The sequence below is a fragment of the Humulus lupulus genome, chromosome 1 (assembly GCF_963169125.1).
Source record: "Humulus lupulus chromosome 1, drHumLupu1.1, whole genome shotgun sequence".
Taxonomy (NCBI): domain Eukaryota; kingdom Viridiplantae; phylum Streptophyta; class Magnoliopsida; order Rosales; family Cannabaceae; genus Humulus; species Humulus lupulus.
Window position 1 is genome coordinate 271,550,544 of NC_084793.1, and position 72,089 is coordinate 271,622,632.

At 34.4% G+C, this 72,089-nt stretch overlaps 1 protein-coding gene across 3 annotated transcripts; it reads left to right on the forward strand.

The window, feature by feature from the left end:
* Positions 1-46,576: 46,576 nt before the first annotated feature.
* Positions 46,577-57,366, forward strand: LOC133806686 (callose synthase 9-like). 3 transcript variants are annotated; one of them, XR_009879072.1, is made up of 7 exons: positions 46,577-46,997; positions 47,499-47,598; positions 48,523-48,620; positions 48,751-48,910; positions 49,243-49,339; positions 49,607-49,941; positions 56,809-57,366. XR_009879072.1 is itself a non-coding variant. In XM_062244784.1 (6 exons), the coding sequence occupies exons 4-6, from the start codon at positions 48,843-48,845 to the stop codon at positions 49,781-49,783; spliced, it is 342 nt and encodes a 113-aa protein (XP_062100768.1). In that variant the 5' UTR covers positions 46,579-46,997; positions 47,499-47,598; positions 48,523-48,620; positions 48,751-48,842; the 3' UTR covers positions 49,784-50,339. The 3 variants fall into 3 exon arrangements, 1 of the variants encoding a protein (XP_062100768.1); XR_009879073.1 differs by lacking the exon at positions 56,809-57,366 and adding an exon at positions 50,597-50,620; XM_062244784.1 differs by lacking the exon at positions 56,809-57,366 and having other exon boundaries at positions 46,579-46,997; positions 49,607-50,339.
* The last annotated feature ends 14,723 nt before the right edge of the window (positions 57,367-72,089 follow it).

The following is a 72,089-nucleotide window of genomic DNA, read 5'->3' on the forward strand; positions in this document are numbered from 1 at the left end:
AAGGAGTTCAGCTGAAATTAGCACCCATGTTGAGGTAAGGTTTAAGGTTTTTTCTGAGTTTGCTGAGTTTTGTTGCGGATGTGTAATGACCCAACTACTCTAGACTTTGGACCATTAATGACTACTATACATAGACACTAATCTTTAATAAAACTCACAAGTGAAATAATCATAACTTCATTAAAACTTGTAAGACAAATGTTAAACTACATAAAATTTAAAGTAGGATATGGGATCCCATTGTTTTTAAAATAAAAACATAACATAACTTTAAGTAAATGGATTACAAAATAAAGTGCGGAAAATACATATAAAGCATAATTTTTAAAAGACTAGGAAGCGACTTAATTCTTGAATCGAACGCTCAATCCACTGATTCCATCTTGCCTCAATACACAACCCCTAAGCTGCCAAGAACCTTTCCGCCGCCATAGCTAATTTCCTGCACATATAAACATAAAGGAATGAGCCTAATGCCCAGCAAGGAAAATATAACACATAAATCATATACATAAAATTCATATCACAACATTTACTAAAACATATCATAAACATATGTCACATATACTATAATGGCCATTACTACTTGGGGCTCGTAAACTAAACAAGTCATATGCCCATTAGATTTGTGGAGCTTGGTAGCTAAGCAAGTCACATGCCCATAAATTTATTGGGGCTTGTTAGTTTTACAAGTCATATGCCCAAGTCTACAAACATACATAATATAACATATATCATAACACATAAATCATAAGATAACATATAACATAACATATAAAATCCTATCCTATTTTCCTTACCAAATATACCGGGATATGAGAACAGGATTGGGACTTTGGAACACTCCTAAAAAACCATCAAAGAAAGGTGAGTATACTAAAGAAAAAGGGATGAAAAGAATGGACGAACTATACCATCGAGAATATACTTACCAAAAATCTTACGTTCAAGATCTTAGATTTCCTAACCAAGAAGAAAGAATAGAGTTAGGATATTGAGTAGAAAACTATAAGAATAACACAGAATTGAACTAGAATAATGAATACCTCGAATGCTTCTATAATCGAACTACACCTCGAACCGAAAAATACTATGAACCTTACTTCCCGAGTGTTTATTAAGCTTATAAAGTTAAAGCTTATATTCCCAACCCAAGTGTTTAAGCACTCAAAAATACCCTAGCAGCTTCCAGACTCTGAACTTAGCTTGATGAATGAATAAATGGCTGGGTACTAGGTCCTATTTATAGAGTTCAAGAATGAAAAGATCTTCATTTAACTTGAATAAAATAATGGCTTTTTAATTGAAAAATATTTGAATTATCGTTCAGCAGCGGCTGAAGACTCGGTAAGAAAGATGCTGGACTTATCAAGAGGTTAAAGATTAAAATGAGCTTGGTTTTAAATACATTAAAAAAATCCTTCATATGAGCCGATATATCGCCTAGGCTAATATGCCCGAGACTCGTCGAGGTGGCCGTGTGAAGTTACGTGTTTTTCGTATCCCTGTATGGCGATATATCGCCCCCTATAGCTGCGATATATCGGCATACGCTGAAATATTAAACACGTAATTACACTTTTTCAGCCTAATTTGAATTGAGTAAACAGCCTTGACTAAGTACTTTAACGATTTCAAAGCTGCTGACACACCCTAGGATATTCAAATATTACTCTTAATAAACTTATTTCTCAAAAATACTTAATTATCATTAAACATACACAAGACAAGTGTTACTATCTTATTGGGTCTATAATATAATAAATATCACCATCAATATCAGTCATATTAATCAAACCTTAGGTTAAAATTAATATTCTTAAACTATAGGTTAAACTTAGAAAATCTACAAGTGTTACTACGAGTGTCCAACTAAATCCCGATCTGAACCAAAATCCACAGTCATAAAAATACTACAACTATTACTATTGCTACTACTATCTAACTAGCTAAGTAAAGTTCTTGGACTCTACAATTCTCCCCTACTAAAAAGAATTTCGTCCTTGAAATTTACTTACCAAATAACTCCGGATACCGGCCTTGCATGTCCTCCTCCAACTCCCACGTTGCCTCTCGTTTAGAACTATTACTCCATAGGACTTTGACTTTAGGAATGCTCTTGGACCATAACTGCTTCACCCCTTATCCAGGATGCTAACCGGTCGTTCCTTGTAACTCAAGTCTTTCTGGAGTGCTATCGTATCGTACTTGAGGACGTGAGATAGGTCTGACACATACTTGCGTAGCATCGAGATGTGGAACACGTTGTGACTACCTGCTAGTGCTGGCGGTAGGGCTAGTCTATACGTAACTGCTCCCACTTTGTCCAATATCTCAAAAGGACCTATAAATCGGGGACTAAGCTTGCCTTTCTTCCCAAACCGCTTTACACCTTTCATAGGAGATATCTTCAAGAAGACTTGATCTCTGACTTTGAATTCGACATCGTGTCGCTTGGCATCCGCATAGATTTTTTGACGACTTTGAGCAGCAAGCATACACTGTCTAATAAGTGCTACTGCTTCTTGAGCTTGTCAAACAGCTTCGAGACCTAGAAGCTGCCTTTCTCCTACCTCGTCCCAGTGCAATGGTGATCAGCACCTCCTTCCATATAGCAACTCATAAGGTGCCATCCCAATCATTGACTGGTAGCTATTGTTGTAGGATAACTCTATCAGTGGCAAGTACTTATTCCACGATCCTCCGAAATCAAGTACACAAGCGTGCAACATATCTTCTAAAATTTGAATCGTACGCCCGGACTGCCCATCTGTCTGAGGATGAAAAGCTGTACTAAGACTTAACTTAGTACCCATAGCTTGCTGTAAACTTCCCCAAAATCTCAATGTAAACACCAATCCTCTATCGTCTTGGGAATTCCATTCAACCGAACTATCTCATGGACATAGATGTCTGTATACTGGTCTGCCGTGTATGAAGTCTTAACAGGCAGGAAAAGAGCTGACTTGGTTAGTCTATCTATTACTATCCAAGCGGAATCATGCTACTTATTCGTCCTTGGCAAACCTGTCACGAAGTCCATAGCTATATCGTCCCACTTCCATTCTGGTACGCTAAGCGGTTGCAATAAACCTGCAGGTCGCTGATGCTCTGCTTTCACTTGCTGGCATACAAGACACTTAGACACAATCTCTGCTATGTCCTTCTTCATCCTTGGCCACCAATAGATTACCTTGATGTCATGAGTCATGTTGGTAGACCCTGGGTGAACTGAGTACGTGGTACTGTGCGCTTCTTCTAGAATCATCCTCTTAATCCTCTGATCATTTGGCACGCATACCCGATCCTTATATCTAAATAAACCTTGACTAGATATTGAGAAATATGTAGCCTTGCCTTCTCTGACTGCATCCATATGTGCTGCTAGAGTGTCGTCATGTCCCTGACCAATTCGTATATCTTCTAGCAGATTCGACTGGATAGACAAGTTAGCCAGCTTGCCGACAACTACTTCTATTCCGGCACTGATTAGCTCCTGTTGTAGCGGCTTTTCTATTCCTGCTAGCACTACTAAACTTCCATAACTCTTCCTACTTAGCACATTGGCAACTATGTTTGCCTTTCCCGGGTGGTACAGGATTTTGCAGTCGTAATCCTTCACTAATTCTAACCACCTACGCTGCCTCATGTTGAGTTCCTTCTGAGTAAAGAAGTACTTTAAACTTTTGTGGTCCGTAAAAATCTCGCACCGTTCTCCGTAAAGATAGTGGCACTAGATTTTCAACGCAAAGACCACCGCTGCCCACTCCATATCGTGAGTTGGATAGTGCTGCTCGTACTCCTTCAACTGTCGTGAGGTGTAGGCTATCACCTTGTCATTCTGCATCAGCACGCAACCCAACCCTTGCTTCGATGCATCGTAGTAGACTACGAACTTATCGTTGGGTGTTGGCACACAGAGTACAGGTGCTTGATAACTCTATGATATAGAGTTAATTATTTGACTTTTACACTTAATTATGCATAAAAAGAGTGATGATTTTGGTGTTTTTTTGTTAATTTTAAGTTGTTATCTATCTATATAATTAGTTGATCTAATATTGGAGTCTTATAATATTTTGGGTTTAAATTGGAATTAAATAACTAATCTTGTTCTAGTTTTCTGTGTAAAAAGGGAATCAAGCGATCCATGGTAGGATTGAAGAAGAAAAATTGGAAGCTTGGTTTGGAAGCAAAAGCTGAAACTTTCCAGATTGCTAAAATTCATGCTGCAGCATTCTGGAGCTCACTTGCTGACGTGGAAATTAAAGACAGCTGTGTCATTTCTTTTTAATTCGTGGCCAGGTGGCATGGGTCCATAACTGGCGCCAGCTGGAGTTATTTTTGGGCAGAAAAGTGGTCCAATTTAGTGGGCCTAAGTGGAGGAAAAGAAGGTGGGTTTTCTAATTGGAGGCATGATATTTTTGTACCCTAATTTGGAAAAAGAAGAGAACGAGCCGTATCACCTTAGTTGCAGCCATTGAAGGACTATCAGAAGAAAAACATACAGAAAAACAGAGAGAAAAATATAGAGAAGTACAATTGTTGAAGGGGAACGAGAAGGACAAGGAGGATTCACACACCAACTATATCGGATTTGTCCCATTTACTCTTCTTCTTTAATTTTTGTATTTCCTAATTTAGAATAGCTATTTTAGAACTCATGGATATCAATTTTCCATTTCAGATTTTGGATACTAAATTAGCTATGAGCTAAGCTTTTTGAGACTTGAATGGTTAAAGAACCCTATGTCATAGTTATTAAAGTTTAAATGCATATTTACGTAAATTCACCATTGTTCATTCAAGTGTTGTTCATGATTATTGTTTGTTGTTGTTTGGCCAACAATGGCAGATTAGTAAGCTAGATTTAATTATGGAAAGGTTGAATGTAGTAGTTTGTACTTGAATGATGCAAGAGCATAACCATTGTTAGGTTGTTCTTAGTGAGTAGAATAGGCATATTTTACTTACCTTGCATAACTTTTGAGAATTGGTGCTATTTTTTGTGTTCTTAAGTCTGATTTGATATAGGAATATATTTAATTGGATGGTAGAACTATATTCACGAGTTTTGGAAAAATCTGGTGAGCATATTGGGAATTCTAGTTAACTCTGGTGCGATTTGCTAAATTTAATGCTATAGCATTCTGGGGAATTTTTGACATAGGGGGATTTAGCTATTCAAGTCCAATTTTTCCATTGATAATTCTTCTTGCTGTTATTTCTCTAGAACTTGTGGTTAATTTTAAGCATATTTTAATTTCTTTCCTTCTATTTTAGTTTCAACAACCACTCAATTCAGTTTCTTAAATTTCTAAGTTGTAATTAATTGGTGTTTACATTGAACTTTTTAATACCAATCCTTGTGGAGACGATTCACTTATCATTATATTACTTGTGTTGGACTGTGTACACTTTCACAACAAGTTTTTGGCGCCGTTGCCGGGGATTGAAATTAAAAATTTGTGTAATATCAATTATTTTGCAATTTATTTTTCTGTGTTGTTCTAATCTTGCTTGCTCGGTTTTGTGAATTTTCAGGAATAATCTAGTGCATGAACGAACAAGTTCAAGTGGAGCACCAACACAAGGAAAACAGTCATATCCACCGGGATTTTCTCAACAACCAAGACCTCAACAACCACACCAACCTCAAGGCTCTCAAACAAGTTCTTTGGAGAATTTAATGAGAGATTATATGGCCAAGAATGACGCAGTAATTCAAAGCCAGGCAGCTTCTCTTCAGAATTTGGAAATTCAATTGGGGCATTTAGCTAATGACTTGAAAATCGACCCCAAGGTTCCTTGCCTAGTGACACCGAAAATCCAAGGAGGGATGGCAAAGAGCAGTGCAAAGTGGTGACTTTGAGGAATGGGAAAAGTCTGGAGTTAAATGGGGAGAAAAATAAGCGAAAAAATGAGCCCACTTCAATCCAAACCGGGGGCGAAACTAGTGAAAAACCAGAAATTACTGCTGCTGGAAAAACCCAGAATGCTACAACATCGAGCCAGCATCCTGTTGCAGAAAAGGTTTTACATAAACCACCTCCACCATTTCCTCAAATATTTCAAAAACAGCAACAAGATGGCCAATTCCGAAGGTTTTTAGACGTTTTGAAGCAACTCCATATCAATATACCACTAGTGGAGGCCTTGGAGCAAATGCCAAATTATGTAAAGTTTTTGAAGGACATTTTGACTAAGAAAAGGAGACTTGGTGAGTTTGAAACGGTGGCCTTGATGGAAGGCTGTAGTGCCATGTTGAAGAGTAAAATTCCTCCTAAGTTGAAGGCTCCGGGTAGTTTTACAATTCCATGTTCGATTGGTGGAAGAGATGTGGGTAAAGCTCTTTGTGATTTGGGAGCTAGTATTAATTTGATGCCCATGTCCATTTTTAAGAAGTTGGGAATTGGAGAAGCAAGGCCAACTACACTCACCTTGCAATTGGCTGACCGTTCTATGGTGCATCCAGAGGGAAAGATTGAAGACGTCCTAGTACAAGTTGACAAGTTTATTTTTCTGGCAGATTTCATTATTCTTGACTATGAGGAAGATAGGAATGTACCGATCATTTTGGGGAGACCATTTCTTGCCACCGGGAGGACATTGATAGATGTTGAAAAAGGAGAGCTCACCATTCGAGCTCAAGACGAACAAGTCACATTCAAGGTTTTTAATCCTATACGCTTTGCTAATGAAGTTGAAGCTTGTTTGGCCATAAGTGTTTCTAACTTCAAGTTGATTGAAAAGATGCATGGAAAGTATAGCAATGGAGTCAAGAAAAAGGTCCATTTTGAAGAAATTGAGAAAGGTGGGAAGCCATGCATAAGTAAGGAAGAAGAACCATCGCATTCTCCAAAGCTATCGAAGAAAAAGAAGAAGAAAAAGAAACATAGTAGCAAGCCTAAATCACAAATGTTGGAAGTTGGGAATAGAGTGTTTTTTTTCTCAAACTCTCTAGTGAAATCAAGGTGTGATGGTGGGTTCTTAGTGAGCAAGGTGTTTCCCAATGGTGTAGTGGAATTATATGATGAGCATTTGGGAAGAGCATTTAAGGTAACAAGGAAAGGAGCAAAGTTTGGGGGAAGCGAGGTTGAGCAATACCAAACCTCGGTTTCCTTGAAAGAACCTTAGAAAAAAAATGATGAAGTTTGGGTTGCTATGGTTTTTGGAGGATTCATTTGTAAAGCAACTCAAAGAAAGAAAGAAAGAATAAAAATGCACTGAAAAAATAAAAAGAAAAAAAATCAACAAGAAAAAGAAAAGAAAAAAAAAGCAGGATAAAAATATATATACATATAGTTATATTTTATATTACTTAGTTCAAATTTTATTTTCTTTACTTTAGTGTTATTGATTTTTGTTTTAGTGTTGCTGCATGTTATTTTTATTTTTTTAGGTCCACTGGAGGCAGGGTAAATCTTGATTTTGATGCACTGGTGCAGTTTTGGGGGTTGACAGTTGCTGATTTTCTCAGTTTGGGGAAGAAATTCAGCTTTGGCAAGCAAGTTTATAAAATGTTTCAGGTTGCTACAGCATGAAATTTAGCAAGCAGGCATCTTTACTGGGCAAATTTGAGGCAATACAGAGCCCCTGTCAATGTCTCGGGTTGTTTGGATTAGGCTCGGCTGGTTAATGATAATAAAGAAAAAAAAAGTATATACAAAGCAAAAACAAAAATATCAAGAAAACAGAGAGAGTAAAAGGAAATTTTCCAAATTAGTTAGCCTCTCCCCAGCCGAAGCTCCTCTCCTCAGCCCAGCCCATACGCCGCCGTCAGACCCTGCCCGTACGCTGCTGCCAGACCCAGTCCATGCCCAGCCCCTGTCGTGAAGCCTCCCAAAACCCCATCCTCGAACTTCGCGAAGGAGGTCGACCCCAGCCATACGTCCTCTGCCCCGCCTCTCCCATCTCCGCCCACCTCCGTCCATTGTTCCCTTGCTCCTCCAAGCTCCGCCCTGGGTTCCCTCCACCCCATCCACGATTCCTCTGCTCTGCCTCTCCATCTCCATCCCACACAGTACCCACACTAGCTTTGTGTTCTTCCAGCGTGGGTAGCTCACGATTTGGGCCATTTCGTGGCTATTGGCTCCCTTAACCAGGTTTTGCTTTCTCTGTGCCAATTGGGTGCAATTTTTTTTATTGATATTCTGCTTGGAGGTCAACTAGAATTGTTGCTGAGTATTCTGGATTATTTGGAGGTGATTTCTTGGGACTTTATCTGGCTGGTACTGTGTGTGCATCCCTGTTGAAAGTTGTTGCTTGCTTTTGTTCTTACTGACATATGTCTCAGCCAAGGAAGAAGTGTGGCCCGAAAAACAAGCACAACAATGCTAAAGATCTCAGCTCCATTGAACGATTTTCTTCCCCAGAAGCTAGGCAGAAATTTGATGATTTTATTCGACTTAAAGATATCTATCCCAAGAGAGGTTTTCTGCCTAAAAAGACTCCATTCACAGGTGTTCCATCTTGCCTGGCTGATAATATCAAGGCCAGGAAGTGGGAATCTTTTTGCCAGCAACCTGATGAAGCTGTGGTTCCCGTAGTCCGAGAGTTCTACTCCCAATTCCTCACCTCGGCGTGGCCTGATTCTGTTACTGAGATTCAGGATATGCGACTGAGATTCATGTGCGTCAGAATCGGCTCCACATTCCTTAGCCACTCTTCTGCCTCAAAGGGGTCTGTAGTCCCTTCGAAGTTTGGAGCATGCTGCTTGCGGAACCTCTCATACACTGGCTCCATGTTCGGTACTGGATATGGCGCGTAGTTCGTCATTGGCCATCCCCCATATGGACCAACTTGTTGGGGTGCTGGGGCCATTTGCTGTGGCAGCGTCTGCGGCGGAGGCTGAGTTTGAGCCTGTTGGCGTTGTTGCTGCAAAAGTTCCTCGATTTGCTGTCGCAATCTGGCGATCTCCGCAGTGTTGTCAGCTGGTGGTGCCGGCGCGTTGCGGCGGGCAGTAGCACGCACTCCCCTTCGGCGAACTGGAGGGGCTTCATTGGTTGCTGGGATAGCGTTGGAGGCGTTTCCGTTGGTGCGTGCAGATCGTCGGAGCGACATCGTAGCAGAGTTCTAACAGTTGAAAGAAACATGTTAGAACTTTACCTAATAGGCTCTAAGGCAAAAACTTATTCTAAAACAAACATATCTCGGACCTATTTATTATGACTTTTTATGAAAAATTATATAAGTCTTTATTTATTATTTAGAGTGGGTTTCTATACTTATAAAAACAAGTCATCTTTATATTCTAAGTGTGTTTCTAATCATCCTATATGACTTAATTCTCAGGCTCGAAACTCATCTTTGTTCCAAAGTTAACCATATTGAGGGAGGGATGGGATCAGTAAAATCGTTCCCACTACTATGGCCCCCTAACTCTCAATATAGAAACTTGGTTCATTGATTTGTATCCACTCTCACCGAACTTAGTCATTATTTATTTTATTTATTATCTAATATGATTTCGAAATAAAAATCAAACTCATACATGATAACAAAATAACATGATATTTATTTGGAAAAAAGTTTTTCACTAATTACAACCATAAAACAAACAATAAATAAAACTAACAATGAAACTAACTATTCTAAAAATCAGGATCTTCTACATCCGATCCTTCATCTAGCATATCATCATCTAACTCTTCATAGTCTTCATTATCATGTGCCTCAAAATGTCCTCGAGGAAGGTTCGTAAAAATCCTATGCTTTTGCTCATTTGTAAACTGAAATTATGATTTTGAAGTGAACCTAATTAAGAGAAAGTAATATCGCATTGCTACTGGAAGTTCATCTTCATCATCCATTGCTTCCCATATTTCCTCTAAGGATGCAATTACGGGGTGAAAATCTCTAAATAGTCTAATTACTAAAACGTACTGCTCTGTTGCTCTCATCATGATTTGCTTAGATTCTTGAAGGTGACCTATTTCTCTGTGGAACAAAAGCAGTCTCCGAGTGATTCTCTCTAGTGTTCCTATGGTGTTTCTCAATTCTCTTATTCTCTTTAAATCCTTAATGGCTTGGATATCCTCATTGGTTAATGCTCCGTTCATACTTAACTGAAAACATAAATGTTAAAATCGTTAGCTATACATATAAGCATAATAACTATAACTTAAATACTTACTTGGCGGTCAGATTCAGAGCTTTGAGTGTGTGTATCGAGGAGAACTTCATACGAATGAACCGTTGCTCTGATACCAACTGTAATGACTCAACTACTCTAGACTTTGGATCATTAATGGCTACTATACGTAGACACTAAATAAAACTCACAAGTGAAATAATCATAACTTCATTAAAACTTGTAAGACAAATGTTAAACTGCATAAAATTTAAAGTAGGATATGGGATCCCATTGTTTTTAAAATAAAAACATAACATAACTTTAAGTAAATGGATTACAAATTAAAGTGCGGAAAATACATATAAAGCATAATTTTTAAAAGACTAGGAAGCGACTTAATCCTCTTATCGAACGCTCAATCCATCGATTCCATCCTGCCTCAATACACAACCCCCAAGTTGCCAAGAACCTTTCCGCCGCCATAGCTAATTTCTTGCACATATAAACATAAAGGAATGAGCCTAATGCCCAGCAAGGAAAATATAACACATAAATCATATACATAAAATTCATATCGCAACATTTACTAAAACATATCATAAACATATGTCACATATACTATAATGGCCATTACTACTTAGGGCTCGTAAATTAAACAAGTCATATGCCCATTAGATTTGTGGGGCTTGCTAGCTAAGCAAGTCATATGCCTATAAATTTATTGGGGCTTGTTAGTTATACAAGTCATATGCCCAAGTCTACAAACATACATAATATAACATATAACATAACACATAAATCGTAAGATAACATATAACATAACATATAAAATCCTATCCTATTTTCCTTACCAAATATACCGGGATATGAGAACAGGATTGGGACTTTGGAACACTCCTAAAAAACCATCAAAGAAAGGTGAGTATACTAAAGAAAAAGGGATGAAAAGAACGAACTATACCATCGAGAATATACTTACCAAAAATCTTACGTTCAAGATCTTAGATTTCCTAACCAAGAATAAAGAATAGAGTTTGGATTTTGAGTAGAAAACTATAAGAATAACACAAAATTGAACTAGAATAATGAATACCTAGAATGCTTCTATAACCGATCTACACCTCGAACCGAAAAATACTATGAACCTTACTTCCCGAGTGTTTATTAAGCTTATAAAGTTAAAGCTTATATTCCCAACCCAAGTGTTTAAGCACTCAAAAATACCCTAGCAGCTTGCAGGCTCTGAACTTAGCTTGAGGAATGAATAAATGGTTGGGTACTAGGTCCTATTTATAGAGTTCAAGAATGAAAAGATCTTCATTTAACTTGAATAAAATAATGGCTTTTTAATTGAAAAATATTGGAATTATCGTTCAGCAGCGGCTGAAGACTCGGCCAGAAAGATGCTGGACTTATCAAGAGGTTAAAGATTAAAATGAGCTCGGTTTTAAAAACATTCAAAAATCTTTCAAATGAGTCGATATATCGCCTGGGCTAATATGCTCGAGACTCGTCGAGGTGGCTGTGCGAAGTTACGTGTTTTTCGTATCCCTGTATGGCGATATATCGCCCCCTATAGATGCGATATATCAGCATACGCTGAAATATTAAACACGTAATTACACTTTTTCAGCCTATTTTGAATTGAGTAAACAACCTTGACTATGTCCTTTAACGATTTCAAAGCTGTTGACAGACCCTAGGATATTCAAATATTACTCTTAATAAACTTATTTCTCAAAAATACTTAATTATCATTAAACATACACAAGACAAGTGTTACTATCTTATTGGGTCTATAATATAATAAATATCACCATCAATATCAGTCATATTAATCAAACCTTAGGTTAAAATTAATATTCTTAAACTATAGGTTAAACTTAGAAAATCTACAAGTGTTACTACGAGTGTCCAACTAAATCCCGGTCTGAACCAAAATCCACAGTCATAAAAATACTATAACTATTACTATTGCTACTATTATCTAACTAGCTAAGTAAAGTTCTTGGGCTCTACAGGATGATTTCTGAATTTGGATTTTGGATGGAAGTTAAGGACTTAAGCTTGGGAATTGGAGGAGTTAAGGCTTGGAAGGATAGTGAAGGCAACTTAGGGTCGGATTCATCCATTTGAGGTAACAATTTCTGGCCTTAACTGTCTGGGTTTTCTGGTTTTCAGATGGTGTTCTTGAGCTTCAAGCTCAACTTTGATTTATGTGGTTGATGGGGTTCTTAGCTAGGTTTTGGGTGTTATTAGGTTGTTTTGGATGAGATATAGTGAGTTTTGGACTCAATTTTGAGTTTGGTTGATGATTGGAATGGGTTTTTGGTAAGGATGCACACGAGGTGGGGAATTGGCAGGGAGTGCTCCCCCCGCCCCCGTCCCCATTTATATTTTTAATCCCCATCCCCGCCCCATCTCCGCTTATTCCCTGTCGGGGAAGAGGTGGGGAATCCCCTATTGGGGCGAGGAATCCCCACGAGGAACCCATTTATTTAAAAAATAAATTTTAAAATAAAAATCGTAAATTATATGTAAATTAAAATATCGCACAATATTTATTATTTAAAATATTAAACACTATCCTAAATAAAATTTGAAATATTAAAAAAGTTACTACTATACTACAAAAACATATAAAGAAATATATAAAATACATATAAAATATTACAAAAATATATAAAAATTTAATCGGGGCCTCGTCGGGGTGGGGAGTGCTATCCCCGTCCCCGCCCCATTTATTATTCGGGGATTGAAAGTTATCCTCGTCCCGTTCCCCATTTAGACGGGGATTCCCCGCCCCATTAGGGGTGGGTCCTCGCGGAGCCGTGTCCCCATGGGGAAAATGTGCATCCCTAGTTTTTGGAGCTTTGGCTCGGGAAAGTTCGATGGAAAAACCCAGAATTTTGCATGTTCCAGTGGCAGCGCTGTAGTGCTAGGTTGGGAGCGCTAGGTTGCATTTTCTGGGGGGCTTAAGTCTCTGACTCTAGCACTGTAGCGCCCACCTTGTTGCGTTGTAGCGCTACTCAGCCTTCTGTACTTGGTTTTTGGGAATTCCTTTAGGGTTTTTGCTTGGGGGCTCGGGGGATGATTTCACCACTTCGTTTGGTGGGATTAGAGGTCCCGAGAGTGAAAATTTGGTCCCCGGATTGTCCTTGAGAATTCAAACTTATCGAAGTACAATTTTATGGATTGTGACTAGGTGTATGCTAGGGCTCAGAACGGGATCATGTTCGAGGGTCGTCTCTATTAAACTAAAGCACTCAAAATTAAAGGTAAGAAAACTGCACCCTTATGTGATTGTGTGGGACTGAGATTCCCTGTAACTGAATGCATATGTTGTATGATCATAATATGCCATGTGAGCATGAAATAAACGTCCTAAGAGTCCCGGAACTGATATTTACGCACAGGACGCGGCTCAGCCATTGGTAGCTGAGGAAGGCTAAATAATCACTGAGCTTGGCTTAAGCGGGTCGGAGTCAGTGGGTTAAGCACTGGGCTCGGCCTAAGTGAGCTAGAGACAGTGGGTTAAATAGAGGGTGCGGCCTAAGGGCGTCGACCTTGAGTTTTGCATGATGAATATTGATATGTTATTATTGGTGTCAGTTGATTATAACTTGTTTAATACTGAGACAAATGGCTTATGAATAATTGTTTGACCTCTCTGAGTAGATGATTGTTATGGCTTGCTGAATACCTGGTTAACAACTTTATCGATTATTTGATTGCCTATATTGTTTATGCTCTGCATTATGGTTTTCTTGCTCAGCCTTGGATCACGAGTGCTACGTGGTGCAGGTAAAGGCAAGGGCAAGGTGGAACATTCCTGAATTGGAGAGCTCTAGGGTAGAATGTTCATAGTCAGCTGCTCGGCCGCCATGGCTGAGGGATGACACATGGACATGAGAATGTAAAATGCCTATTTTTCCATTAGAGTGGCTTGTGGTTGTATATAACCTTTGAAATTTTGTAAACTGTTCTTTAACACTGTGTATTTTTGGGAACTCGTGTATCAAATGCTTATTTAAATGAAATTTATCTTTTATGACCAAAATCTTTTAACTCTAGTTCATTTATGGTTTTAGTGTCACATTTTTAACTAAATGACTTGATTAGCAAGTCTTTCACCTTTATAAGCACACAGTGTAATGGTCTTGGTTATCCAAGGCGTTACAACTTGCTATCAGAGCGGTCTAGGTTTAAGGGTTCCTGAAGACTGGCTGGACATGTACATTCGTCGCTAAAAACTCGACTCAGGGTTTCGTGATTGTCTATACATGTTTATATGCTTAAGTGATTAGAAAGAACTATGAATGTTGTTATTTGTTTGATTAATAGGGACCATGAGATACTGATAGGGCCTGGTCCTTGACTGCTGTGTGATGATAGTAAGGCGTGCTTGTTTGCATTGTTGTTGTATATGGATGAATATCTAGATAAACTGTTATATTTTATTTCTTGTGATTGGTTGTGTTCCAATGGTAGATTATGGAAAGACTGTTACCCTGTCATCATAGTCTAACTGTCGATTTGATTGCAGATTAACTTGGATAGTTATGCATCCAAGGCGATCTATACGACTAGCCGGCACTGGGTCTGAGGCTAGAGAGGATGACCAGGGCCAGAACCCTCCGCCAATCCCTGAGGACTGGCAGCAGATTATGGTAGACATGCAAGCCTAGCTATAGAGCCAAGAAGAGCAGATTCATTTTTTGAGACAGCAGGCTCTGTCAGGGAGTGCTGCATCTATTGTGCCACCTGCAGTGGCACCAGTTGTTCAACCATTGGATGTTGGGAATAGGTGGGAGGCGTTGTATGAGCAGTTCAGGAGACAGCATCCTCAAACTTTTGAGGGGGGACCAGATCCGCTAAAGGGCGAACAGTGGATGAGCATGATTACATCTATCCTAGATTTCATGAGGGTAGGGGGTCATGACAGGGTGGCCTGTGCCACATATATATGCTGAGGGAGGATACCCTCATCTGGTGGGAAGTGGCATCACAAACTAGAGATGTTACTACTCTGGGTTGGGACGGATTTAAGGACTTGTTTTGTCAGAAGTATTATAATGTTGCTGTTAGGGCAGCGAAAGTAAATGAATTTATGGGGTTGTTGTAGGGCAATATGGCAGTTATAGAATACACCCTGAAGTTTGATAGACTTGCGAAGTTCGTACCAGATCTTGTGCCTACTGATGCTGCTAGGCAGGACAGATTTATTAGAGGGCTTAATACTATGGTAGCCCGAGATGTGAGAATTACAACAGCACCTAGGGGGACGACCTATTCCCAGGCTGTTGAGAAGGCTCTTACCACTGAGGAGGCGAAAAACAAGGTTTGGAGGGAGAATGCTGCGAGACGGGAGGTTCGCAGGACGATGCCACCATATTCAAGATTGGGTAGGGGCAGAGACCCTAGTGATCTGAAGAGGAAGACCCCTGACACATCGACCACTTCTGGTCCTGATAGTAGGGGTCGGGGTGTTCAGGGTGGCTGTCAAGGAGGTGGTGACACGTGGAGGTGCTACCCAGAGTGCACGAGGTGCAGAAGACGCCATCCGGGCAAATGTCGAGCCAAGGCCTGTTATGTGTATGGGGTGGTGGGACACCTCAAGAAGGACTGCACAACAGTAAAGAAAGGGGAAGCAAGGAAGGTGGACAGCTTCATTTCAGCTTGAGTGTTCACCTTGACATAGACAGAGACCGAGGCTAGTCCCTCGGTGGTGACAGGTCAGCTTTCTAGCACTGGCTCTCCTTTACTGTATTGATTGACTCTGGTGCTACACATTCATTTGTTTCTAGTAAGGTGATTGATAGATTGTGTAGACCTAGTGAGTACTGTAGTGCGGGGTTTGGGACTATACTGCCTATAGGGGAACTGGTAGTTTCTAGGAGATGGATTAGAGCACTGCCAGTGATGGTTGATGGTAGGGAGCTATCAGTAGACTTGATTGAGTTAGGCATGGAGGACTTTGACATGATTTTAGGGATGGATTGCCTGGTTAGATACAGAGCTACTATTGATTATACGAAGAAGATGGTGACCTTTGAGCCGGAGGGAGAGGATCCTTTTGTTTTTGTGGGTACGGTATGTGGACCCCGCATACCCATGATATTAGCGCTAAGAGCCAGAGACCTATTACAGGGAGGATGTATAGGTTTTCTGGCTAGTGTGGTTGATACTACAAGGGTTATGCCAACAGGGCTGGGAGAGACTAGATAGGTTTGTGAATTCTTGGATGTATTCCCTGAGGATTTAGCAGGGTTACCGCCGCACAGGGAGATTCAGTTCGTCATTGAGTTGGCACCGGGGATAGAGCCAGTGTCAAGGGCACCATTAGAATGGCAACACCAGAATTAAAAGAATTGAAGATACAACTACAGGAGCACCTAGATTTAGGGTTTATCAGGCCTAGCTACTCGCCATTGGGTGCTCCAGTTTTGTTTGTGAAGAAAAAGGACGGGACTCTGAGGATTTGTATAGACTACAGAGAATTGAACAAGTTGACCATCAAGAACAAGTACCCTCTACCAAGGATTGACGACTTGTTTGATTAGCACTAGGGAAATACGATATTCTCAAAGATTGATCTTTGATCTAGTTATCACCAGCTGAGGATCAAGGATGGGGATATACCGAAGACGGCCTTCCAAACGAGGTATGGGCACTATGAGTTTTTGGTCATGTTTTTTGGTTTGACCAATGCCCCAGCATCCTTCATGGACTTAATGAACAGGGTGTTCAAGGACTTCTTGGATCAGTTCATCATTGTTTTCATCGATGACATTTTAGTGTACTCCAGTTCAGAGGCAGAGCACGGGCAACATCTTTGACAGGTCTTGCAGAGGTTAAGAGAGCACCGATTGTACACCAAGTTTAAGAAGTGTGAGTTTTGGTTACCAGAAGTGACATTCCTTGGACACATAGTTGGCGAAGATGGATTAATGTGGATCCATTTAAGGTGGAGGCAGTGAGAGATTGGCCGAGGCCAAGGAATGCCTCAGAGGTTTGGAGTTTCCTTGGGTTAGCAGGGTACTACAGACAGTTTGTGGAAGGGTTCTTGAAGATTGCTGCACCGATGACAGAATTGACACGAAAGAATTTGAAGTTCCTCTGGTCAGACAAGTGTGAGAACAGTTTTCAAGAGTTGAAGTGATGACTTATTACTGCACCTGTGTCGAGTCTTCCTTCAGAGGAAGGAAAGTTTGTGGTATATTGTGATGCATCGAGGTTGGGCAAGAACCAGAACATGACGTAGAGGCATTGGCTGAAGTTGGTAAAAGACTATGACTATGGTATTCTTTACCATCCAGGGAAAGCCAACGTAGTGGCAAATGCATTGAGTCGGAGGGGCTCGGGGCATTTATTTAGTTCTACTTAGATTTTGAGAGAGTTGGCTGATGAGATGTCTAGAGCAAGGATATAGTTGGTGGTGGGAAGGTTGGCCAACATTACTTTGTAGTTGACCCTACTGGAGCGAATTAGGGAGGGCCAGCTGGTGGATTCACAGTTATAGGAGGCTAGAGAGAATGTTTTAGCAGGAGTAGCTAAGGACTGTTCTATTTTATAGGTTGGTTAGCTACGTTATCAAGGTCGGATTTGTGTTCCGACTGATGTGGGGATCAGACGAGTGATATTAGATGAATTTCATACTACGCCGTACTCACTTCATCAAGGAACCACAAAGATGTATCAGGATCTACGGACGCTGTATTGGTGGCCCGAGATGAAGAAGGGTGTGGTAAAGTACGTGGCCAGGTGTCTGACCTATCAGCAGGTGAAAGCTGAGCATCAGCGACCAGCAGGGTTGCTTCAGCCATTGGGTATTCCCGAGTGGAAATGGGAGGATGTTACAATGGACTTTGTGGGAGGTCTACACAGGACAGTAGAGCTTCATGATTCAGTGTGGGTGATAGTGGACAAATACACCAAATCAACTCATTTTCTTCCAGTGAAGACTACATATATGGTGGACCAGTATGCAGAGTTGTATGTGAGTGAGGTTGTACGTCTCCATGGGGTTCCTAAGTCTGTAGTGTCAGGCCGGGATCCTATCTTTACATCCAAGTTTTGGGGTAGTTTGTAGAAGGCTATGGGGACTCAGTTGAAGTTCAGCACGACCTTTCATCTGCAGACTGATGGACAGTTTGAGAGGACGATTCGTGTGTTAGAGGATATGCTTAGGGCATGTGTGATCGATTTTGAGGGATCTTGGAGTAAGTATCTCCCGTTGATTGAGTTATCATACAACAATAGTTATCAATCAACGATAGGAGTAGCTCCATATGAGATGTTATATGGGAGGAGATGTAGATCACCCATTCATTGGGATGAGATGGGTGAAAGGAAGTATTTTGGACCTGACATGGTTCAGAAGACTAATGAAGCTATTGTGAAGATTCGAGCTAGAATGCTTGCTTCACAGAGCAGCAGAAAAGCTACGGTTATCCTAAGCGTAGGGATGTGGAGTTCCAGGTTGAGGACCACGTGTGTCTACGAGTTTCACCACTGCGAGGGGTGAGAAGGTTTGGAAAGAAGGGCAAGTTGAGCCCTAGATTTATTGGACCCTTTGAGATCTTAGAATGGATCGGGCAGGTGGCTTACAGGTTAGCTTTGCCACTATCGTTGTCAGGAATTCATGATGCATTCCATGTTTCTATGCTTCAGAAGTACGTCTCAGATACAACACATGTGTTTAAGTATGAAGAATTGGAATTGCAGACAGATTTCTCTTATGAGGAGTGACCGGTTCGGGTCTTGGATCGGAAAGATAAAGTTCTACGGAATAAGACAATTCCTCTGGTTGAAGTATTATGGAGGAATAACAGGGTCGAGGAGGCGACCTGGGAGCTTGAGTCAGCAATGCGGGATCAGTATCCCAAGTTATTCAGGTAAATTTTGAGGACGAAATTATCAGTAGGAGGGGATAGTTGTAACGACCCAAAATCGCTAATAAGGCTTATGGGCCTTAATTAGCATGTCGGGAGGGCATAATTGGTTTATATGTGATTTAAATTATTAAATGCATGACTATGTGATAAGCATGATTATATGATTATATGGATATGTGAAATGCATGTTTATGAGTATTAGATATGCATGTGGGCCCTATTTAGCTTATAAGGGCATATTTGTAATTTTGGCCCGGTGATGGCATAAATATGATTATTTGTGGTAAATTGTGGAGACCACATTATTATGTGGATTTATTTGCAGCATATGGCTCGAGAAGATCCTAGTAAGCGGTTGGGCAAAATTGTCACAGCGGGGATTTATACCCGGCTCGGGGGAGCCTAGGGGTATTTATGGGAATATGGAAAATATATTGGATATTTTTAGACATTGGGGAAAAATAATTGGTGATTAATTAGATGATGGGATTTAAGTGATAAATATTAGGAAGACTCGAGGGATTAGCAGGAATTGGGATCAACTGAAGGCAACTTAGGGTCAGATTCATCCATTTGAGAAGGAGTTAAGGCTTGGAAGGACAGTGAAGGCAACTTAGGGTTGGATTCATCTGTTGGGGTTTTATGCCCTAATTAAAACCCAAATTCTTTGTAATCTCATTTTATTATCAATAAAAGAATATAAATCATCTTTTGACTTGGCCAATCACTTTGCTCACATGTTTTATTTTCATGATTATTTGTTTAATATATACTTCTATTAAATCCTGAGCATATAGCTAATTTTATTTATAGTGACGTAATCACAGTGGAATATAAATATGATTATATGTTCAAAATAAGTTAGTCCTAAGATTAGTCAGTGCACAGGTTTTACACTGACCTGCCAATCTACGATATGATCTACTTACACATTATAGTGTTATGTTCTTTCCAGAACTTTACCAAAGTAGATAAGATCGGATGTATTTGTTACATCGGACAGGACTGATATTGACAGTTGATAAGATTAGTAAACATACTGTTATTATCTATTATAGTCATATCAAATAGTTGACCATAGGTCAATTCAATCTCAATTTTGAGTGGTTAGCATTCTAACTAATTATATTATTTGAGTTCTTTGACTTGTTCGTTACCAGCTTACCCTACGGACTAGCCCATACTTACATTTTGGGAACTCGGTAGTATAATTGAGTAGGAGTGTTAATCATAGATATGAACATCTATAGCTTTTTATGAAGAAGTAAAATGATGGTTTCCATTTAGTTTGGTTCAAGGTTTTAAATGATAGAGATCTCATTTCAGTAATTAAATTAGTTTACTGAAATATCATTTACAAGGAACTAAGTGTTTTAAGGATAAAATACAATGAGGGGTAAAACAATATTTTATTCCCATCTCATTGTAGACCGTCTATAGAGGATTAAGTGACAATTATGGTTGTAACGATGGATAATTAATAGCGTATCTATATTTGTTATAGAGCGTTTTATGAATTGTAGAGTACAATTCCGTGTCTATAGTGGAGTCATGAGGAATTAATAAGTTAGTAAATTTATTTGTTAGATTTATGATAACTTATTGGAGCATGATTTCATAGGCCCATGGTCCCCATTGTACCTTGGATAAAATCATCTAGATAGTCTCAATTAATTGATTTAATTATCAATTAGAATTATCAAAGTTGATCAGGTCAATTTTGGATAGTTTCATAGAGTTATGTATTTTTTAGAAGAAAAGATAAATTAGAGCAGATTTATTAATTAAGATAAATTGGTATCTAAATTAATAAATAAGTTTAAATCAAGGTTCAAATTATAAATAATTAATTTGATAAAGGATTTAAATAATTATTTAATTAATTAAATCAATAGAAAATAATATAGGCATTGCTTTTAAGTCCAATGGGCTTATAATCAATTGAGAGATTTCACGGGCCTAATGCCCATGATAATTTTGACCTAGGGCTTCAAATTGGCTATTATTTTATTGATTTTTTAATTAAATTAAATGACCTAATTGAGTCTATAATAGGAGTGCTCAGAGAGAGTTGAAAACATAAGTTTAATCACTGGTTTTCTGATAGTTTTAGATTATCTCTAAACACAAGTCATTTTCTAAGCCTCTTTGTTATTTTCTCTTCTTCTCTCTGTATATATCTCATGTGTTGACAATTGCCCACACTAGTATAGGTGATTCCAAGGATACATTGGAAGACTGTGAAGAAATTAGAAGAACGGTTCAGTTTCTTGATAACACTCTGCAACAGAAAGGATACAAGAGTTAGAGAAACTGAAGGAATGACTCTTTCATTCCACTGCGTATACTGTAAGTATTCTTATCTTACTTTCTCTTTGAATTCAATTTTAGAAACATGTTTCAGGTTATCTCCTATTAATTTTTTTAATATTAGATCTACATGAAAATAAATAAAGATCATGTATAAGTTTCCCAACAACTGGTACCAGAGCCTTTCGTAATCTTTATATTCATGCATGAACATGTTAAAAAATTGGATTATTTCATGTGTTTGAATATTTGGATGGATTTTCATGTTTTTATGAAGCATATTGATTTTATGTGATTATTAGCAATTTTTAGGTTATTTTGTAGTGTTTTCTATGCTATTAATTTTTATATATGCTTTATTTTGTGTAAAACATGTTAAAAATTAATTAGAAAATGGTTTTGGTTAGAAAAATTGCATAATTTTTTTTTTCAAAACATTTTTTCTTCTGGCTACCATCGCGTGCGCGCACACCAGGCAGCCAGCCTTGCCACTGCACGCGCATCCCCTAGGCAGCCGCACACATTCCTCAGCGGTGTCACCAGCCTCCGCGCGCGCACAAGCCCAAACACCAGCAACCATATGAACAGTACCCGTTTTGGGTGCTGTTCATCATATATATATTTTCATTTTTTTTTTGAAAATTATAGAAAATCAAAATTGTGGAAATTTATTATTTATAATCAAAGCAAAAATATCAGATTTGTTTTGTATTTAAAATTGTTTTTTAAAAATAAGATATTTTTGTTAGTTGAGCTTTTAATAATTAGATATTTTCTACAAGATTCAAATTTAATTTTTAAAATAGACTAACAACTTAATTTTAAATCTTTTAATATATTAAAATATTAGAATTAAGATATAAGATATTAAAGATATTTTCTTTTAAATTCTTGATATTTTTATTAAATCTTTATTTGAAAATATAAATATATTTTTATTCTATAGTTTTTAATATTTAAATTATTTGAAATTTGAATATTGTTAGTTAGATATTTTTATGGATATTTGAATTTTTTTAACTGTTTTAAGATATTTTAGGTTTGTTATAACTATTAATATATTTTTTAAATGGTTAAAATATTAGCTAATAGTTGTAACAACACAAGATATTTTTGAAAAACAGTTTAGATATTGATTTTAAAATTTAAAATTGATTACAATTTGAAAAATATCATTTTTTTTAGCCAATTAATAAAATATTTTTTTAATAAATGAGATTTAAATTAACTTTGGTTAATTGTTGATAAATCCTATTTAAATTAAATTAATTTTTTTTTTCAAATTAACCTAAACAAAGTTGATTGTTGTTAAATTTCCTTTAAATTGACTTATTTTTGTAAAAATTAAATTAATTTGAATTTTTGATAAATTCTTGATAATTAATTGTGGTATTTTTGCAAATGAAATAAATTGTGGTATTTTTGCATAAATTCATAGAATTGCTCATATAGTAACATGATTAGGCCCATCCAATTATAACATGTCTGTTTGCACTATATGTGGTATTTTTGCAATTGGGCTTAGATGCATATAGTAGTCTATATGTTTGTTAGATATATGTTTTTTTGCCAAATAAAATATTCATAAAATGATAGGTTTTATTTGGGCCCATTAGAAAATGTAAAGTTTAAATTCCTCTCTTGTAGATGATTCCACTTGTGAAGGCCCATTTGCTTTGCATGACTATAGTGGACATAATCAATTAATAACAATTAATAAAACAAAGATTAAAATTCCTCTCGTTTAGACCTTGTATGGAAGATTGGGGGCATTTGTTGTGGGAACGACATACTAGACCCAGCCCTCCTCCATACAAGTCCAATTGTTAAGGTCCATTTACCTAAGTTGGACTTAATTGTATAGGTTCATTATATTAGTTAAACCTAAATATTGATTAGCAACAAATTAATTCTAAATTAATTGACACTACAAGAAAAAACAGTATTCATAACACTTAAAAACTGCTAACTGGGAGTATTGATAACGCTTCTGAAAACTCTAACATAGCCCCTGTTATTAAAAGTCCTGTCTTTTCTATAACAGTATTCGAATGTTATGTTCGATGTTATCTTAAACTATTCAATAACACATTTTTAGTTGCTATAATATTCAAATAATAACATTTAGTTAGAGTATTTGGTTATAAATTTGAAGTTTAATCTTAAACTTTTTGCATAACACTTCTCAACTGTTACATTTGATTATTTTGATAGCATTTTTAGTTTGTTATATTATATAAATCACAACGATTTGTTACGCTTATAATATGTTTCTAAATCATAACATATAGTAATAAAATTTTGTTACTTTAGTGTGGATAATATATTTTAAATTTTACTTTGATAAGTATACTTATAAGGTTTTTTTTAATTAAAAGATTTTCATTATTGTATTTTGACCAAAAAAAAATCAAAATTAATCATAAAATGTAATTCTCAATAGATTGATAAACCATAAGTATTACATTAAGCAATAACTAATTCAAACCATGAATGTGTCTACTTCATGAGATCTTAGTTCTAACTTAAGTTTGAAAGCATAACATAATACAGTTTTATAATCTTGAACATTTTTTACTTCAAAAATGAAAAATAGAAACATTACAAGATACAAAAAAGTAAACCATGCATGAAACTTGCTCCATCCTTCAATTCATCATCCTTTGTGCACTTGTCTTTGTTGTGAGACCATTTGCTTAGCTACAACAAAATTTAAATAATTAATGTTTCAACTTAAAGTTAATAGTAAACTAAAACAGTACATAAAAAAAGTTAATTACCTAATTATGACTTTATTAGCTGGCCATGCAATTATACTACATATAGCATCTTCTATAGTAGACATAACTGTTGAAGGCCTCCACAGAAATGCATCATTCTTTCTCACAAGATCTATCCCCACTTTCATAGCACTAGGCCCAAGAGGAACATGGTGAACCTCATCCTTTGGGTCACTTGAAATTAAATAGCCTTCTGCAATAATTTCTCCAGATCTAATCTAATCTAATATTTTTCATTTTGAGCCAAATGTGTGGTTCTTGACACTCTAACAATATATCAATAAAACAAATTCAGCAGCAGTAACTGATTTTATATTGAATATTATATGTTTAAAATTTTATCATTTTCACATAATTAGTATCATAATTACCTGAGTGGAATGAACATGAGAATTTGATTGAACATTGACATTTGATTACTCCTCACTGTGAGCAGATGTATTCTATTTACAAGTAAAATAGCAAGACATGAATTCAACATCAAAATTAAAAAAAAATACAAAAGTAAAGACTAACCTAAAAACTAAACATGAATCTTAGTTATTATTGCAATTCAGCCACATGAAAATTAAATAAATAATCTAAGCAAATAATTATCAATGACACTTCAATATAGTTTCAGCATCAAAATACTTACTTGATTTTTCATTAAAGAAACAATGAGTTGCTCTATGTGTTGCATTTTATCTTTCAACTCTTTACATTGACCTTTTATCATCATCATATGGTCATCTCTTTCTGACACAATTTGCAACTTTGACCATTCACTTTGGTGTAGATTAACTAAAGTAAGACTATCCTCCACCCTAACACCATTAGGGACATTTTCCCAATCACAATTGAAAATTGGAATCTGAACTATGTAGTAATCTAACAAGATTATCTCCCTTACAACCCCATAGTATGAAACTAAATTAGGAACTTGAGATACATCTTTGGCACTAGATCTAGACATAGTTGTTGCTTCAATTGAGACACCACTATTCTGTGTGGACTTCTCAATGTCATGTATATGAAATCTTTGACCATTGATAATATATCCAGTGTAAGAAGCAGCATGTTTTCTGGGTCCATATGCTAGCCATTTCAACAAATCAGTTTCATCACAACTTGAGGAATGCATAGGAACCTATAAAAATAATAGTATGGCATTGTTAATTTTCTGAATGATAATTAAAACAACTTATATGAACCAGTTAGTTTGCAATTAATTTACCTTTTCCTTCATCCATGTTGAAAAAGTTTGTATATGTTTCTTCCAAAGTAATCCACTATTTCTCTCATATATTTTGTTCATTTTTTTCAACTCATCTAGGTGAATCCTAATTTATAGGACCAATGAGTTAGTATTACTACATTTTTAATATAAAAAATAATAATTTCTAATATCACACACTTACTCTAGAAAAGGCTCCACAACAGATGTATTTAACAGAATGTATCGATGTTCAATTTCTAACAACTCATCTGTCAATATAATTTCTTTCCTCTTAGAAATTGGATGACCTTAAAGTATCACATCATTTGACCACTCTTCATTTCGACCTTATTTTGTGTTTAGTTCAATTGAATGATCAATGAATTCATTACAGAAGCTCACACACTCATCTGCAAGATAACACTCTGCAATACAACCTTCAGGCCTTGCTCGATTTCTGACATAATCTTTCAATATCTTCATGCGTCTATTAATCACACAATTGAGCATCATTAATATAATGTCCATGTAAACTAATAAGAACAAACAAAACAATTAAATTTTAGTGATTCACCTCTCAAATGGATACATCCATCGAAATTGGACTGGTCCACATAGTCGTGCTTCTCGTCCGATATGAACCACTAAGTGAATCATGACATCAAACAATGATGGTGGAAATAATCTCTCTAGTAAGCATAAAGTTTCAATAACATCATTTTCTAATGCCATTATGCTTTCTCTATCAAGAACACGTTGATATATTCGATTAAAGAATAAGCATAATATCATTATAGCATCTCTTGGACCCATTGGCGTTAATCCTTTTATAGCCACCGGTAGTAATTGTTGCATCAAAATGTGGCAATCGTGCGACTTAAGGCCCATGAGCTTGCATTGTTCCATTGAAACACAATTTCGAATATTTGAGCTATATCCATCAGGTACTTTCAATGAGAACAACCTTTTACAAAATAATTCTTTCTCAAGCTCTGATAGTGTGTATAAAGCTGCAGGAAGATAGGTTCTAGTCCCCTTCTCTTGTGGGTGTAATGCACTCCTAATACCCATATGTTGCAAATCCAAGCGAACTTTTAGTCCATCTTTACTTTTTCCAGCAACATCTAGCAATGTATTACAAATTCTTTCACAGACATTCTTCTCTATGTGCATCACATCCAAATTGTGACGAACATACAATTCCTAAAAAAATTGCAAAAGAAATAACTAATGAAATTCCTCCAAAGACAATAATTTACACAAATATCTTTTATATGAATAGTAAGAATGTGCTAACCTTCCAATAAGGTAACTGAAAAAATATGGATCGCTTTTTCCACATTTCTTTTGAATCATCTTGTTTCCTTTTCTTTGAAGTGGATTTCCCCAAACATTCACAAAATCTTTAAGGTGTTCAGCAATTGTAGTCCCATTCATGATTCTTGGCAGATTTCCATGCTCTTCTTCTCCATCAAACCAACGTCTTTTACTCTGAAATGGATGGTCTTCTTGAAGAAATTTCCGATGACCTCGATATGAAAACTTCCCACTATGTTTTAGCCACTCTGAATGAGTACCATAACCACATAAGGGACAATTGAAACGTCCCTTATTTTTACAATCAGCAAGGTTCCCGTATGCTGGAAAATCTTGGATTGTCCACATCAAAATAGCCCGCAACTTGAAATTCGTATTGTCCAATGCATCATGAGCATCAACTCCCCCATTCCATAATAATTTCAAGTCCTCTACGAAAGGTTCTAAGTATATATCAATATCATTCCCAGGTTGTTTAGGTCATGGAATTAACATTGATAATAAAATATTCTCCTGTTTCATGCATAACCATGGGGGTAAGTTGTACATGACCAACAATACAGGCCAAGCACTATACTTAGAACTCAAATTACTAAATGGGTTAAATCCATCTGTGGAAAGGCCAAGTCTAATATTTCTCTCTTCATTTGAAAATGACGGACATTTATAATTGACTAGCTCCCATGCTGCTGAATCCATTGGGTGACGCATTTTTCCATCGCAAATTTTATTGTTGTGATGCCATCTTAATTCCTTTGAAATTCTTTTAGACATGAACATCCGTTTCAACCTAGGGATTATAGGAAAGTACCTTAAAAATTTTGATGGGACACCATGTCAAACCTTTTTAGTCAGTTTATCTGACATCCAACGTGAAGTTCCATATGTTGGACATTCTTGCAAGTTTTCTTTATCTTTTCTAAACAAACATCAATCATTAACACTTGCATGAATCTTTTCATATCCTAAATCAAATAATAGAACAAATTTTCGAACCTCGTACATAGACTTGGGGATCATATTATCTAAAGGAAGCATATCTTTCAAAAGCTTTAACAATTCATCAAAACTTTTGTCCGACCATCCCTTAGTAGTTTTAAGCTTATACAATGCAACAATTGATGATAACATAGTATATTTAGTGCATTGTGGATATAATGGAGTGTCTGGATCTTCTATTTTTTCCATAAAAGTGTCATCATGACCTTCTACATGACTTTCAAAATCACAACCATCGATATTTGTTGCCCTAAACAAGTTGCAAGAATCAAAGGTTTCCACTATCTCTATGTCATCATCTCTTGATAATTCTTCCCCATGATGAAACCAGATTTTGTATGTTGGATCAATCCCATAAATGACTAAGTGTTCATACAAAATGCTAATTCATTGGTGACTTAAGTTTTGACAAACTTTGCATGGACACAATAACTTTTTGGGATAACTAGCCAGCTTTTCTGCCATTTCTACAAAATTCTTAACGCCTTCTCTATACTCATCCGAGGCTCTACAATTCAAAGACAAGTTCATATTTATAATATATTAGTATCTACATATAGTAAGTTACTAATTTTCTTAAGCTGGCACTAATTAAATCCCTAATTCTTATTACCTACTGAAGCGTAGCCAACTTTTATCCAACATGATCACCAACTTAATTGGTCCTATTCTAACCAACAAAAAGAAATTTTTTATAAGACTATGTAATGGTAAATACATAATTTTATCAACCAAAATATAATTGAATTGTTTATAAACCTAAAAAGTACACATCAAAGAGTAACTCACTTCCATGTTAAAACACCTAAACAAGCAAAATGACAGAGTTTATATATATGGTATGTAGAATTTGGTTTCACAAATTCTCAAGATCATGCTTGCTTGGCTTCATCTGTAACATGGTTTAAAAAAATGGCAGAAAACTCATGAGGCATACACCTCAGTCATATATTCATTTTCAAGTCATAGGTCAACAAATATTTTTATTTTTTATGTATGTTTTCTTTCTTATGTTGGTGTATATAAACGATATTTATAAAATAAGTATAATATGTTTGCTAGCAGATCTAATTTTATGTCTTATATTATACGTTTTTTTCATCCTCATATATAATTTGTCTAGAGATATGTTGTAGATATATACATCTTTAAGGTTTATCCGTATGATGTCTCATATAAATATTTGCTAGCTATTTTTTTTAAGTTTCTCCTATTTACATTTTTTTTCATAACAGTTACATATTATACTATTGTCTTCTTTTTTTTTTAATTATCGTATGCCTTAACAGATTTGTGCTACCATGGTGAAAAGTAGTGATGCAAAACTTGAATTTTAGGGTTTAAAAGACTCTACTTAGGACTAAAATACTATACCTGCATTTCGCCTCAGTTGAGGAAAATGCCTCGGTTCTATATAAACATCCCAGCCATATTTATTAACCAACCATCTACTATTATCAATTCAAAATATTCAAACAACACACAAGTTTTCTTCCTTATCTCACCGCAGCACACAAATTTCTCAGATCCTACTTCACTAAGACACACAAGTTCTCAACCTTCCGTTATCACCACAACACACAATAATAATCTCAGGACCTACTTCACTATGGATGAATATCTAAGATATTCAAACTCCTCTAACATTTGCAAAATATTTTAACAAAAATAAAAGAGAACATACCTCTTGCAAACTGTTGTAAATAAAGTTTCTTTCCAATTTGAAATCCAATGAAGCCGCTAAAATGAAAGCAAAATTACATACAAATTAATAAACTATCAACATCATTGGACCTTTAATTAGGAGTCATAATTTAAAAAAATTACAACTCTTACAACCAATAAAATATCCAAACCCACTACATAGTCCTTGGAAACTAGAGCTCACAAAAGAAAAACAACAACAAAACTCTTAAATACATACTCACAGAAAGATATCGACACACATAACCGACATATTTCATCATCTTGTATGTAAAACAAAGAGAACAAGCACTTAATTAAACATTAAAGCATGATTTTTAAACAATTTCATGAACAATTAAATGTGCCTAATAATAATAAACAAACATATATGTTTTATTAATAAAATTCTTAGCATATAATTATAGAATACAATATAAGGATTTATTCCAAGATAGCTTGTATTGCACACGTGTATATATGATGCAGCTAGCATCAATCAGATGCAGGAGTAAACAAGAATTTACTAAATGGAAAATTTTCCCAAAAACAACCACTATATATCTATATATGTCCATATCCTATCAATAATGCTTATTACAAAAAATAATAATGTTATTACATACATGGAATGGGCATAAATGCATAACTAAATACATGTATATATTTGAAAATTTTGAAAATATGTTTTTGAATTCTTCCAACTTACACTGAAACATTTAACCTTTTATAACTTTCTAAGCTATATTAGTAATGGAGGAGTGCATGATTGGCTTATTTATATATAAACCATTAGAAACTGAAAAAGTGAGTAAAGTATTACCTTTTATAACTTTGAGTTGATATGAATTCAAGAAACTAAAAATGCACAAAAAAAACCATTGATTTTAATGCAGATATTAGTGAAAGAACAACTATAATTGATACTACAACTCAAACTAATCCATACCTCTATAGGTGCTTGGCTAGAGTCAGAAAGTTTTAATGACAAACGCATGCCCCCAATCCCATCATAATAGAGAGGTACCTACCAAGAAAGAGATGAGGTTAACCATACAATCTACAATACAAAAATTATTGGTGCTCACAGAATCATAAGTGGATTCACGATAGAAAAAAATAAGCCTATAAACAGAACCAATACAGGGGAATATTTATCCCCAAGAGATTAAAATGGCCATGGCACTCACATGGCTTCAACAATAGTTAGGTATTTTTAGTTAATAAAATTTAAAGTATTAAATAGATCTTAATAAATACCTAAAATATAGCCACTAAATAGAAAAAATAAACTTCATTCACACAAACCAAAAGAAACACAACTAAATGGGCTTCACTCAAAGACACATAGATATTGAATAAAACATTTCACAAATCCAAATTTTTAGACAATCAACCCGAGCTCTGATTTAATTTAATGAATATAAACAACACGTTATTCTGACATAGTGTATATATATACACATTCATATCTTCACAAAATTAATTGAGTTATGTCAGCAAGTACCAGTACTATTATTAATTGCGTTTGTGTTTATGACTCAAATTCTAAAAACTCAGTGTGAAAAGCTCGCATTGCCATATTTTATGGCCAAAAAAAATGTTTTAAAAAAATTATGTTTTATGATGATGCCAAAGAGATCGAGTCATTATCTTTTTATAATTTTTTTTTACATTATTATTTGCGTGTATGATTGCAATTTTTTTACTATATGTATTATTTTTTTAATAATTGTCTACTCAAACTACTATTCACTAATCTCATAAAACTGTATTGCATTATTATTATTATTTGAAAAACAGAGAAGAAGATAAGACAATGTTAGCAGCATATACATATGTGTTCATACGCAGCTAGCTAGGCTTAGAATAAACAAGGAGGGAGGGGTCCTACAGTGTACCCTCCTGTCACTTACATTCCTACACCTGATCAATACTATATATATGTATATATATATATACACACACACACATATATGCATGCCTCTGAATTATTTAAACTGATTTTTCCATGTACTCATATATATATGTATTACTTTTGCTTTATTGGGAATTTTTATTTTTGAGTTAATGTATTTTTAAGGTTTTAATAAAAATGATTTGATGATATCCTTATGATATAATTGTTGATCAATTATTGTCTTTACATTATTACATATTATCACATCTTTAGATGTTGTTTGTTGTTTATTATGTGTTTAAAGGTTTACTTTTTCTTCTTCTTTCTTTTGTTTTGAGAGCAAGAGTAGTTAGTAAACTAATTTTAGGAACATGCTGTTGTCACCCATGTTATTAATGGAATAAGATAATTTTCATACATGGAATGGGAGCTGTTTCATGGAAAAGTAATCATCAAGTTATAATAAGTTAGGATTTATTTGGCACTATTTCATTACAAATATAAAACCCAAGGAGAGCAGTTTGTTATTGAAAGAGCAGTTCGACCTAATATGTATAGGTAGTATTATACCATATATACTCTTCAGGTTATTCCAACTGCATCTTAGAATTAATTATTAGTTTTATATATTGGTTCTAGTTTTTGTACTATTAGAAGGGAGAATGGTTTTTGTTCACAGTTATAGACAAACAGTTTCCGTCATGTTTATGTTTCTGGATCATAATTTTGATTCTATTTTATGATATAAATTTCTAATTCTATTGTGACTATCGTTTTTTCTCTTTCTTTCCTTTGTGCCTAAATATAGTGAGGCTTGGACTCTACTTTGACTCTCAGAGGATTCTCTTCTGTGGATGAATATCTCTGCTGAACTATAAATGTGTGATTTAGTTTGGTTTTAGTATTTTAGCAGCTGACTATATAGGGTGTGATGCAACTGTAGTGGTCAAGATGTATATGAAGTATAATGGGTTGATTTTTATTAAATCCATAATAGTCTACTTTTATGCACTGCAAATAACATATGCCCATGCATCAGAGCAATTACACTTGATAATTGAAATGATCTATTGCAACATCTAGGAACTACTATATAGGAAAAGTTTAAGCTGCTACATGTTGCAGTATCTGGTTGTTCTGAAAATTACTAATACTATCTGTAGGAATTGGTTCAGTCAGCTATGTTGACCTGTTCATTTCAGTTACTAACAACTTAACTGTTTTACTCTTCTTAGTAATGTTAGTTAAGTATAGTTGTCTATAAATAGACATTACATTGTACAGGTTATTTTAATGTCAATTTACATTGTATTAGCTCTGTAATCTTGTAAACAAACTGATATAGAAGGCTTTCAAGATTGTAATGTGGATTGATATTCAACAATAAAGAAAGTGGCTATTTCATTCAAATTCTCTTCTTCTTCTCACCTCTGTTCTTTAATTTTCTTTGTCTAAAGTTCTATCAGATTTATCTTAAGCTATTTGATCAATTGTATTTGATTAAGGATTCACAACATTATCAGTAGAGATGATTATAGTAATAATCATTTTGATCCATGTGCACTCAATACTTGTTATGCACACATGTATTAAAGATCAAGTTAAAGTTTGAGCTAATGGGTCACACCGTTAATTTTTTTACGATGAGTAGTAGTTTGCGGAGTAAGAACCCATTGATGAGTATATATATAGAGAGAGATAATACAGAAATATAATATTACTGAGAAAAGCTCCTATCTGTCCATACCAAATGGGGATGAAAATGCAACTTATTCATTATCTTACTCCAAAGGTGACAATCTCAAAACCAAATTCCATGATACCAGTTCACTAACATTTATTCTCTTCTCTTCATAGATTTTATTGGAAAAACAAACAGGAATACCAAAAAAAGTTTAGTTTCCTGGGATACAAACAGAACATTAAACTACCATGTGAAAACAACTTGTCTTGACCAGGGGTGGACAACAAAAAATTTACTAGAGTGAGGTCAGGACAAGAAAGAGTACCTTTGATGTTTGATAAGTCGAGCCGATGGGGTGGAGAGCAACTTCGTGAGGTTGGAGTAGACCGATCTGATCGACAGTGGAGGAGAACGACGCCGTGAGGAAGGGGGTGGGTAGCTGTATCGTGAGAGAAGAAAGAGGTTGTCGTGTGGTTTTGCTGAGCTCCTTTTTCTGGTAACAGATTTGGTGGATGGTGAGAGAAGCTAGATGGTGAGAAAGAGGGATTTAGGTGTTAGAGAAACCCATATTCAGCAAGAGATTTTTTGTTTTATCTTTTGCTTTCAGCTTAGAGAGAATGAGAATGGTGTAAAATAATAAAAAAAAATAAAAAGTAAAGGAAGCATTTAGTAATTCACTTGGCGCCAAAAATTTCAGCCCATATATTTTTATAGCTAAATCAAGAATAACACTTTAACAAATGTGTAATATCTTACCATAATATTTACTCAAAATTCTTGTAGTGTGAATTTGTTTCAATGTGACACTTTAGAATTAATAGGAAATTATAGGAATTTGGCTTTTAAAAATTTAATCTGTTTAATTTTTTTTGGAAAACCATAGTCATTAATTTTCGAAAAATTAATAATAAAAATATTATTTTTCATTTTAATAATGAGCTTATTTTAAGATTTTATTTGATCTCCACCGTTGGTTTAACATAGTCAATAGCTTAATGGGGCCTCGAGGCGCTTTGATTCGTCCCCCTACGGAAGATGTTCATTAGCTATTTTGACAAGGTTAGATCTCGAAAGATAGATAATTATAGGTCAAATTCGACTAGACTCACCCCTACGGTGACTACTAGGACTAAATCTATGATTATCGAAACCGTAGGTCTTGCTCATAAAATAAAAGATTTTGTTTTCTTATTTTGATCGAATAGTAGGTTATTAATAGTGGTGTCCATTATTAAATGAGTTTACAACTCTATTTAACTAGTGGTATTTTTTACTCTCGCCAACTGGGACAAGGATATCATAGATTAGTTCAAACCTAAAGAAATAGAGATATGATTTTTTTTGGTGTTTTTCTCATATCTTACATATTTTTGGTATATGTTGTCCTATTTCTTGAAATTTGTGTGAATAGAAGTTTTATTGAGCAAATGTGATTGATTTCTATTTTATTGATAATTTGTAGTTTTAATTTAAGTAGTGTCTGTGTCTACTCCCATCCTTTCTCAACTTTCGATGGAGAAACTCACTGGAGAAAACTTCCTTAAATGGAAGCAGAATATCAACATAAATTTGATTGGTGACAACTCCGAGTTCGTCATGATTGAGGAATCCCCAGAACGAGCATCGTGTTCGCACGTTCGTGATGGCATTGTCAATGCTCATGATGGCACCGTAAATTCTTGGAGAGCACCGTCTCTGCACATACCTGATGACACAGTGAATGCTCGTATAGCACCGTGTCTGCACATTCATGATCAACTCAACTATGGTCTAAAACAACTCATGAATAAGCTTCAGTTTATTGAACCTATCATGGGTGGACCTAGTAAATGAGGTGAAAATGAGACTACTGATGTTGCTGCTGATCTAGCTAAGGATGAAGCTAACCCAGCTTCGTCTTCGAAAGCTGAAACAAGAGGAAAGAATGGAAAAATACTGCAAAGACGAGTGCACAACCATATGCACAGATGCCGAAGGGGAAGAACAAGAAAAACAAGAAAGATAAAGATAAGTGCTTTCACTGCAAAGATAAGGGACATTGGAAATGAGATTGCCCTAAGTTTTTAGGAGCGAAAAACAAAGGAAATGATTATAGTTCATTTATCTTAGAAACATGTGTTTTAGAGAATGATAAATCCGTTTGGATTATTGATTCTGGATTTACAAACCATGCTTGCAACTCTTTACAGCTTCTTGAATAGTGGGAGGAAGTGAACGAAGGCGGCTGAAAGCTTAGAGTTGGGGATGGAGCGTTTGTTAAGGTCCAAGCTAGATGAATAGCTTGTCTGAAGTTCAGAAATAAATACTTAATTTTAAAAGATGTTTTTTTTATTCCGGATTTTAGTAGAAATTTAATTTTAGTTTCCATGTTGCAATTAGAACAATTTGTTATGACTTTCACAAGTTCAATATATCTATTTCTTTCAAAGGATCACACTTGTGTATTGCATGTTTGGAAAATGGGCTTTATATTCTGCGACCTAACGAACCCCTCGCTCTTAATAATGACTTGTTCAAAGTAGCTAAAGCTAGGACCAATAAATGTCAAAAGACCGATAACGATACTATGACGTATTTATGGCACTTGAGACTAGGTCACATTGGCTATGATAGGATTCAAAAACTTACAAAGGACGGACCTTTGAGGGAACTCACCTTAGGTGAATTACCTGTCTGTGAATCTTGTTTAGAAGGCAAACTGACCAAGCATCCATTCTCTACAAAGGGTGATAGGGCCAAAGAACCACTTGGTCTTGTGCATTCAGATGTTTGTGGACCTTTGAATGTACAAGCCAGGGGTGGTTTTGAGTATTTCATCACTTTCATTGACGATTACTCTAGATACTCATGTCTTTACCTAATGCATAGGAAATCAAAAACATTTTCAAAGTTTCAGGAATTCCTAGCAATGGCTCAGAACCAATTAGGTAAAACGTTAAAGATCTTGCGATCTGATAGGGGTGGAGAATATTTGGATATGCAGTTCCAAGATCATTTAACTGAACTTGGGATTTTATCACAGCTTTCTGCCCAAGGTACTCCGCAACAAAATGGTGTAGCGGAACGCCGGAACAGAACTTTATTGGTAATGGTTAGATGCATGCTTAGTTACTCAACTCTACCAACTTCGTTCTGGGGACACGAAATTGAAACCGCGAATGACATTCTCAATGTCATGTCATCTAAATCAGTCCCCAAAACACCTTTAGAACGCTAGAATGGTCGTGAACCTAGTTTACGCTATTATAGAATCTGGGGGTGTCCGGCCCATGTCCTTAGGAAAAATGAGGGAAAGCTAGAACTACGAACTGAAGTTTACATATTTTTTCACTATCCTAAAGGTACTCGGGGTGGACTTTTCTATAGTCATTCAGAAAAGAAAGTGTTTACTTCTACGAATGCTACTTTTCTGGAAAATGACTATGTCCAAAACTTCAAACCACGCAGCAAAGTAGTTTTAGAGGACATGGTTAAAGAATTGACTCCAACCAATTTTCTATTGTCATCAACGCGAGTTGATGATGAAATTCCCACTCTTCATGTCCAACCGACACAATTCGATTTAAATGAAGAAAGTACCATTGTTCCTGAGCAAACAGTCACTGAGCCTCGTCGTACACTACAACAATTTTGCTTATATATTACGTTAAAATATTACGTATATTTAGAAGTGTTATAAATATATCCTAATAAAAAAAAACACGCTGAAATTTTACCCAAAGAGGCAGCAAGTGAAAATACTTAGCGCCAAATGAAAATGAAAAATATCATTTGGTTTCCTCTCTCTCTCATTCGGATTCAGCCCATCTAATATCTGAACTCCATCACCCCAATCACGCCTCATCCTCTCTCTCTCGCCTTCATTTTATCAGTTCCCTCTCCATTCTCCATCGCGCTCTCTCTCACCAAGTCTATCGACTCTCTCCATCACGCCATGAGCACGCCTAGCTAAAGCTCTCTCTCTAACAGAGTCTATCGAATCTCTCTTCCTCAAGCCCCGATACGCTAAAGTTTGACTGAACAACACCATGTTTAGTCTCTCTTCACTCTTTCCCGTTGAGCTGTTGGAGCACACATGAGCACGGAGCAGCTAAACCAAGACCCAGGTAACCCAATCACTCACGAAGTTGTTAGTTTCTTCTATAGTTTTTTTTTTCTTTTTTAGATTTCAAATTAATATCAAGAAAGTGTTTTGAATATTGATTATATATATTTGTTTCTAATTGAGATAACACAGAAAATTAAAACTAGAGAGGTTTTATGCTAGCTAATTCAAACACTCACAGGGCCTCTCTTTCTCACGCTCTCCTCTTTCCCTCGCCTCTCTCAAATTTCACCTCACTGAAGCCTCTCTTGGAGTAGCTCAAGAGGTAAGGCATTCTGATTTTTTTTAACTTTGATTTTGATATTTAGTGTTTTAGTTTGTTAAGTAAAACTTGTATTGATTTTTGTTTTGGTTTTGGGGTATTATCAGTGGGTATAAGTCTTGGTTTCTCCCCTTGTTGCTGATCTGGTTCTTTGATCCCCTATTTCACAATCAAGTAAGTCAAACTTCCATTTACATATTATTGATGAATAACCAAATTTTTGTATATATATATATAGTGCATATTATACAAAGATAAATAATAGGTGCTTGCCATCTTTTTTTTTGTCTATGTACATAAAGAAATGTTAAGAAAGAGGGTTCTATTCTCTGTTTTTCAAAATATGAATATTATATATAGATAAGATAAATGAAATTAAATATGATTTTATGACAGCTAATTAGATAACTCATGACACTATATTCTTATGAACTAATGTGCTGTTAATAGAAAATAGTTTTGTTTTGTTTTAGGTGTTTTTCACTTTTTAATGAATTTGTACCTACTTTTCTCTATCACTAGAATGGTCAAGAAGCTAAATCGATATTCTATATTACAATAGAAAGTATTCTTATATAGATTTAGGTATCTACAAGACACAGTATGTTATAACTAATATAAATTTGAATTTTTTTTAATACAGGTCTATTTGTTGTATTATGGCTTTGGTGCTCCTTTCCTTTTCAACATTTTTTTTACATGTGTGTGGATTGTTTGCTTAAAATGATCCAAATTATTTCTACATGTGTGTTCTTTGTCTCTACTCAACTTATATCAAGAATTTTTTTTGGATATAGTCAATACATATATAATTTTTTGTGTTGGAATTATTTCTAATTGAGAGAATACAAAGAGAAAATTTCGAGATGTTGTAAGTGTGAGAATATGGTGCTTAATACTTGATGTTTGTGATTTGAGAATATGGATTTAGATTACCTGTTCTTTAGTCCTTTTGTTGGCCTTTGTGTATGAAATTTGGATTTTACAGATTTGATTTATGCATATTCTAGAATCTAAATTTATCAGGCTTTTATTCATGTGAAAAATTATAATATTGATTGTATGGGTTTTGATCATAAATAATGAGATTTATGCTTGGTGCTGTTATATTGCTAATATATGGCTCTGTCTCTGTATTTTTATTCTATTTCTAATATAGTTAAAACTTTTCTGGATGGCTGCCTCCAAGAGAAGAGGCAAGATACTTTGTGTGCAAGCAATCTTTCACGGGAGACTCTTATTTTTGTCTGCATTTTACAAGTGGTATGCCTTTTGCCTTTGTTTTAATATTTTGCTAATGTTAGATGAGTTTGAATATCTTAAATATTCATCCATAGTGAAGTAGGTTATGAGATTATTGTTGTGTGTTGCGGTGATAACAGAAGGTTGAGAACTTGTGTGTCTTAGTGAAGTAGGATCTGAGAAATTTGTGTGTTGTGGTGAGATAAGGAAGAAAACATGCATGTTTTTTGAATTAGTTGAATTGATATTGGCAGATGGTTAGTTTCTAGTCTAGGGGAAATGGTGTTTGATTTTATATAGACTTATCTAGTATTACTATTTTATAATTGAATTGTGTTTGCTTGGTTTGTTTGTTGATTGGTACATTAATTAGACTGTTAAAAACACACACTTTTAAATGGTGTACTAATCTTTTTGTATAGACTTTGAGGTCCTTTTCAGTTGTATTGCAAGCAGCTTTGCCTGAGTTGCTTCCTTTTTTAGGGTCCTTAAGCTTCTTAAAGAAACCAAAATATCATTTTGTGTTGGCACTATAACAAAATTGGGTTTTAGAGACGAATTTGTCGCTAAAGCTTTCTAAATCCTCGCTATATCGAATAGAGATAACGAAATTGTCGTTAAACTTCCTCGCTAATACTTTGTTTCTATTGTTGAACTATAGAGAGGACATTTAAAATCCTCGCTATTGCTCGGTAATTGAGAGAAAATTTTAGTCGCTATTACATAGAATATTAGGTTGATATACATACATATATATGGTATGTCATTAAACCAGCTTTTTTCTACTTCCTTGGTGATGTTAGATTGTCATTTGGTGAGTGACTTTATGCAAAGAGTAGCAGCAAGTCTTTTCAACTGAGTATCATTTATGGATTTAATTCATAATTAAATATTTTGATACCAAGACCAAATTTAACACCAGAAGAAAGAAAACCCCAATATTAGACATTTACCAAAACATATTACAAAATAATAATAGAATAAATCAAGTGAGATTTACTATTACCCCAATATGGGCTTATTTTTCTTGTTGTATTGCCTCCTAGTGGTCGAACTCTATTGGATGGAGATACTATTTAATATTTTATTGCCTAATTGTGAATTGAAATATATATATATTGGAATAATATTTACGTTGTGGCTATTAACAATCGTTGTTGTGTCTCTAGTTAGTTATTTGGGTTTTATATTTTATTAAGTTTTTTTACTTATATTTCTATTTGATAGTTTTATTTATGTATAATTTATGTGTTTATATTTATATGAATATTATGGACTTGTGAAAATGGTAAATTAATGTATTTTATTGATAAATATTTTAAGAGCCTCTATTGTTAGACAAAGAGCCTGATTTGATGTTATAGTGCTTGTAGTCTCTTCTAGTTTTGTACAAGTTAAGCATTGTCAAATAACCTTAATAACCTTTCATATTCGTATAATAAACATTCCACTAGAAACCTAAATAATTATACTACCAAATCATACGCATCAAAACCAATACAAACAATTTCTTTATCTCTCCCCACTTAAATGAGTCAAATAACAACAATATCAATTTTTTATTTATTTAAACTAATAACATACAATAATTGAGAATTGATGCATTTATATAAGTAAATATCATCACCAATAACTAAATAGAAATCATTTTCTTGTAAATGGAACCAAGCCACTTGATAAATGTAGTTTATTCTTGGAATTCGATTCTTTTTGACATTTTTTTTGCAAAAATAATTCTTTTATGATTAGAATAAGCAAAAGCCCTTAAATAAGCTTTTTATACAGTTTATCTTTACTGGTTTGAGCATAAATTAGTCACCATGTGCATAACAACACATTAGAAACACTATATTGAGGAAGTTATCTTACTGTTTTTCCCTGTTTTGAATATTTGTTGCTTAATTGAGGAAGTTTTAATGTTCACCATGTTCATGACTGGAATTTTCTTGTATTAATGATCTTGTCGTTACTAAGAGGTTTGATGAGTCCGTGGGACTTTTTCTTTTGCATGTTCATTTCTTTTTAAACTTAAATATAATGGACATGTTCACAATGATTAATTGATATTGGGTTTTACTTTTCTAATATTATACGAAGGCCCCCATAATTTTATGAGTATCTTTCTGTAATGTGTTAAAGCATTTTATTTTCAGAATGTCTTATGTTATAGCTTCACTGTTTTTTGTTTGAATATAACTTGCTTCTTATCCTAAAGTAAAAAATCATAAACATACCCTAGGGACTTTCCATTTTCCTGTACTGTTTTCTAATTGTTTATTTACAATGAATATAATTTTGGAATTTACTATTATAATTTTGTAACAATAGAATATTTTATAATCCAATACCCATGTTTCCTTAATAGAAGTTGCTTAGTTTTATTTTCACTGCTAATGATTGTGATTTTATATAGTGGAATAGTTTAAAATTTTAGTTCTACTTTGGTATAATATGACACATATTCAGAATATAGCCACAATTTTGTGTGGTTTTGAATTAAAAACTTGTAAACTTGGGTTTCTAAAAGTTTGGAAAATGATGGTGAAAACTCATGTATATTGTATGTTGTAGCCCAGTGTTTTTTCTCTATAATTTTCTCCCTTTCACCTCTGAATTTATTTTCACTGCTAATGATTGTGATTTTGTATTGTGGAATAGATTAAAATTTTAGTTCTACTTTGGTATAATACGACACATATTCAGAATATAGCCACAATTTTGTGTGATTTTGAATTAAAAACTTGTAAAGTTGGGGTTCTAAAAGTTTGGAGAATGATGCTGAAACTCATGTATATTGTATGTTGTAACCCAATGTTTTTTCTCTCTAATTTTCTCCCTTTCACCTCTGAATTTATTTTCACTGCTAATGATTGTGATTTTGTATTGTGGAATAGAATAACATTTTGGTTCTAATTTGGTATAATATGACACCTTCAGAATATAGCCACAGTTTTGTGTGATTTTGAATTAAAAACTTGTAAACTTGGGGTTCTAAAAAGTTTGAGAATTATGCTGAAACTCATGTATATTGTATGTTGTAACCCAGTGTTTTTTCTCTCTAATTTTCTCCCTTTCACCTCTGAATTTATTTTCACTGCTAATGATTGTGATTTTGTATTATGGAATAGATTAAAATTTTGGTTCTAATTTGGTATAATATGACACCTTCAGAATAATGCCACAATTTTGTGTGATTTTGAATTAAAAACTTGTAAACTTGGGGTTCTAAAAGTTTGGAGAATGATTCTGAAAACTCATGTATATTGTATGTTGTAACCCAGTGTTTTTTCTCTCTAATTTTCTCCCTTTCACCTCTGAATTTATCTGTTTGTTTGTGGAAATATCACTACTTCTTGGCCTTTTCTTTTTTAATAGGCTCATAATACTGAGCTAGAAGATGAACCTCAAAAAGATGACTTTCATCAGCCTTTGTCTAGGTATAAAGAAGAAAGTCTTGTGTTGTGCTTTAGAACTATACTGCTGAATCTTTTTTTCATTTTCATTAATCTTTATGTATCGATAAAGTTCTTTAGGTATCATAAATCTGAAAATAGTAATGTTGAGCGTTCTGGAGTTGCTCAGGGATTGAGTGAGATCAGTTTCTTAATTTGAGAAAGATTAAATTTCATATCTTGTTAGATGCAACTTATGTCTGTTCTTGATTATCTGAATTCAGGGCATAACACTAAATATTTTGATGCTTTTTGTATTTAAATATAATACATAGTGCTTTTAAATATCCTACAATTGGTAGACACATACTTTATAAATTTAGATACTCAGTTCTAGAATAACATATTAATAAGGGAAAGAAAAAAAAAGTCTCACTCTTTGTTTATTACTCTTTTGTGATAGGTTGCAGTTTCCACTACAAAGGCTTATATAAAATTTCTTTCTGATGGATTTGTGTCTCAACTTGTGATTAAACTACATAACATATTGATTTGGATATAAATAATTGTCAAAAGTTCTTGATCCATGCAGCTGGAATATGGTCACTTGCTGTCCTGATGGTTTGGCCATTAGTCTGTAAGTAAATTCATGGCGAAAAACAACAAATTTTAGCTTATATCAGAAAAATTTGAGCTTATATGTCACACACAAATTTGAGACTTGATACTTTAAGATTTTTCTAAGTAGTTGGGAATGGTTTTTGGTGCTACAGAGGAACTCCAAGCCAGAACTTATCAGGCATCCTTTCTACAAGCATATGAAACTTAACAAATCTCTAGAGTGTGTAAGTGGAAAAACCAGTGCTGTCATTCTCATTTTGTTTGTCTTCATAATTTGTTTACTGCTGACCCTTTATTTATTTGTTTATTATTATTATTTCTCTGTCTGCAGACTATTACAGAGCAATAATATAACGAGTCCTATCCCCTCTAAGATTGGGAGGCTCCAAAAGCTTGACACACTTGATCTTTCCAATAACAACTTCAATAGACAAATTCCCAACACTTTATCACACTTAAAGAGTCTTCAATACCTATATGTAAACTCTGTTGATTAATTTTGAGTTAAATATTTACATGTTAAGCTTCAATACCAGAAAATTTTCTTTGACGTCAACGGTTAGTAAACCTAACTCATTTTTTAAGCAATATCATTAAAAAAGAAACAGAAGAAGAAGAGATTAACAGTTGTAGGCTTTAAAAAATGTTAGAGCAACATCATGAGGAGGTTTGCCTTGGAAACCTGAGGAGATTTCAATTTAGAGAGCTTTAGATGGCAACAAACAACTTCAGCAGCAAGTACTTTGTTGGAAAAGGTGGTTTTGGAAATGTCTACAGAGGCTGTCTCAGAGATGGTACAGTAGTAGCAGCTAAAAGGCTTAAAGATGGTAATGCCATTGGTGGTGAGATTCAATTCCAAACTGAAGTTGAGATGATTAGCCTGGCAGTTCACATGAACCTTCTTCAGCTTTACAGGTTTTGTATGACGGCCTCTGAGAGGCTCTTAGTTTACCCCTATATGTCAAACAACAGTGTTGCCTCCCGCCTCAAAGGTAAGCTGGCCTGTGATGTTCTATTTTTTTGATCAAATTTATCTTATGATATTTTGCCAAAGCACTACTATCGAGAAATATAGGTTTTCATCACTAGTATCTTATTGGAAATAGATATTTCTACTTTGGTATCTAAGCTCATAATTTGTAATCATTCTATCATTTTTATCAAGTAGACATCTCTATTGAAATGCCATTAATTGCCAAACCACTGCATATTGGCAACTTTAAGTCTTGGAATCTTTTCATATTCTCTATGAAATTAGGCACTCATGATAATTATCATGCAATCAAGGGAAACCATCCATGACAATTGTTGATTCATTTTTTTTAGTACTTCTATTTGTTCTATTTTACAGTTCACTATCAGGTATGAGTTTGAGTATTAATCATTTAATTTCTTATGTAGTTGAGCAAGCTAATGTCACAATGGAAACAAGAGCATAATGAATCAACTTTTTTTATGTACTCTTTTAGTTTACTATTAACTTTAAGTTGAAGCATTAATTATTTAAATTTTGTTGTAGCTAAGCATATGGACTCACAACAAAGACAAGTGCACAAAGGATGATGAATTGAAGGATGGAGCAAGTTTCATGCATGATTTACTTTTGTGTATCTTGTGATGTTTCTGTTTTTCATTTTTGAAGTAAAAAATGTTCAAGATTATTAAACTTTATTATGTTATGCTTTCAAACTTAAGTTAGAACTAAGATCTCATGAAGTAGACACATTCATGGTTTGAATTAGTTATTGTTTAATGTAATACTTATGGTTTATCAATCTATTGAGAATTACATTTTATGATTAATTTTGATTTTTTTATCAAAATGCAATAATGAAAATCTTTTAATTAAAAAAAAACCTTATAAGTATACTTATCAAAATAAAATTTAAAATATATTATCCACACTAAAGTAACAAAATTTTAATACTAGACTTTTAATATGTTATGATTTAGAAACATATTATAAGCATAACAAATCGTTATGATTTATATAATATAACAAACTAAAAACGTTATCAAAATAATCAAATGTAACATTGGAAAACTGTTATGCAAAAAGTATAAGATTAAATGTCAAATTTATAACCAAATACTCTAACTAAATGTTATTATTTGAATATTATAGCAACTAAAAATGTGTTATTGAATAGTTTAAGATAACATCGAACATAACATCCGAATACTGTTATAGAAAAAATAGGAGTTTTAATAACAGGGGCTATGTTAGCGTTTTCAGAAGCGTTATCAATACTCCCGGTTAGCAGTTTTTAAGTGTTATGAATACTGTTTTTTCTTGTAGTGGTAGTGGGAGGGTTTCTAGGAACCCAGTTCGCTATGGTATGGATGGTGAAACTAATATGATTGTTGGTGACACTAGTGATGATGATCCGTTGTCTTTCAAACAGGCAATGGATAGCCCTGAAAATGAACTGTGGCTCGAAGCCATGAAACAGGAAATGGAGTCCATGTACTCAAATTCTGTCTGGGATCTTGTGGAAGCACTTAGTGACTTTAGGGCCATTGGGTGCAAGTGGATCTATAAGAAGAAACGAGGTGTTGATGAAAATATCGAGACTTATAAAGCTCGATTAGTGGCAAAGGGTTATACCCAAAGAGAAGGCGTGGACTATGAGGAAACTTTTAGTCTGGTAGCCATGCTCAAATCCATTCACATCCTTTTATCCATAGTAGCCGCTCTCGACTATGAGATCTGGAAAATGGATGTCAAGACAACTTTTCTTAATGGAAAGCTTGACGAAGTCATTTATATGGATCAGCCAGAAGGATTTAAAGTAGCTGGACAAGAAGGAAAAGTTTGCAAGTTGAATAGGTCCATCTATGGACTTAAGCAAGCTTCTCGTTCTTGGAATCTTAGGTTTGATGAAATAATCAAAACCTATGGCTTTGAACAAAATATTGATGAGCCCTATATTTACCAACTGAAGGCAAATCAAATAGTGGTATCCTGGTTCTTTATGTAGATGATATCTTACTCATTGGAAAGAATGTTAAGAAATTATCAAATGTGTAGAATTGGCTAAGCACTCAATTCTAGATGAAGGATTTGGGTGAAGCAAGTTATATTCTAGGTATCTAGATCATTAGGGATTGAAAGAACAGACTCTTAGCTCTATCTCAAGCAACTTACATTGATAAAGTGCTTGAACGTTTCTCAATGACAAATTCCAAGAAAGGGCGTCTACCGTCTCGCCATGGAATTCATCTTTTAAAAAGAAGTCTCCCCAGACTCCTAAAGAGGAAGATGCAATGAGAAAAGTTCCTTATGCATCTGCAATTGGAAATATGATGTACGCTATGTTGTGTACTAGACCAGATATCTGCTATGCAGTGGGAGTAGTGAGCAGGTATCAGTCAAACCCAGGACTGGAACATTGGATAGCAGTTAAGCATATCTTGAAGTATTTAAGGCGGACTAGGGATTATATGTTAGTCTATAAGGGTGGTGTTCTGAACCTTGTAGGCTACACCGATACAGATTTTCAGACTGATGTTGATGACAGGAAGTCTACTTTTGGAATGGTGTTTACTCTTGGGGGTGGAGCTGTGATTTGGAGAAGCGTAAAGCAGTTTGCAATCGCAGATTCCACCATGGAGGCTGAGTACATAGCTGCGTCAAAAGTAGCTAAGGAAATAGTCTGGCTATAGAAGTTCTATTCGGATCTTGGTGTTATTCCAGAAATGGATAAACCACTTGTGTTGTTTTGTCATAATACAGGAGCGATAGCCAACTCGAAGAACCTCAAAATCATAAGAGGAGTAAGCATATAGAAAGGAAGTATCACGTTATTCGAGAATATGTGGCCAGGGGAGATGTGAAGGTTATGAAGATTGCAACTGAAGACAATCTTGCAGATCCGTTTACAAAGTCACTACCACACTACACCAAACACCCATTACCATAACACATGATTATAATAGAATTTAAAAAGAGTTATTGTAAGTGAAAAAAATTTCAGGCGGCAACTTAAAATAAGGTACCACCAAATGATTTAACATTTTTTGACTTAACATTTTTCAACCCGTGTACCCATTTCCCCTATACCCATTTCCTCAATCATTCTTCGGTCTTCCCCTTCCTGGTCTCTCGGTCCCTTCAATCTTCAATCGTTCATCGTCTTTCCGTTCGTGGTCTATCTCTCTCGATTTCCCGTAGACCTATCACTCTCGGTCGGGAAATGAGAAAATAAGCAGAAATTTTTAATATTTCACTAACTCTCTATTCCCCAATTTCTATTTCTATCATTTACCACACAAAGACAACCCTAATCATTCTCTCTTCTATCTTTTCCCCATGGATGGCTTGTTCTATCCTCTGTATCGTTTCCCACTGATGGTACACAGATAGTCATAGCCATTCTTCTTTTCTTTCACTAAATTTTTTTTGCTCCAGTGCCTCCTCTTAGCCATGGCTAGGGCTACCATAAAGGTTTATTTCTTCATAATGGAGAGGGGTTAGTCCTCTTCAAAATCTCTGTTCCAGAAGTTTCTTCATCGCCAGCAAAGATTTTAAGGTCACTATATCATCTTCCTCTTCTCTAATTTTTATTATTATTATTTGTGGCTTCCAAATGGCAATTTCCACGATTATCCTTGAGGTTCGTAAATCTGGGATTGCAAACCAGAAATTGGACATTAATAGCCTTCTGTTTAATATATAAAAAAATCATTTTGGGTCCTTTGAAGGACTAAATGGGATTAGAATTTTTTTGTGCCTATCGCTACCAGGTATCCATTTGTTCCTGTACTTTCTTTTAAATCTATTATGTATATATATATATAAGCAACAATTAATAATTAGCAAGTGTTCTATGTATATGTCTATCTTTACGATGGAATATCCTAAGTGCTTAGATTGATAGTGTTAAATAGCTTTACGTTATTCTGCTGGTAATTATATGGGGTCTAGAGCCTAGACCACTTGCATCCATAAAAAAAATTATTAAAAAAATTGCTGGGTCAATATATCAATGATGAAATTTTGTTCTTAATGTAAAAATTATTTCTATTTCTAGGGTGGTGATTTATGGCTTGTTTGGATATTCAGATGGATGTAAAGAATCAATATTATGCAACTATATGGGTGCTCAAGATATGCATTTTCGAGAAAATGAGGTTTGTTTTCTAAATATCTAATTTCTCTCTTAGAGAATTATTTTGCTATAAGACCTAATTGTTTTGGGCATATAAAATAATATCAATAATGCTCTTTTCCCCTAGTATATAAATGTATATATGTATAAATATATATTTATATATAAAAGAAAGTTTAATTGAGTTCAACTATATCAATGAGAATTTTGTTGCTGTCGATGGGAATGTTTGAAAAAATGTGGCTTGCAAATGATGGCAATTATGGAGAGTTTAGACGGTTTACAACTTGGAAACAAAGGGACCAAATTGTTGACTTTTAATTGCCATATGAGATTTTTGGGGCTATGCAACAAAAGTGAGTACTATTCTGTTATGCCTTCATTCAATTTCTAGATGCGTAAATACAAACTTAATCCAATATGTTGAAGAAGTAATTTCTTTGGGCTCTTACTATAAAATTTGACTGTGAGATTGGATTTTTAGCTGACTATTGCTCATTTTAGATTGAAACTTTTTGAAATTAAAGATTAAGTTTTATGTAACAATGCTCATGGATTAAGAAAATAAAAAAAACTGCACTCCATATGTTTGGTAAAATGCCTTAGAAACATAATATAGTGTATAGATGTTTTATATAGACTATTCCATAGAGAATATAATATAGCTATGTTTGATCATAGATAAATCAATATAGTCATAGCTTAACATTTCCTTGGTAATATTAATGTTACACTTTAATTCAAAAGTTCAAACTTTTTTTCATTCTTTCTATTATGTATACTTTATATAGTTTTCTTCATGGCTGTACAATTTGGAACTCATTTATATACTGTCATGGTTTTCTATCATATTGAGTTGTTAAGAAACTGAACTGAGTACTTATTAAGCTCAATTTTGTCAGTTTACAGCATTGTGAATATCTTGGTTTTTTTTGTATACCTACAGTGTGTGAACATGCTTATTCTTTGGCTCAAAATATGGATCCTGACAGTGAAGGAAGAGGAGTTCTACAATTTAAAACTGGATTGATGTCTTTCATTAAGGTGTGTGCTTAGTTTGAAATGGATAAACTTGACTTCCAGATTTTTAGTCTGTTTTTTTTGCATTCTATACACTTCGACAATAATATTATATTTTCCATATATTTACTTTTTCTTGTTTCCAAAATTTTAGCAAAAACTTGCAAAAAAAGGATGGAGGAGTTATAGATAGAAGCCAAGACATTGCTCTTTTGCAAGATTTCTACAAACTCTATCGAGAGCGGAATGATGTGGAAACGAGAAGAAGAGTTGAATTTAAGGGAGACTGGGGCTTTCAGTGGAGACTTGGGCGAGTAAGTATTTCACCCATTTGAACTCAAATAGATGGCACTTTTATTTATTTGCTTTTGTTCTGTTTATGCTAATACTGTAGTTTTATTTTCTAATCTACCTATAAGGAGAAAAACATAATTATGTGAATGTGACTTTCAATTTTCTCCTTTTGTTTATTTTTGTCCCTTGGTTTATTATTAATTTGAAGACCTTCCTTTAACTATTAGGAAAAGTTTGATTTGTATATTCCTCTGTTTTTTTGGCCAGCCCTTTATCTTTGGTGTTAAAGGTATTTTCTCAGTTTTTCTTTCATGGCCATCATATTGATCTATTTATTGATTACTTTTTCCAGGTTGGAGAGAAAGACAGTTAAGAGGAAAAGAGTTTTTGCTACTTTAAAAGTTCTAGGCACAGTCCTTCAACAACTGACTGAGGAAATTCCTGATGAGGTTGGTTGTATGACTTTGTGATCAGTCGTAATGATTTACTATCACTATTTTTTAACATCCAAAATCTTGTGAAGCATTTATGTTGAGCCCCTAAAAAAAATTCATGTGAAGAATTAGTGACTAAATATTTGGAAAAAAATTGCATGATATGTATCTACAAAGGAGGGATATGTTTCTGCTTGAGCTTCTTCATTGAAAGTTGAAACTAACATAAATGGGACACATTCTATTTAATCTTGCATCTCTCAATTGGTTTGTTTTATGCAGCTGAGACGTGTGATGGAAACTGATGCAGCTATGACAGACGACTTAATTGCTTGTAATATTATTCCACTTGATGCTCCTAGCCCAACAAATCATATTGGGTTTTTCCTCGAGGTAATTAGTTTAACAGTTTATGTTTCAAGTCCAAAATTTTGTTGTTTGTACCACCTTTTGGAATAAAAAATTTATGAATAGAACAAGAAATTTATGAACAGGTTCAAGCAGCAATCTCAGTGTTAAAGTATAGGGGACTGCTAAAATTGCCCGAGGATTTTCCCATCCCTGCTACAAGAAAAGCTGATGTTCTTGATTTTCTGCACTACATTTTTGGATTTCAGGTTTGTACGTCTAGATCAAGTGGTATATTGGATTTGGATTTAGTGTATTTTCTCTTATTTGTGCTATAAGTTGCATGTGGTTGCTATGAGTTTCAGGCAGGTAGTTCAGACACTGTTATATTTTTTCCTCTGAAAAATTTATTGTTTAGTTGTTCTTGCTTTATTTATATGGCGAGGAAATGTCTGAATCCTTCTATATGTTTTTCACATTGATGAACATTGATATATGCAATCATACACGTTCTGATATATATGCATAAACATTCTGATTGTGTTATTTTTCTTCATAAGAACCTCATCATTTGTTAAAAATATTGTACTTTAGGGGAAATGAGTTGATTCTTATTTCTCTTTTGAAACAAAAATTGCTTGTATTAATATAATCAATGAATGCAAGGGGTACAGAATAGTCCATCATTATCACAAAGTTTATTCTTGTTTTGCCTTTGTTTCTTCAAATGATTGTCCATTTTAAGATTCTCATGAAGTGAGTAGCTGGGAAAAATTGCTTGGCTCATAAATTTTGGATTATGGTATTTGTCTTTATATCATAATACAGGACTAAATGTTTTGTTGTTTACGAACTCTAAAATCAAACTCATTATTGTGAGAGACAAATGCTTCTTAATCCTAATGTTTGAAGTTTGTTGTGCAGAAAGACAATGTTTCTAATCAGCGCAAGCATATTGTTCACCTTCTTGCCAATGATAATACAGTTTGTTGTAGTACTTGCTTTTACTCGTTTTCTTTCTCTTCCCCATTTTTTTGGGATGTTCTTGCTTCCCGTAATAAAATTTGATCTTTCATCTTTTATATTCTTCTGATAATTATTAGCACTTAAATTTTTATATGCTCATAGTATAGTATACATCAAAGGAAAGGCTTTACACAAATTTAGGCCCTGACTTGCATTTTTGTAGTGCACCAAATTTTTTTTTTTTTTAGATTATTTAAATTTTGTGCTTTATTTGATTTAAATGTTAAGTGTGATGAATTGTTTTATTTAAGTGTTGTTATTTTATTTAAATTGTTTATTTGTTCTATTTGATTGTTTGTTATTTTATTTAATTGTTAGAAATGTTTTGGTTAATTAATTTAATAAGTGAATAATTGTGTAACATGTTATTTTACTATTAGTGTTACATTTTATTTAAGTGTGACAAATGAGGTAATTATGTGAGCTATGGTGGAATGCACTAAGGTGCATGATAGATAGTAATGCACCCTAGTGATTTAGTGTGTGCTAGTGCATGGTAGCATGGTGCACATGTGTAGATTTTCTACACATTTTATGTTTCCTTATTTTAGATTTATTTGGGTAATTTATTTATAAAAAAAAAAGGGGAAAAGAAGAGGGAAATAGGAAGTGGGCGTGTGACCTAGTGGGAAAGGAATACTTTCCTTAAGATGGTAAAAATCAAAAATTGAAGACCATGATCATTTGGGGATAGGCATGATCACATTTTATTCCCTTGTATCTTTTTGAAATAAAGAGAAATTAAGAAAAATAAAAGAGAAATGGAAACTTACCTTATTATTGTTTGGGGAGACTTTATGGGAGGATTTGTGATAAAGGGGCTATGAAAGGAGAGAAGAGCCATTGCTCTTGTGTGTGTGTGTGGCTGCCGTGACCTAGAGAGAGAGAGAGAGAGAGAGTGGCGTGTAGAGAGAGAGAGAGAGAGAGAGAGGAAGAAAGAAAGAAAGGAAGAAGGAGAAAGTGAAGAGGAACCCCCTAGAGTATGTCTTCTTGTTTTTCTCTTTGCATAATCTTTTTTTGATAATATGATTTTGATTTGTGTTATTTTCTTGTGTGTGTTTGGGTTCTTCCTCCTCCTCATGGTGGCTTTCCCATAAAAACCCTAGGCTTGAACAAGGGTGTGGAGTTTGGGGTATTGATCTTTTGTGTTCTTGATTTTTACAATCAAGAGAGGTAATGGTCTTTTCCTTAGCCTTATATTGTTTTTGGTGGGTTGTATATGAGGTTTTGCTAATGGTGCTAATGGTTGATTTTGGTAGGATTGATGTATAGGATTTGGATTTTGTGAGAGTATGATTTGTGTTTAAGGGTTGTGATGTTGATTTTGCTATGCATAAAAAATTGTAATAATCTATGAATACTTGTATGGTGATTTCGGCCTAGGTACACCCAAGGGTGTTCTTGATATGTTGTGTGATTTTACAATATATTTGATCCATGTTTTAGGACCTATGATATGTGGGTAAGAAAATAAGTGGTAATCTTGATATTTTGATCATGAAATTTTGTTAGATGCATGTTATATTTTGAATGATTAAATTATGAGATGCATGAAAATAATGATAGAAATATGCTAGGTTAATATAAGGCATATGTGAATATGGTGCTTATAAATTTACTATATGCTATTTTATTGATAATGTTTTGTTGGTTTTCATGGAATTGCAACAAATGGTTTTTAAAATGATTCATGTGATTATGTTAGTGATATTAGAATCACGCATATTATAAGAGCATAATGAGATTTTAGGCATGAATGATTTTATGTAATTTTTAAGACAAAAGTTGAGTTTTACAAAGAATTAAGCTTGCTGTTTTTTTTCAAAATAATTGGGTAAAAGTTGATAAAAAGATGAGTTGCATGCATAAATAATGTTCTTGATGAATGTGTTAATTTTTATGAAATTAAAAGAGGATTTTAAGTCTCATGTTATGATATTTTACCCAATTAATTTCCTACATAATTTTTATTGAATTTTGAGAAAAAATGAGTTTATAAAATTGAATATGGTGATTTTAATGATAAAAAAATGGTTGCTGGAATTTTGTAATAAAATATGAAGTAAGTTTCACTAAAAATGAATTTGATTAATTTTTGGAATAAATTATTTTTCCTATGTTATGGTAATATTGAAAAATGATATTTTAATGGTATGAATGCATATTTTGATAAATAATGATTTTTCTTTATTTTGATTGAGAAAAATATTTAGACTCTATTTATTTGTGATTTTTGAATAAAATAAATAGTGGCTGAAAGTTTGTTTTAAAAAGGTTAACAATTGTTATTAAATTGTCACATATGGGTTTTTACTACTTAAAAACTAAGTCTTAAATAAATTAAATCAAAATGTATTTTTCCACACTTAAAATATATTTTTCACATCATTTTTGTAACACAATAATAAAATATATTTTTCTAAAGAAACATGTTAAAATAGGTATTTTAATTAAATCCAAGCTCGTTGGTTAATTCTTGATAAATTAATATTTATTTAATGAAAATGTCACATATTTTATTTTGAGCTAAAATAAAATAAATTTTTGAGAAATTTAATCAACTTAGAAATTTTAAAGAAAAATAAAGCATGTAATATGGCTATTGATTTTCAAACAATAAAAGCAAGAAATGTAGAATTATCGTTTTTGAAAACGTCTTTATTACGCAACATTCCCACGTATGCATGTTACATGCAAATCAACTTTTACGTCCAAAATCATGATTATTATTCAACTATGTAATTTTTATAAAGCAATCATGTTAGTAAAATGGGTAGAATGAGCATTATTCTTTTTTGTGATAATTGCATGTTTTAGTGTAACTGTTATCATGAGTGCATGGCCCATGCACACATGAGTTGTATGGAAGGGCAAAATAGTAATTTTATGAACCTAAGAAACGTTATTTTGATTATGATATAGGCTCGTTGAAAAGATTGTGAAATTCTTAGCTTGGACCTGAGGTAAGGAAGTTAGATAGATTTTTATGATTTTATGCTATGAATGGTAAGGCTGTTATATGAATGAACTGTTATGAAATTATGAATGCCTTAATATGATGATCTGTTGAATGTGATATGTGTATGGATGTTAGATACATCAAACAGAATGCGATGTTAGATACATCAAACAGATTTCGATGTCAGATACATCGAACGAGTTACTAAGGACATTGAGACGTGACTCCTAGGGCGGACACGCCGAGGTTATTCAAGGACCAGTGATCTCCTGTTTACCTCATAGGGTGACATGGACAACTAGCGTTCCATGCTCATCATGTATGCTGTATGATTGTGATATGATGATATGTCACATTTATGTTATGATATGTTTATATGTCACATTTATGTTATGATATGTTGATATGTCACATTTATGTTATGATATGATGATATGTCACATTTATGTTATGATATGATGATATGTCACATTTATGTTATGATATGTTGATATGTCACATTTATGTTATGATATGTTGATATGTCACATTTATGTTATGATATGTTGATATGTCACATTTATGTTATGATATGATGAAATGTTACGATTATGTTATGATGTACCATGATGTTTTTAGATGAACGTTAGTGTTTGGTTGTTTGTTGTTTTTCTTACTTGCTTATTTGCTTGTACTTCCTTACTGGGCTTTTAGCTTACCCCCTTACTTTCCTTCCAGGTAGCAAATAGGATTTCTCTATGGCACGCGTGGTGACGTGAGGAGTTCTTTCATCATGGAGAGTATGGCGTGGGGCAATCCTATGGACGATAAAACGATCAACGTAGAACGCCATTTAAATTATGTTTTGTTTTAAGGGACTTTTTCCTAAATTATCAGTGGGACTCTGTTATTTAACTTAATTGGTTTTCTTTGAACTTTGCATAAAAACCTATATTTTATTTTAAACTTATGGCGCCAACTTGCATGATTTTAAATAAGTCCCCCTGAGACTTTAATAATGGATGGTATTCTTTTATAAATTACGTTATGCGAATGTTTTGTAAGTATTAGTCTAGGGCGTTCTTTACAATTTTCTGTTGCTAGTTTGCATACTAAGCTAATTAGTAGGAGACACAATCTTAAGTAGAGCTACCTTGGTTTCTTTTATTTTTGTTAGTCTATGCAATATGATCTAGTGTGGCACCACAATTTTTACTATAAGGGAAAGAAAATCAATATAATATGTGATGTGGGAGAGTTGAATTGATAACTTTGTCCATGTTGTTTTTTGTTGAAGTAGTTTTTATGGATGCTAATAGTTCTGTTAATACTTTATTCAGTTTTGGCATCTTCTCTTTATGATAAGCCTATTTAGTTTTTCCCTTTTTCTTACTATTTGTATTACTGTTATGAAAATCTCTACAAATTAAACAAGGTATTTCATAACAGTACACAACTTTTTAGAAAAGTTTCTCTTTACACTGTCTATAATTTTTATGTAACGATTTTTTTTGTTTAACACCTTATTGTTTCTCTGATATTTCTTTGTTGTAAAATTTAAAATTTGATGGATTAATCTCTTCAAACAAAAATAGTTATATATATATATATAAATTATGATGAGTTAGAATTAGATTCTCTAAGTTGGAATTAAGTGTTTTATGTATATAATAGATTAAGAAAATGAATATTAAATTTTTTTATTAAGCATTAAGTACCTTTAGTATATAATATATATATATATATAAAATTGATGTTTATAAATATATATTTATTGTTGTGAATCTAAAAAGGATGGTATCGCCTCTGTTTTGAACAAATTGTGATATTTGGATGCTTTATTTCTCTTGTTTGTGACTGTTTTTCTACAGGGGTTCTATTTATATTGAGTATTTTTTGGTCTTCTTTTTAGTCAATATTATATGGGTTAGTTTTAATTTGTTGGTTGTTTCATTGCATTGATTATCAGATGAAGTCCATGGCTGGCACCCAAGCTTAGCCTTGGCCCCAGAAGTTGAAGAAGAAAGCTTAGAACTTTTTGTTCATTTCAAGTCAGTAAATAAGCTTCTTTTCCTTTAGAACTCAAATTTTGTATATAATATAGATTTAGCATTTGCCTATGTTTTTGTCTTAGTTCTGAGTTTTCTGTTTTTGGATGATGATAGAAAATTGGCTGAGAATTCTGAACTTTCCATTTGCTATAGAACTCACTTTTTGTATATATATTTATATATTGGCTGAGATTTCTGAACATTCCATTTACTTTTGGTTCGAGTCATAGATCTATGATAAATAAAGTTATAAAGGGCCATCGATTGTAAGAACAAATCTGAGTTTATAACCATTTCTTATATATAGATGATTATATATCTAGGGAGGTCAGGTGTTAATTAGTTTTCCAGTACATAAATGCAGGACTTGATTCTTCTTCTAGTAGTGTGGGTAATATTACCTCAGATGTCTTATCAGCTGCCAAGAAGAGTCGATTCCCAGACCTCAGAGGTTTTTGCCACTCTTTTTTACTTCCTACTTTCACTATTATACCTTTTGTTTCAAGATTTAAGTAGCTTTTCCCTGAATTCTCTTGCTGCAAACACTATATTCATCATGCTTAAATACTTGATTTTTATCTTTTGCATTTCATTTTATGGCTTGTTTCTTAAATTTAATATTCTTAAATTTTGTGCTTGAGTTGGGCTAGTGGCCCAAGATAATTTGGGCCAAGTGTCCACTGTGTACTATTCTCAGCGAGCTCGCTGTGTACTATGTTATGAAGAGTTGAACCAAGATCATTAAACAACACTAACCATGACTATCAAAAATAAACATTATTTAAGTAAGCACATTAATATTTTGGATGGCTTTTGTATTTCTTTAATACTATTCTGGTTCCTCTTACTTTTTCGATTAAGTTGATTTGTATTGTCTAAAGTTATTTCTTGTTTTATTGAATTAGTCTTAGATGTGTACACTTAAATATAGAGCTCACCACAGATTAAGTAGATCTTATTTGAATGTACGACCTTATGAAATATTTTTGAGATTTAATGGTTAATTGGCCTTGTTAAAGCTCTGTTATATGCTGTTGCATGTTGGTGGGTAATTAACTTATATGGGTTTAGAAGCTATTTGCACTACATATTGGAGCTTACTGACTTTATTTTGCTCACAGAGATGACTCTCTAGTCACTGAAGTGGAGCCTTATATTCCTTTTAATTTCAACCCAGCAGGAATGTAGCCTGTTCTTACCACTAATTATCTGTTGGCCGTCCCCAGCATTCTTGCTTTACAGATGACGTTATAGTCACTGGGGTCTTAACTGCAAGGTGGTCACCTGACTTAAAAGATGTTCGCTGCGACCTTGATCCTGTGTTGATTGCTAATCATGTGAGGTAAATGTAACAGCTCTGTTTGAAAGAAGAAACATTTTTCATTGTTGAGATGGTTGTTGTTCCATTGGAGTCATACATGGTACTAAAGAGAGGTAGTTCTTTTAATTTCATAAACTCTGCTTAGCCTTGGTGAACCTTGATCCCATCTTTCTTATAATGCATGGGATTTCACTTATGCAGCTGGTTGATGTTTCGAAGGGATAGAAAATGATTTGGTGGTAACTCTTTTAAGGGATGCTAAAGTAGTATCAGATAGATTGAAATAACTACCGATACTGAAAAGAGGCTCAAAACTTGTTACAAACTTACAAATATATTTCTATATTAAAATAATGCGAATAGGTTTTTGGAAAAAACCATAAAGTAGATAACAGTTTTGTATTTCAACTTATCTAAGTATCAAAATTGGTTAGAAATTTTTCTCTCTTTCTTTCTTTTTTTTGGAGTGAAGCTTTGGTTACTATGTGCACTTGACATACTTTTTATACACATATTTAGGAGAACAAATGAGCTGAAATCAGATATTACTATTGTCTTATAATTTATTGTTTGGTTTCTTTGTTTGCTTTGGTGTAGTTGTGAATCTATTATTTTGTATGTGGTGTCCTTTCTTGGATATAATTTCCATAGCACTTTTCTAGAAGTAATTTGTGATGCTAGATAATAACAATAAAATATTTCTTTGTTTATTTTGCAGATATGACAAGCGAAGTATAGAAGGATACTTAAGACTCCTTGAAAGTAGTAACTTTGTTTATTTCTTTGTGTTGAAACTAGTAACTTTTAGACTCCTTGAATACTTAAAGAATATTTTGCTATTGATGACAGTGTTGAATGTTTTAAACTAAATTGTGGATTGTTGATTCAATGTAGAATGTTCTTATTTTTTGTTATTTGAAAATCAAGTTCATTTGCTGATGCTAGTATATATTAGAAAGCTAATTTTAATTATATAAAAAAAATTAAAATATAATAGAATAAATTAGTGTAATATAAATAAAATATATAATGAGAATTTAAATATATCTAAATATAACAATAATACGAAAATTGAGTTATAATAAATATTACAATAACACTTTTTATGCAAAGAATTATGTTATGCAAACTTCATTATATAACACAAATAATGTGTTATACTATAGTGTAGTATAACACAAAAAATGTGTTATAGTAAAGTGTAGTATAACACAAAAAAAGTGTTATAGTATCGACTATAAATAACTTAATTCAACACTTATCTATATATTAAAATAACACAGAAATTGTGTTATCATTGACAGTACAATAACATAGTCTATCTTAACACATCAGAAAGTGTTATCGTAGGTTTTGATAACACATTTTTGGTGTTATTAAAAGCATTTTTTCTTGTAGTGCCAGAAGCTACCTTTGATAAGCATATCAAGGAAATGGGATTAGTAGAATTAAGGAATTAGTTTAAATTTGCAAGTGGGAGTTTGTTGGGGTTTTATGCCCTAATTAAAACTCAATTTCTTTGTAATCTCATTTTATTATCAATTAAAAATAGAAATCATTTTTTGACTTGGTCAATCACTTTGCTCACACGTTTTATTTTCATAATTATTTGTTTAATATAAACTTCTATTAAATCCCAAGCATATAACTAATTGTATTTATAGTGACGTAATCACAATGGAATATAAATATGATTATATGTTCAAACATATGTTAGTCATATGATTAGTCAGTGCACAGGATTTACATTGACTGACCAATCTACGATATGATCTACTTACACATTGCAGTGTCATGTTCGTTCCAAAACATTAGCAAAGTAGATAAGATCGGATGTGTTTGTTACATCGGACTGAACTGATATTGACAGTAGATAGGATAAGTAAACATATCGCTATTACTATTCTAGTCATATCATATATTTGACCATAGGTCTATTCAATCTCAATTCTGAGTGGTTAGTATTCTAACTAATTGTATTATTTGAGTTCTTTGACTTTTTCATTACTAGCTTACCCTACAGACTAGCCCATACTTACATCTTGGGAGCTTGGTAGTATAATTGAGTGAGAGTGTTAATCATAGATATGAGCATCTATAGCTTCTTATGAAGAAGTGAAACAATGGTTTCCTTTTAGTTTGGTTCAAGGTGTTAAATGATAAAGATCTCATTTCAGTAATTAAATTAGTTTACTGAAATATCATTTAATGGGAACTAAGTGTTTTAAGGATAAAATACAATGAGGGGTAAAACAGTATTTTAGTCCCATCTCATTGTAGATCGTCTATAGAGGATTGAGTGACAATTATTGTTGTAACGATGGATAATTAATATCGTATCTATATTTGTTATAGAGCGTTCTATGAATTCAAGAGTGCAATTCCGAGTCTATAGTGGAGTCACGAGGAATTAATAAGTTAGTAAATTTATTTGTTAGATTTATGATAACTTATTGGACCTTGATTTCATAGGCCCATGGTCCCCATTGTACCTTGGATAAAATCATCTAGATAGTACTCAATTAATTGATTTAATTATCAATTAGAATTATCAAAGTTGACCAGGTCAATTTTGGATAGTTTCATAGAGTTATGTATTTATGAGAAGAAAAGATAAATTAGAGCAGATTTATTAATTATGTATAAATTAGTATCTAAATTAATAAATAAGTTTAAATCAAGGTTCAAATTACAAACAATTAATTTGATAAAGGATTTAAATAATTATTTAATTAATTAAATCAATAGAAAATAATATAGGCCTTGATTTTAAGTCCAATAGGCTTATAATCAATTAGGAAATTTCACGGGCTTAAAGCCCATGATAATTTCGACCTAGGGCCTCAAATTGGCTATTATTTTATTGATTTTTTAATTAAATTAAATGGCCTAAATGATTCTATAAAAGGAGTGCTTAAAGAGAGTTGAAAACATAAGTCTAAACATAAGTCTAATCATTGGTTTTCTGATAGTTTTAGATTCTCTCTAAACACATGCCCTTTTCTAAGCCTATTTGTTATTTTCTATTCTTTTCTCTGTATCTATCTCATGTGTTGACATATGCCCACACTAGTCTAGGTGATTCTAACGATACATTGGGAGATTGTGAAGAAATTAGAATAGCGGTTCAGTTTCTTGATAATACTCTGCAACAGAAAGGATACAAGAGTTAGAGAAACTAAAGGAAGGACTCTTTCATTCCGCTGCATATACTGTAAGTATTCTTGTCTTTGTTTCTCTTTGAATTCAATTTTAGAAACATTTTCCAGGTTATCTCATATTAATTGGTTTAATATTAGGTCTACATGAAAATAAATAAAGATCCAGTATAAGTTTCCCAACATCATCCATTTGAGGTAACAATTTATGGCCTTAACTCTCTGGGTTTTCTGGTTTTCAGATGGTGTTCTTGAGCTTCAAGCTCAACTTTGATTTCTGTGGTTGATGGGGTTCTTAGCTAGGCTTTGGGTGTTATTAGGTTGTTTTGGATTAGATATAGTGAGTTGTGGACTCAATTTTGAGTTTGGTTGATGATTGGAATGGGTTTTCAGAGCTTTGGCTCAGGAAAGTTCGATAGAAAAACCCAAAATTTTGCATGTTCAGGTTGTAGCGATGTAGCACTAGATTGGGAGTGCTACAACGCTAGGTTGCATTTTCTGGGGGGGTTGAGTCTCTGACTCTAGCGCTGTAGGGCCCACCTTGTAGCGCTGTAGCACTACTCAGCCTTCTGAACTTGGTTTTTGGGAATTCCTTTAGGGTTTTTGCTTGGGTGCTCGGGGGACGGTTTTACCACTTCGTTTGGTGGGTTTAGAGGTCCTAAGAGCACGAGTTTGGTCTCGGGATTGTCCTTTAGAATTCAAAATTATTGAAATACCATTTTATGGATTGTGACTAGGTGTACGCTAGGGCTCGGAACGGGATCGTGCTCGAGGGTCATCTCTATTAACCAAAGCACTCGAAATTAAAGGTAAGAAAACTACACCCTTATGTGATTGTGTGGGATTGAGATTCCCTGTAACTGAATTCATTTGTTGTGTGATCATAATATGCAATGCGAGCATGAAATAAACGGCCTACGAATGCCGGAACTGATATTTGCGCACAGGACATGGCTCAGCCATTGATAGCTGAGGACAGCTAAATAATCACTGAGCTCGGCTTAAGTGGGCCGGAGTCAGTGGGTTAAGCACTGGGCTCGGCCTAAGTGGGCAGGAGACAATGGGTTAAATAGAGGGTGCGGCCTAAGGGCATCGACCTTGAGTTTTGTATGATGAATATTGATATGTTATTATTGTTGTCTATTGATTATAACTTGTTTAATACTGAGATGAATGGCTTATGAATAATTGTTTGACCACTCTGAGTAGATGACTGTTATGGCATGCTGAATACCTGGTTAACAACTTTATGGATTATTTGATTGTCTGTACTGTTTATGCTCTGCATTATGGTTTTCTTGCTCGACCTTGGCTCACAGGTGCAAAGTGGTGCAGGTAAAGACAATGTCAAGGTGGTCCATTCCTGAGCTGGAGAGATCTGGGGCAGAATGTACATAGTCAGCTGCTCGGCCGCCGCGACTGAGGGATGATACAGGGATAGGAGAACCTAAAATGCATATTTCTCCATTAGAGTGGCTTGTGGTTGTATATAACCTTTAAAATTTTGTAAACTGTTCATTAACCCTGTTTAATTTTGGGATCCCGTGTATCAAACGCTTATTTAAATGAAATTTATCTTTTATGACCAAAATATTTTAACCCTGGTTCGATATGCTTTTAGTGTCACATTTTTAACTAAATGACTTGATTAGCAAGTCTTGCACCTTTATAAACACACGATGTAACGGTCTTGGTTATCCAGGGCGTTACAACTGGAGAATTGATAGTCTCTAGGAGATCGGTCAGATCATTACTAGTTGAGGTTGATAGTCGAGAGTTGTCAGTAGACTTGATTGAGCTAGCTATGGAGGATTTTGATATCATTATGGGCATGGATTGGTTAGCCAAGTATGGGGCAACCATAGATTGTAAGAGGAGGATGATGACCTTTGAGCCCGAGGGAGAGGACCCGTTTGTGTTTGTGGGTACTGTGAATGGACCCTGCGTTCCTATGATATCAGCATTGAGGGCTAAAGATCTGTTGAGGTGGTTGCATAGGATTCCTAGCTAGTATGGTGGATATCACTAGGGTCATATAAGTTGGGTCTGAAGAAACTAGATTGGTCTATGAGTTTCTGGATGTATTCCCAGAGGATTTACCAGGGTTGTCGCCACATCAGGAGATTGAATTTGTTATTGAGTTGGCACCAGGGATGGAACCAGTGTCCAGGGCACCGTATATAATGGCCCCAGTAGAATTGAAAGAATTGAAGGTACATTTGCAAAAACTACTTGATTTGGGGTTTATTAGGCCTAGCTTTTCATAGTGGGGTGCACCAGTTTTGTTTGTGAAGAAGAATAATGGGTCACTGAGAATATGTATTGATTACAGAGAGTTGAATAAGATGACTATCAAGAACAAGTATCCATTGCCGAGGATCGATGATTTGTTTGACTAGCTACAAGGTAGGACAATGTTCGCAAAGATTGATCTTCGATATGGTTATCACCAGCTGAGGATCAAAGATGAGGATGTCCCGAAGACAGCTTTTCGAACGAGGTACAGGTATTACGAGTTTTTACACATGTCATTTGGATTGACTAATGCCTAAGAAACTTTTATGGATCTGATGAACAGAGTGTTCAAGGATTACTTGGACAGATTCGTGATTGTCTTTATCGACAACATCCTGGTTTATTCTTAGTTAGAAGCAGAGCATGAGCAGCATTTCCAGTTGATATTACAGAGGTTGAGCGAGCATCAATTGTATACCAAGTTCAAGAAGTGTGAGTTCTAGTTACCTCAGGTGACATTCCTCGGTCACATTGTTAGTAAAGACAGGATTAAGGTGGATCTGTCCAAGATTGAAGCCGTTAAGGATTGGCCATTTCCATGGAGAGCTTCAGAGGTCAGAAGTTTTCTCGGATTGGCAGGGTATTATCAGTGTTTTGTAGAAGGGTTCTCAAGAATTGCTACACCACTTCAGAGTTGACACACAAGAACCTGAAGTTTGTATGGTCAGAAAAATGTGAGAACAACTTCCAGGAGTTGAAGCGGCGATTGATCACTGCTCTGGTACCGACTCTTACTTTAGATTAGGAGAAGTTTGTGGTATTCGATGCATCGAGACAAGGGTTAGGCTATCTTCTTATGTAGGCTAGGAACATGATTGCCTTTGCATCATGACAACTAAAGGAGTATGAACAACAATACCTTACTCATGACTTTGAGTTGGCAGCAGTGGTATTTGCATTGAAGGTGTGGCGACACTATTTATATGGAGAGAATTGTGAGATTTACACCGATCACAAGAGTTTGAAGTACTTCTTTACTTAGAAGGATCTGAATATGAGATAGAGATGTTGGCTAGAGTTGGTTAAGGATTATGACTGTGAAATCCTCTACCATCTATGGAAAGCTAATGTGGTGGCAGACGCCTTGAGTCGGTGAGGTCCGGAATAGTTATTTAGTTTGAAGCAGATATCGAGAAAGTTCGTATAGGATATGACTAGAGCAGGGATAGAATTGGTAGTGACACTACTACAAAAAAGGCTTTTTAGGGCTCGCTTTGTGAGCCCTAAAAAAGTGTTTAGGACTCGCAAGGGCTCACATTGTGAGTCGTGAAAAGTTTTATTTTTAATTTTTTTAAAATTAATTGGTAGCCAAAGCTCCTGCTGGAGCTTCAACGATGACAGCGGTGCAACAACCCCACGATGGTAGTTTGGGAAAATGGTGTCTAGGTTTTGAAGCCCAAAGCATAAGGAATGTAGTGGTTGTGGTCATTTGGCTCGGGGTGGCTCATGGTGGTCAGAAAATGCCCAAAAAGTTTAAGAAACCACATAGTCGTCGAACTTTGGATGCTATGTTGAGAGCTAGGGGGTGCGTACGGCTAGGGGCTTGCAGGGCTGGGGATTTCGAGGGCCAGGGAAGATGCCTAAGCAGCGTGTGTAGGCAAGGGATGGCCGGAGAGCCGCCGTTTGTGGCTAGCAGCAAGTTGCGAGAGAGAGAGAGAAAGAGAGAGAGAGAGAGAGAAAGAGGGGGGGGGGGGAGAGAGAGAGAGAGGGAGATAGAGAATGGGATGGATGTTTTTTTTCTTTTCTGATTTAATATATAACAAAACTTTTGTTAAAAAAAATTATTCAAACTTTTAGGACACACATAAGTATTCAGGGCTCCCACTGCGTGTCTTAAAAGAAATTCTTTAAGGACTCTCAATGAGTGTCCTAAAAAGTCCAGGAGCTTTTGTTAAAAAAAAAATCAAACTTTTAGAACACACGTTAGTTTTTACGGCTCACAGCATGTGTCCTAATTGAAATTCTTTAAGGACTCTCAATGAGTGTCCTAAAAAATCTAAGAGCTGTATTTAGGGCCCACATCTAGGTGAGTGTCGTAAAAAAGTGTCATAAAACCCTGTTTTCGTAGTAGTGTGGGATAGTTAGCCAACATCACCCTATATTCTACTCTTTAGGGGAGAATAAGGGAAGGTCATATGAGTGATCCCTAATTGATGAAGCACAGAGGGGACGTCCTAGCTGGAGTGGCTAAGGACTATTTTGTTTCAGAGATGGGTCTGCTGAGATACAAGAATCGAATTTGTATTTCGATGGACGCTGGTATCAGACGGGAGAATCTAGATGAATCTCATACTACACTGCATTTGTTGCATTTAGGCACCATGAAGATGTATCAAGATTTGAAATCGTTGTATTTATGGTTTGGGATGAAGAAGGATGTGACTGAGTACATGGCTAAGTGCCTGACGTGTGAGCAAGTGAAAGCTGAACACCAAAGACCGACAGGGCTATTATAGCCTTTGGGTATCCCTGAGTGGAAATGGGAGGACATCACCTTAGACTTTGTAGTTGGGTTGCATAGGACAGCGAGTCAACATGACTCAGTATGGGTGATTGTGGACCGATATACCAAGTTCGCTCACTTTTTTCCTATGAGAACGAACTGTACATTTGATCAGTATGCTGAGCTATATGTGAAAGAGATTGTATGTTTGAATGGGCCTCCGAAGTCTATTATGTCAGATCGGGACCCCACTGTTACTTCCATGTTTTGGGGAAGTCTGTAGAAGGCTATGGATACACAGTTGAAGTTTAGTACTGCCAATCATCCTCATACAGATGGACAACCTGAGAGCACGATTCAGATATTGGAAGACATGCTTTGGGCATGTGTACTAGACTTTGAAGGGTCCTAGATAAGTACTTACCTTTGATTGAATTTTCCTACAACAACAGGTATCAATCAACGATTGGAGTGGCTTCATATGAGATTTTGTATGGTAGGAAGCGTAGTTCACCCATTCATTGGGATGAAATGGGTGAGATACATGGAACTTGAAGCATTTTAGAGGTCCAATGAGGCTATTGAGAAGATTGAAGCTCGGATGCTCGCCTCACAGAGCAGACAGAAGAGCTACGCTGATCCTAAGTGTAAAGATATAGAGTTCCGAGTTGGGGATTATGTTTTTCTTCGAGTTTCGCCTTTGAGAGTGGTGAAGCGATTCAGGAAGAAGGGCAAGTTGAGCCCTAGGTTTTTGAGACATTTTGAGATCCTGGAGAGGATTGGACAGATAGCCTATAGGTTGGCTTTATCCCCATCGTTGTCAGGGGTTCATAATGTGTTCCACATTTCCACGCTTTGGAAGTATGTGTCATATACAAGTCATGTGTTGAGTTATGAGGATCTGGAGCTATAGACAGACTTATCATATGAGGAGCGGCCAGTACAAATCCTGGATAGAAAAGACAAAGTCTTGGGAAACAAGACTATTCCTCTGGATAAAGTACCATGGAGGAACAACAAGGATGAGGAAGTGACCTGAGAGTTAGAGTCAGACAAGAGGAATCAGTATCCCAAGTTGTTTAGGTAAATTTTGAGGACGAAAATATCTATTAGGAGGGGATAGTTGTAACGCCCCAAAATTCCTAATAAGGCTTAGCGCCTTGATTAGTGGGTCGGGAGGGCCTAATTGGATCTATATGTGATTTTACTGAATATTTATGTGATTATGTGAGTTACATGAGTTATATTATAATATGAATGAACATGCATGCTTAAGTGTATTAAATGTAATTAGAGACCCACTTTTGTTAAAAAGAGGAATTTTCGTAATTTTGACCCATTGAGAGTATAATTGTAATTATATGTGTTACATGTTTGAGACCACATTATTATGTATATATATTTAAGATATTCAGTAGGAGTCGGTCCTATTGAGCAAAGTAGCGGAAAATTCACAACGGAGATAAATACCCGACTCGGGGTTAGCCTAGGGTTATTTTGGTGATTGGGTGGATTACCGAGAATTATTGGAGTATGAGTTACAGTTGGGGGGAAAATATTGGTATTTTGAGGATTAGTGGAATTAATTGGGAATTGTAAGTGAAATTTGAATTTTAGCGGGGATTGGTACTAAATGACCATTTGCCCTTGTGGGGATTTAACGAAAAGGTTATGGACTAGGGGTTTCCACAATACTCGGGAGGAAAAGATTGTACTCGAGGTCCCCTCACTTTATTACTCATGAATTGAGGTAAGAAAACTACACCTGTATCGATATTAGGGCATCAACCCTGGACATTGAACGTGGTTATAAACACGCTTTGAATACCTGGTTGAATGTCAATGTTTGAACTATGTATAATTGATTGGTATATGAGATGCATATATGTTTGTATTTTTTTGGAAAGCTCGGCTTATGAACCGTGGTTGACATTAGGATGTGGAATGTAGGTCGTGAAAGCAAGTTCATCTTGAGGGTGCAGCCCCCACTCGCTCGGCGAGGTTGTTTTTCCTGACCGTGTAAATGATTTATATGATTTAAATAAATATACTATGTACTTGCTTAAGTTTTGTTATAACTGCTAAGCAATATATTTGTGAATTATATTCTGTTGATTATCTGTCTGTTGAGTTGAGTTTTTTTGTGGGGCCTTGGCTCATGTGTGCTATGTGGTGCAGGTAAGGGTAAAGAAAAGTTAGACCAGCCATAAGTTGGAGAGCTTCGAGGGCGACGTGCACATATATAGCCTGCTCGACCGCCACGGTCGAGACATCTTTTGGGAATCTATGGTTTCAGTTTATTTTGCTGCCTAGGTTGGTCATTTTGTACCTTATTCACGTTTGTAACTGTTTGTAAACTCCTTCATGGGATCCCATGTATATACTGAAACTTTTTAATGAACAGTAATATTCTTTTGGCCAAAATTTTATATATAATCCTTTAATTAACTTTAATTACATGTTTAAGTCCAAATGATTCGCTTAACGAGTTAAACACTATTTTTAAATACACAGTGTAGCGGTCTTGGATTAGTAGGTCATTACATCTACACATGATCGAAGGAGATAACTATCTCTCTCACACACACTCTCTCTCTAGTCAAAGGTTCTAGATATAAGGAAGAAGAAAGATGAATATCTCTTCATATACATATGGATCTCTAGGAATTCATGTGGGTGCTCATGTAGGATGCTTTGGGAGAAGATTTTCAAGGCTTAAGTTGCTGCACATGATCTTGGTAAGAATTTCTCACACTTTTGGAGTTTCTTTGATAGTTCTTGAAGCATTGAGTTATATTAATGGTGGATTTGATTATAAAGCATGATAGGTTGGGATGATTGGTTTTATATGCATGTTAGAGACTAGGTTGTTAATCTATAATGGTTAGAAACATGCTAGGGTTGAATTTATTAAGTTATGATTGCTAATTTTGAAGATTGGAAAGATAGCTTGGGGAAGAAGAAGTTTTGTTGCAAGAGATTATTGGAGTTATGGAGTTAGGGGATGCTCGTGAATTTTTGCTAATATATTAATCTCTAAGAATTTTATAATGATATAAAGGGATTCAAGACGAAAAAATGCAAAAAGAATCGTTTAAATCAGATTTAAATTGAGAGAGCTATGGCTGTTCGAAGAAAAGTTGCGATCTGGGAGTTCTCCGTCGGGCGCGCCCAAGGGGCAGTAATGGACCCAAAATGGGTATATTTTAAAAATTTATAACTCGCAAGCGCACGAATCGTATATGAAATATAGTGTTCGTGTAAGCACGAGATCGAACCCAAAGGAGTTGTCTAAAATAAAAAAGAAAACTATTTTAAATCAAAATTAATAAATTCTAACCTAGTTCTAAAGATTGATGAGAATTTGTGACAAAAAAATCAAATAAGAGACAATAATAAAGAAATTTAAGAAAATAAATAAAAATAAATTAAAAGTAGAAATCAAGATAGTAAAAAAAGATTATTAAGGTATTAGAATCCACAAAATATAAGTTCAATAATATTTATAAGTACATTGATTCCCAAATTTTTTTAATAGTAGAAATTAATCAACTATCACTTATGCAAGTTAGATATTCTATTTAAGCACAAATTACTATATAATTTTAGGATTTATCTTCACTTTTAAAATTATAATTTCAAAGCATTTAGTGTAAATCAATCTAATAAAATAACAAATAAATCAATGAACATTATTTATAAGGCAAAACATAATATTTTTGTTCTAAGCATTGGATGTGTACAATTTAATGACACGTCTTACACAAAGAATTTTATGTTTTTGCACTAATGAAGAACAAAGTGTAAATATGTTCTAACAATCTAAAATACAAGATATTTAAGATGAAAGAAAATATTTGAAGAAGAAAATCCATAAACTTTATTGCACAAAATGGGAAATCAACATACAAAATAAACACTATCTAGTTACATATTGTTTCATCATCACCTTAATAATCTTAAAAAGATTAGAAACTCATAACTAGAATAGAAAATACAAACATAAATAGGAAAATTTGGAGGAGGAACCCCCAAATTTTTCCTCTAAAAACTCATAGAAAAAATGACCAAAAAGAAGAAAAAGATGAAGAGAATGGAGTGGTCTTGAAAGTGTAGAAATTGTGGTATGACCATTCCCAAAATCAAGCACTAAACTCCCTTATTTATAGCCAAAAAAAGTATTAAAATAATCAATTTAAATTAATTAAATTGATTAAATTGAATTAATTATAATATGGCAAATAGGGGTAAATTGTAGGGTGTAATGATGATTTTTGGGTAAAATGTGTAGAAAGTGGGGTAAAAATGTGGCATTTTTAGACAAAGGGGACAAAGGGACAAAGGTGCTTTTGTTGGGCTCAAGACACATTTTTTCCTTTGTTTGGTGGGCTAGCAGCAGGAAATGGCTGGGCAGTTGAGCACATGGGATGGCTGGGCTTTTGTTGGAGCTGGCTGAATGGAGATGAGGCGTGATGCTGAAGAAGGGGGCCAAGTGGTGTACGGCTGGGCAGGGAGCTTGGCATTGGGCCTTTGGCAGGAGAAAGAGATGGCTGGCATGGGTGACATGCGGCCAGGAGTTGGGAGAAGCTTCGTGGGCCTTGGTGCTGGGCTCGGGCCCGAAGGAGGTGGGAAGGCTGAAGGCCTTTCATAAATGCCAAGCTTTTCAATTCTTTTCCTTGAAAATGCCACTTTTTCCTTTATTTTTTAGCTTTCTATCCTTGTCTTTCAAGCACAAAAATACACCGAATTCCCTAACAAAATAAACATAAAATAAATCATAATCAAATATTTTCACTATAAAATAAATCAAGTTAATTCTTTGAAAATATTAATTATAACTTAATTTATATTTAACATTTAAGCTCAATAATACGACATTTTCCCCTCAAATTAAACAACAATAATTCAAATAATTAACTACAACATTTTACAACAAAATAACTATAAAAACACACAAAATATATAAAATCAAAATAAACCCAATAAATTCAAAATTACTTAAAAACTTTATAAATCAATTAAAAACTCAAGAACTAAGCAACAATTAGCACATAAAAAGTGGTAAAATAACTCTATTTTGTAGAGTTATCAGGTAGAGCGACCACGCTACATGCCCAGAAATCATGTTTTTTCCTCATTTTGATGGTTTTTTTGGGGGCATTGATGATATAGTTTAAGGGTTTTCTATTTGGGGATTTTAGGAGTTTCTCAAGGACACTTTAAGGATGATTGGGTCTTAGAAAGTGTAAGATTGATTCATGATATTTGGTTACGTTATGAGCCTCTAAAAGATATATGTTGTATGTTTTGGATTTAGGACTCAGCAAGGCTCTTGAAGGGAGGTGATTGTGTCACTACTGGCCTTGAGGTAAGAAAAATGGTCACTGTAACACAGAGTGTGCATTTGAGTGCACAAGTGCTTTGTAAGTGTGATCTAATTGTTATGATTGTTCATGTTATGTGTATAATTATGCTTTGTCATATATGTTATGAAGGTTGCAATTATTCCATGCCTATGTGTATTGATGCATGCTCACATTAACTTTATGAGATTTGGTTATATCACTATTTGAGTATGTTATAATGAATATAACATATGTGGAAAGAGCAATCGAATACATATTCTTTTAACTTGGTAGTGGTAAGAACCAAGGGATTGTCGCAATGGCAGTGGGCTGTCGCAAGAGAAATGGGTCGTTGCAAGGGTGGTATGTTTGTGGTTATAAATGCCAAAATGATATTGATAAATGGTTGAAATGACACTGGTAACACGCATTATGATTTTATTATGTTACGCTATGATATGCTATAATATATTATACGATGACTATGTTATGATATATTATGACTTAAGATGTGATAGTTAAGCTAGTATATGTTTTATGATTGGGCTTTGGGGTTGTGACCTACACAACTCTTCTTGGTGGGCGTTAGCTCATGGGTACTTTGTGTTGCAGGTGCCATATGTTAGTTTTGTTTTGTGGCAACGGGTGAAGTCCAATCCAGAAAGGAAATGTATATCATGAGAGCTGCTTAACCTTGTTAAATCAAAGGGAAATAAATGCCAAAGTTTTATTTAATTTTTTTATTCATGTGGTTTTAAAAGTGTTTTATTATCAATGGAGACTGAAAATATTTTTGTTTGATTTCTTGCATTTAAAATATTTTTTTTTATTTTAAATTACGAATATCTGAATGCTACATGTTCTTAATAAGAATGTTCTTAACAAAATCTTATGCACTATTTACTCTATCATTTGGTTTTCAAGCGTTAAAATAATTTGAAATGACTAGTACCCTAATAAGGTGTTAGGGTTAGGATTTTGGGACGTTACATATGGTGAGCTTCAGCGACTCCAACAAATCCGTCCACACCTCTCATAAATTTTGCAGACTGTTTTTTTGCAGTCATCCTACTCCGATCGCTTAACATGGTTTTCTATATAAAAAAAATTAATTGAAGATCAAAAACTAGAAAAATGTGCATGTGTCCTAGTCCACATTGTCACTCCATCACTACAAGGGTCAATATCCAAAAAAAAATAAAAAATGGACAGAGTTTCCTCTGTTTCTATAACATTTCCCAATTTATAAATACATATCAATTCAACAAACAACAAACACAAAAAGTTAATAAATTTTCTCCTTATATCTCCCCAGTAGACAAACAATATTTTATTTAAACAATCTTTAAATAACTAGATCCATTAATATGCGTACATCAATCAAAGAGATAGAAAAAGATAAGGAATTTACTAGTTGTAGAACTATCAAGAATCCTTGCTATCTTTTTGCATCTCCTACGAATATCTAATCCAAAGCAATCTCCAAAATACTCAGGCTAAGATCTTCCAAGATGTGTCTCTACACCTCAAGACGCGTGTGTGGACGTAGAGCTATAGTAGGGATTTTGTGATTCACAAGATATTCTCAACACATGAGATCTTGGAATATTTTTAGGTCTCAGATAATTGTGAGGGATATAAAAAAAATAATATGATATAATTTTTCTCTATGTAAAAAGCTTAGAATTCTCTACAATCTTTTTTCTCTACTTGAAACTAATTTTCTATTAGATAGATTTATAAAAGAATAATTAAATTCAAATTATAAACCAATTATTAAATAATTAATTAAATAAATAAAAATATCAAAGACGTGGTCTTAGACCTTGTTACACATCAA

Coding starts and splice junctions, on each gene's coding strand:
- LOC133806686 (XM_062244784.1), top strand. CDS start 48,843: ATGATGTGGAAACGAGAAGAAGAGTTGAATTTAAGGGAGACTGGGGCT. Junction 48,911..49,242: donor TTCAGTGGAGACTTGGGCGA/GTAAGTATTTCA, acceptor TACTTTTTCCAG/GTTGGAGAGAAAGACAGTTA. Junction 49,340..49,606: donor CTGAGGAAATTCCTGATGAG/GTTGGTTGTATG, acceptor TGTTTTATGCAG/CTGAGACGTGTGATGGAAAC.